A 62710-nucleotide genomic window follows, 5' to 3' on the forward strand; every position below is an offset into this window, starting at 1 on the left:
GTGTAACTTCGTAAGAAAGAACAAAAAAACTTTACATTAAGTTTGCCCTATTACTATGTAACTACACAGTAATTACTGTAATAATGACGTACTAATAACCTAGGCGTTACTATGTAATTGCTTGGTAATAAGGTTTGGCGCGCTATGGGTTATTAGACCATTGAAACAAGCACTGTGTAATTACACATCCACTTGGTGAAGGTTATTCCACGTGTGTAATTGCTGATGTTATTACACATGTTTTTGTTCCACTATGTAATTAATGTTGTTCCATAATTACACGTTTGAAAGTCACTTGTAAAATTACCATGTTAATAACTCAAGCCAAAATCTGATCTTCGTTACATGTAAATACAAGGTGCAACTACCTGGCAACAACAACTGTAACAAGGTACACCTTGTCATTAACTTCCAGTCATTTTCAATTAGTTTACTTCTGTGTTATGACCTGACTCAAAGGTTATACCGAGTCAAGAGTAAAGTAAGAACAATCTAGTTACATAGGATATAATTGTAATTATAAACTGGGTGGTTCGAGCCCTGAATGCTGTTTGGCTGACAGCCATAGTATATCAGATCGTATACCAAGGGTATGACAAAACATTTATTTTTACTGCTCTAATTACATTGGTAATTAGAGCAGGGTTTGTGGTATATGGCCAATATACCATGGCTAAAGCCTATATCCAAGCACTCCGTGTTGCGTAGTGTGTAAGAACACCCCTTAGCCGTGGTATATTGGCCATATACAAAACCCCTGAGGTCCTTCTTGCTTAATTATCATGTACCTCCCCGGGAGCATGTAACTTCATGTAAAGTGAAACCCATGGGGTATAACCTTTATTATTACTATGTGGTTACAATATAACAACCTTTGCGGACAATAGGCTAACAAGGAGAAATAAGGAGACAGCAGAACAATTGGGATTTAAGTGGGTTAAAATCTTCCTAGACGTCACAGAGGGTGTACAGAGGAACATGTCAAAACGCTGAATTTTGGCACTTTGGCACGTCTTTATTCATATAAAAAACATATTTGTTGAATTTTCCATGTGGTCTATATTAAAGGGCACTTCATTTAATATAACAGGCTTGAACATTAATTTAACATACCAAACGACCCCAATGCTGATCACTGCTGATGATGACTGGGAAGTTTGGTAAAGTTTCCACAACCAAGTGAGGACTGACCTATTTTCCAATCAATAACAATAACAATAACCGCTAGGCTACCTGCCGCCCATTGTGAGATTGAAGGAAGTTTTAGTCCTACTAATGCTTTCTCTTTGCCTCACCAGAGGCCTGGAACCAGTTTGTCTGTCTGCCAGCCTGACCCCTGCTCTTTGATCAGAGAGCTGGCTGTGCTGAAGGAGAAATTGGGAACCACGGACCAGAAACTGGGAGCTGTGGAGGAGATGAGGAGTAGGAACAAAGTTCAAGAGGAAGAACTGAAGACTTTGAAGGAGGGTTTAAAGTGTCTGGTTCTGGGCGTTTGGACCGATCTCTACCGACATCCATTTACAGTAGAAGCGAGTATTCTCCAACATATGGCAGTGGCTACAACTCTGCTAAAGGCGTCTTCACAGCCATGGTGAAGGGGGTGTATTTCTTCCATTACTCCAGCCTTTCCCAAACTCTGTCCTGGGGAACCCAAGTGGTGTACGCTTAGTTTTTTGCCAGAGTACTACACAGCTGATTTTAAATAATGAACTCATCATCAAGCTTTGATTATTTGAATCAGCTGTGTAGTACTAGGGCAAAAAAACTAAATGTGCACCCCTTCGTGTCCCCCACCCCTTCGTGTCCCCAGGACCGAGTTTGGGAAACACAGCGTTACACCATGTACAACCAAGGAAGTTTACCATCTGCCATGTCTACGATGAAGAAAGGCTACCTGCGTCTACCTGGTAAAGCACCAAAGATCGTGACAATGACAGTAACACAGCCGTAGTGAAGCTGGAGGTGGGAGCCAGTGTTTACGTACAGCTATGGGCTACCAGGGTTGTCTTCAATGATACTGGAATCGACAATGGTAATGCAGGTTTTAATCAAATACCTATTAAACAGTCATACTATCATAATGTATTTGTTTGTTGCTCTGCTGCATTTAGTCTTGGATGCCAGGATCTTACTACCCTTCACCAAAATATTTATTTGGGGGTTAATTTTAGATCGTTTATTCTTGTCATACTGTTACTGTAAAAGTATTCACATAAATAAATGAACAATAAAATGGATAATTAAAGGTGTGTTGCTTAAACAAAAAAAGTAACATGAATGGGGGCTGGTGTGTAGTTTCTTGAGTCTGTCCTGAGCTGTTGAGGCTGCATTTTTATTTATTTGTAAACACGAAAAAACTAGCTGTCTATTTACAATTCGAATCAACCCCCTTTTTTCTTCCCTGTGTGGCTCAGATCTCCATTGGGGGTTAATCTGTGCTGTTGGAACAGCTAGTGTTTCTTTATCATTGAGTTTGACTCCACTACTCATTTCTCCTGGTAGGGGAGGTTTCCTCATGTGAGAAGGGCCCAGCAGGAGAGAGATCTTGACTTGACTGACGCCTCCTTGTTTGGCCAAGTGCACCAGAAACAAACAAACCACCACCGTTTTCTGGTTTATGGATTATCCCCTATATATTGTAAAATGCTCACAATTGCTGTAGCCGTTGTTCTATCTTTATTTGACCAACAAACAAAAAAAAGGGTTGTACCTTTTCACTTCATATCTGTCAGGAGACATAACAAACTACAGTAGGACAGATCTTATGGATCACCATCACTGAAGACTATGTTGTCATGGTGATGGATACATGTCTACGCACTCAAAGTATTAGTCTGAAACATGATACATGTATAGTCTCCAGCCACTGAGTGTCCCAGAAGCTATTTGTCAGAAAAACAGGCTCATTGCCTGGGACTGAAAATATTGCCTTACCCATCATTATAAGACGGATGAACTGTACCTGAGGTACCTGAGTCTGTATCAAATACATTGTGATTCTATGACCCACTGCATTGTACTGGTGAGTGGGAGAGTGGAACAATTATTCAATTGGAGATTTAACACCAAGGGAATGTAATTTAAAATAAGCTGCAAACAAAATCAGGGGGTCTTCATCCATCTAGGCTATCAATGTCCTTGTTTGAGTTGTCAACATAGAAGTTCGCTGCCTCTGGTCTGGATTTATAAGAAATAAAAGTCATGACCGTCAAAAATGTTACATCATTTGGTATGTTTTATTGGAGTAATTATAGGTCATTTGAGACAATCCCTTTTACTGTGTTCAGTGGTTATAAGAAGTAGGGCTGCCAGAGCATGGCGAGTTCTAGAACCTTAGTCTACATGGTACTATGAAAAACAGTTCTCTCATATATGGCAGTAAACAGGCCAGATGACCTCTGTGGGACATTTCACACTCACTTGTGGGGACAGTTGTTGTTCGTGGGGACAGGCAAGCCTTATGGGGACAATTAAATGAGATGTGAGACACAGCCACATCCTGCCTGACAACTGTCACACAGCCCTTTCTGTCATAGTGAGGGACTCACACACAGATGGTTTTGTGATGAATGGTGCAGATGCCGAGCTCCACTGTAAAACTATCTCTGCTCTTCCCATCTATCTGAGAAGGCATCAGCGATGCATCATCGTTTTCCTTCAGATTATGTCGCGAGTCATCTTTTAATAATGCTGGATTCCATTCAGACGTTCAGTGTTAACATCGTTGGCAGAGGTTCAGTCAGGCTCTTTTTCAGCTCAGCAGTTTTTCAAGAGGGGAAACTCAGCATCTGGGGAACTCATGTCTCCACTGTTCTTCTCATTGCCTTTTTGAACAATTAATAAGAAACCCAGGCCCTGTCAACTCTCTCACACACATACACACACACACACACACATGACCATCATATTGTGAGCTGTGGAAATGTCATTAGATTTTGTCTCCCACAGTGTGACGTATTGATTGAGGCAGGAATTAGGGCAGTCCTTCACCAGCAATACTGTAGTCATAATGTGTACTCGCACCCAGTGTCTGATTGCCTTATACCCTGCAATCCCAGTGTAGTAGTGACTACATTTGGACAATATCTACTTTTAGTACAGCTGTCCCCCATATCAAACAACATGACTTGTGTTTACTTACTGCTGTCATACCACCTACTTTAGTTGTTATAAATGACTGAAATCAGAGGACAACTAGATAATTACATATCTATAATCAATAGTGACATGAGGCTGTAGACTTTTAGCATTGAACCATAAAACATTAATACAATTTTCCACTAGCGTTCTTTCAATGTACAGACATTAGCTACTAGGACCCACAATTTAACAGTAGTACACTTCTTTTTAGAGTCCCAAATTGGACAGGGAAGGTTGTGGGGATTTTATCCACTAAAAACACCTCACCTGGGATCAAACTCGGATCCCACTATGCACGCAGAGAAAGTGGTACTATGGCTTTATGGGTTATAGGGTGAGTGAGGGCTTGTTGACAAATTGCTGGGTGATCGACTGGCGACCACACTCAATGCCCACGGCTGTCATCTCATTAATTATAAGCGGCATGTATCCCTGACCATGAAATATGCATCTGCACACTGCCGTCTTTATGCCACGTCCCAGTCAACACAACGTTTATTTTGTTTAGGGGTCTCCGACCTGTAATTGGCGAAGGCCACACAACTCAGACCCAAACACAGACCACTTTTGCACCCACTCAGCCACCCATCAACAGAAACCTCACACAGTCATGGGGATAGGAGGCTTGTGTGTGTAACCTTGACAACGGCCACTCTGTTCTGACACTTGCCTGTGGTAGCGAGTCGATGAGCCGAGTAGTCTGGGAAAAGTGATGTTGTTTGTGCATTTTGGTAGTCAAGAGTTTTGAGGTGAGATGAGGTCTCATAAACCTGGTACGTGTCTAGATGTGTTTCTAGATGCTCCACATTCCAATGGCTGGTTTCACTCTCAGAAGCATGATGCATCAGTTTTCAGTTAGAATCTCATTTGCTATTGATCCATTTTCAATGTGACACAAACATATGCAGTCACATTTTAGTCACTCAGTCACATTATGAGGTGACACTGTCACTACAATGTTCTATTTTCCCATGACTGTTTTTAACTGTTGTTTATTATATTTCCATTGGATGCTGTCTATCAACTATTTTCCATGTCCTCCCCCAACCCAAATTAAAGTTTTATCAAGTGCAACTGTGTCTGACATTTTAGATGGAGTAGACTGCAGGTTTATACAGACACAGTACCCCATTCTGACTCTGGGTAAAGAAACGTGTATAAACAGTGTCTGCCTTCTGTTGCCTGTAGAGAGACCCCTCCCTCCCATGCACACACACAAACACACACACCCGTCAACCCTCCTCAATGTTTTTACTGGCCAACGTTGATACCTGGAGCTAGGCATGCTGGGTAGACATGTTTTAATTCTGTTACTATTCTGAGTATAATGACTGGCACCTAGCCACTTGGAGAGTCCACTGCCAACCTCTGTACGTGCTTCCGAGGACTTCCAGGTCTTCAATGCCTTTATTTTCTTACATTCCAGACACTTGTCTTATTAAACCACACTTGATGGACCTGTAGTTCTCATGTAAGAGAAGAGTACCTCAAAGCTATCCTCTGTGTGGGGTGCGGTGGATGTTCCGTGGCCAGCGAAGCATCCATCATCTAGGCGCCAAACAACTCAGCAGCCAAGAAGAGAAAATATGATTTCACCAAGTAGGGAATGCTTTAGCTGGCATGTGTTTTAGCTGAACGAGGGTCTGCTTCAGTGCTTCTCCAGACAGCAGAAAAATGTGCGTCTTTGTTGAATGTGTCTCGAATGTTTGTTTGGGAATGTGTCACAATAAATGTCACTCGCATTACACACAGCCAGATTACAAACAAAGCTCTGTCTTTGTAATGTGCTTTCGCTCTCTCACCTTTTCATAAAGGTTTGTGGAGACATGCAAAGACATGTATTGGTTCGCGTTCACCCAGTGGTTTTTATGTTAAAGACTGTGGGTTGGTTGGTTTAACAACTGCTGTTGTTGCTCTCATCTCCATGCTCTCAGTCTGAGAGTGAGACCACTGCAGAGTGTTGAAGCATGAGGAAGCGATCAACTGATCAGGGATTGGACTTCCTAGGGCCCTTTAGGCATGTCACCCACCATCCAGGCCTGGTTGGCCTATACGCCCCCCCCCCCCCCCTCCCCTCCCCTCTTTCCACTAATCCAGAAGGGGTCCCCAGGGACCTAATACATCACGGCAGTCATGCAGATAGGCATGCCTTTCCACCCCCAAACTCCCACACTGTGATTGTTCCAGGGTGCTATTACTAAGTCAGACGTTCTAGAAAATGTGCTGTTGTCTGTGGATTTAGTCCAATTCAATGTATTGGAATGAAGTGTTGAAGACTGTTTTTGCTGCTGGTAAAATAACAGATAACACATAGACACAGAACAACAATACTTTTGCTGTCATTGTTTGAGCATTGGCTATAACAGATTGATGAAAAAACAACTACTGGTTCTAGGCTACGAAAGATAAAGGACCGTTTTTTTCAGGTTGTTACATACTTGTTCAATACTGATCACAAATAAACTTTTACAGAGGATTGAAACCGAGTTGAGTCTCTAATGATATGTTAAAGGGGACCATAATTCTATCTAGTTCTAGTACAATCCAATAATTATCGTTGATCAATCGTTTTTAATGGAAAACTTGACTATCCATTGGATTGAGTGGTATGATTGGTATTGAATGTGGCATACCAATACTGTCTTATCTATGCTTCTCACATTCTATATTGCCAACACACCATGTTGGTGTTTTAGATGAATATCCTACCTTATCTAAGGTGCATACCTTAATACCTTACAAAAAGATACTCACTTAAATTGCAGCATTTATTTTTTGCAATTTGACTGCAAACCATTCAGAATATATGCACCTTACATAATGGAAACCCACACCTCTAATGTGCCTTAGACATTTATGAATTTGGAGTGCAGAGAGCTATACTTGTAAAGATAATTAACAGGACAGTCCAAGAAGATAGCTCCTAATTTGTTGCTGAAGTTTTAGCACAGAATAAAATAATGAAGTTGCTCTCTGGCTGTACTGGCGGCAATGAGAATTGATTCTCCTGTGCCCCAGTTTGCTTGTATTCTGATTCTAGAGGCCAATTTCATTTTCAATTGACCAGGTGACCCATTTTGAATACAAATGACTAAGCTAATTGGGGCAACTGGGCCGAAGGACAAGTCTCACACCTTGCCGTTTCAATTATTGATGCAATAAAGCAGTCAAGAGACTGCTTAAAGACAACAATACACATGCCTCAACTTAATGACTTTCATTGTGAGTTGGAGGGGAAAAGCTAATACAATGTATTTTCCAAACAAGAGGTACTTTGGGGGAAAAGGAAAGATTGAGCCCATTTGGGATAACAAGAGGATGTGCAATTTTCGGATGAAATTGGGGTGAGTTTTTTTGTGTGTAATTGGGCAAAAATGGGGGAGGAAATGGAGTCAGTTATGCTGCAAGCAATCAGGACTTATTAGAAGCATGCATTATTCAGGTTGTTTTGCCTGAAGGAGTGGAGTGAACTGCAATTCATGGAAATGTAACCAACTGGTATCAGAGCCTGCCCAAAGTACACCTACAGTATGTCCACAGTCACACCTAATAACATGGGAGATTGAATGATAAGCCGAAAGAGAAACAACTGAAAATAGAATTTACAGGAAACTGCTCTTTCACACTCCGCCTACAGGAAGGCTCGATACATTACAATGGGCCATGAAGTGTCATGATGTGTCTTTCACATGGTCATAAATAATGACACTGGAGTTTCTTAAATTCTCATAGTAGTTCTTGTGTGGTTTTTATTCTTACTTTTATTTTATGTTCTATTTTCTATTATCTATATTATTATCATTGTTGGAAAGAGCTCTCAAGGTGAGAATTTCACTGTACTGTTTTACACCTGTTGTATTTCACATGGTAATAAGCAAAGAGAGGGGAAAGTATCCTTCATCTTGCTAATGTAATCATTTATCAGAGATTACACATTGTTAAGCTTTCGGGAATTTACAACCAGTAATAAGTCATAAAAACAAATGACCTTTGGCCATGCGTTCTCAAAAACCTTAGTTTTATCTGTGGTAAGACTGTCTTTGATACACATGAGCAAATATTTCTGTGAAATGTCTCCATTAAACAATAAGCAGTCTGTTTGTGTCATCAACATTATGGTGTAAACAAAGTTGTGTAAAATTGGAATAAAATTCAACTGGAACAGTTGTAAGGTGGTTGCTGGATCGAATCCCCGAAATGACAAGGTACAAATCTGTCGTTCTTGCCCACAGTTCCCCGGTAGGCCGTCATTGTAAATAAGAATCTGTTCTTAACGGACTTGCCTAGTAAAATAAAGGTTAAATTAAAAGATAGGCCTACTATCTACACTCCCCTCCCGGTGCGCATCACTCCAACAACCAATAGAGGGGCAGGCTGTTGGGAGCCTTGGAAGTAGTGGCTGCTGCGAGGGCAAAGCAAAAAGTATGCTAGTACAGGCAAAAACTTTTACAGAGGTATGGAGAAGTTTAGGTCCCGTAAAAATATTTTACATGTTCGTAGTGTCAAAGGAATACGGTCGAGGAATTGGATTTAAGGACTAAACCGGACAACATTGTCCTTGGGTTGTAACTTTTACTACATTGTATTTTCTCGCGCTTTTCTCTAAAACTTGGGTAGGACTTCAGTGTGGCTAAAATGTCCGCATCTATGCAGCCTCTCAACGCTGTGATGTATGCGGTCGTTTTCTTACTGTTTTTCCGAATAGAACTTATACTTGGATATGATGAAAACACAAGGACGTGTCCGTCTCCATGCACATGTTTTGGAGACCTGTTGGACTGCAGTCGGTTGAAAAGGCGTGGAATTCCTGAAAATCTTCCCGAATGGACCGTACAATTGTAAGTCAATTTAGAAAGCTTTTGTTGACTTGCCATTTTATCTTCACTACCCATATATACGAACAGCTATCTTAATTACTTTTCACACCTATGTTTGAAATGAGTAATTTGATAGATACAGGTTTTAACATAGTTACAACAAGTGTATGAATGGAATACTCGAATAGATAAATTACATATATGCAGAGAATTACGTGATTTGTTACATTGTTGCCAACTTTGTTACGTTGTTGCTTACTGACGATTCGAAGATAATGAAACCGTTTGAAAGCAAAGTTTATTTCCCTTCACATCGACAAGAAAGGGAAATCAGTCCTAAATCCTTACTTTTTATTCCCAAAGACTGGTTTGCTGTTTAGAAAGTATTTCGCAATGACAGGCCACTCCATTTTCCAAGGTGCAAGCGTTTCGTTTTTTTGTAATTCAGCAGACGCTGTAATCCAGAGCGATTTCATACATTTTTGTACTTTTTCCCTTGCTGCCCCCCTGTGGGACTCGAACCCACAATCCCGGCGTTGCAAGCGCCATGTTCTACCAACTGAGCCATAAAGATATTTACTGAATAAACGTCGTGTTTGTCACATTTAGAATTATGTTATTGTTTTCTTTATATTTATTTATGGTAATTTCGAATTCTGAAAGATGTAGTGATATATTGGGTCACTTTACCCCATTGTTTACCATTCCTTAGCAGCATTTGGTGTTATTTCAGATATAGAAAAATACTGTAAACATCAAGGAAATAGGGATTTTGCACTCGAACTACACTGTAATTTAAATCAAACGTATTTCTTGCAATGTCACACTGCCTACAATTATTCCATGTGAAAACCTATAGGATATGTGAGCCATACTCCTTAGGAACAAGAGGGAAGCTCAGTCTTGTAAATAATAAAGCAGGCTGTTTTAGAAAAATATATAACACTGATGACCTTTGTACATCAATGTCCCATTATCAGTCGTTCTACACTAGTGAATCATTAGTTGGACTACCTACGGCATGGAGTTTTTTTTTATTAGGATTTTTCCAATCACCCATTAGGCCCAACAAGACATGCCAACATCAGTAGGCTAGTGAGTTGGTAGTACTGTTTGCTTTTGAGTTTGTTGTTAGTGCAGTGAGGTACAATAATTTGCCAACATTATATAGTTCATGGAGAACTTTCAACAGGCTTTTGGGATTTTGGAGCTATCACAATTTCCATGAACGAAGAGAATAAAAAGCCATCATAAACAATTGATTACAATTCATTTTGACAACTTGTTGAACCTGAAGAGGTTGGTCAACTGTTTTTTCAGCATGTAAATATCAGGTGACATCATGATAAGGAGCTAATGCAGAATACAGATGTCCATTACACTAGGCCCTAGATGAGACCAACTGCTGAATGACAATTGTTTTCCTTTTGTTTATGAGGTGATACCATCATTGGGCCTTTCCATATTATGTGAGCTCAGAAGTTCTTCAGGCCCCAGGGCTATTAAGACAATAAACACATCATGTCAAATGAAGTCATAGGCACTCCAGGCCAATCTCCCATGGTAATGCCTCAAATAGTTGTTTAACATGTATTAATAAGCAGATGTTCATAGGTCTGCCTGCCTGGCTTCCATTCAGACATGTTGATATATCCTCACTACTAGCTTGTGTTTTTTTCTAGTTCATATTTGACAACACAGCTAGGCTAGTTAGTCCCCTGTTAGAATGTTTGTTTGGCATTTACAAAATGTGTGCTGCCTGCTCTGGAAATTTTACGTTGCCAGAAAACACAGGCACAGCCTCGTAACTGACCAAAAAGGGAGAGAAAAAAGTTCCACATGGGGGGAAAATTCTTTGCACTCCGGCATGCTAATTTACGAGTGTCTCTCCAGCACATCTTAAACTGCCCGGCCCTTTGTTTTCCAGCACCCCATTATTTCTGCTGAATTAGCATCTCCAGAGCCACCGATGGTACTGATTACGGAGCCACTGTTGGATTAGTTCGTACAAACTCTCTGAAAGAGAGCGAAAGCGAGGGAAGGAGGGATGGATGGAGGGAGGGAGTGAATGTGGGAGGGAGAAGCATTTAGTTTGAGCTTCAGATTTCTCAGTGAGTGAGCACAGGTTTTACAATTCAAATGTAGACACGTTTTAATTTTCCCAAGTTTTTTAGGGTTTATAGGAATGTAGCATAATATGCATTTGAGGAGGTAAGCACTCTCAGGAGACTCACTCAACATTGCTGTATTACCAGGCAATTCCATCCACAGCCAGTTCTCACCTCACTAAAAGCAGACGTGATTAACTATTAGAATAACTTGGCATTATAAAATAACTTTACGTTTTCACAGATTTACATGAGCGAGACGGGCTTCAGTGTCTACTGAAAAAAATCCAAGTTAAAGTGTGATATCAAGCCCTTATGTTATGGCACTTCAGAGATAAGGAGAGAAAGCGCTCTGGATTATAATGTGAGAGCTTTAGCTGGTGGGAAAGGGTATGCCTTTTATCAGTTTGGAAGTCAATGACCTATTTTCCCTTGTGAATCTGTATTAGTCCAAGTGCTTTATAACCACATCAAAGAACCAGCAGGTCTATCTTATCTCATTACTAAGAGGATGGATAACTTGGTTTCATTCACTCGTCAGACACGGATAAATGTGTGGCGCACATTTTCAAGTCTAATAGACACAGGCCAAGGCCTATATAGCTGTAGTGATTTAATCTGGTCCACTTCTGGACCTGGATTTTTGAAGGAAGTGTAAGTGTCAGAAACCCTCAGGGCTTATCTGGCCATTTTTGATACTACACCTCTCCACTTCTCCCATATGGCCCGATTAGTGGAACAAAAACATACAGCTGCGTGTTGGGAAGGGAAAAAAGTTTCAGAGAGAGAAGTAAAACTCTTGTTGAAGAGTTGAAGAAACTATTTGCTGAAGAATAAAACCAGAGCCAGATCTAGAAAATGGCTTAGAAACTCGCTTTCCCGGCATTGTGAATAGATTACCAGTTGTTCGTTTTTTTCCCTCCCTCCTCTCAGCTCCAGTTGATGGATTCCAGATGGGGGGCAATCCAAAAAAAGGGGTCTGGCACCACAATGTTGATCGTGCACAGCAGCGTCAATAACTCCACAGCTTTATAACACTCTGGGACAGGCAGGCTTCTCTAGGCATGTTTTCCACCCCCTCTTAAAAATGGAGAAAAAAAATTGAATCTCTCCCTTCCGTAACTTAGCTGGTTGTCTGTTTTGGCTCGGTGATTCAAGAGCGGATTGGATCCATGAGCTTGTCTGGCTGGATTTTCTCTCAATGTTTAAAAAAAAAGGCTGCTATGCCAAAACTAGGCCTAAAGCTGGTTAGCTTTACTTTTTTGCATACAGTGGTTTGTTTTGAAAATGACTCAGTTGCTTTCCGACATTACTTCAGTTGGAGCTGTATAGGCTAGGCTCACTCAGACAAGTTATGTCTCCTGTTTAAAAACAGAAAGGCCAGTATATGATTGGTTGTGAAGTGAACGGCCCTCCATGTTGTGCAACTTTCCTCTAACAAACGTCTTTCTTCACAGGGACCTGAGCCATAATAAATTGCAGTCGCTCGACAGCACTGTGTTTAGGAAACTGCGGTACCTAAGTGAGATGTAAGTATACTCTGTGTTCTGTACTTCCTAGAGTAAACAACGTCAGTCACAAACACTCTCCCTCCACACCACATGTGACAAACAACCTTTGTGCCTGTGTGTTTACAGAAAGCTAAACAACAATGAATTTGAGACGGTACCTGATTTGGGCCCTCATGCGGCAAACATCACCACTCTCATTCTGTAAGTATTACTTTTGAAACAACCCTCCCCCCACCAACCCACCCATCAGAGTTGTCAGTACTAGTTAACAGTGTAGAGCTGCTAAGCCCTGCTCCTCCCTCCTTGGTGGAACCCCTTTTGGCTGAGTTGGTTCCCAGACTGGGTTGTCCCAGGCATGGCAGCCAGTTTGAGACAAGTCAGTCACATGTCTGAAAATGAATGTCATCGTTAAAAATGGAATCGCCAGAGGTGGTTCCAGTGTTTCCATAAGTGCTGATCCAGGATCTGTAAGAATAGAGTTTTCTGTCTGTCCATCTCATTTCCGTTATAGATAGTCTGTATGAATAGTGTGGTATTTCATCCATCTGGAGGTTGAGTGTTTGTATACACTCCTAGTAGGATGGCCCCAGAACATGATGGAGCAATGTGGGGCTTTCATGTGTTTTCAAAGACAAATAGACCCATCAGTGTCAGAGGTTTCAAAGCATTGATTTCAAACTTTTCCCCCGGCACAATGTCTCACAAAATCAACGGATAGGACATTTCTCCCCCACAAGAATGCATCCATCTCAAAAACTAGAAGAGGCATATTGCTCATCAAGCCTGAACTTGACAAGCAGTAACACCAGAGAAAGAAGCCAACAGCCAAAGGGGATTCAGAAGTCGGCTATTAGTCAATTTGTCTTCAGACTTTTAGGTGTATAGCCTATAGGCCACAGATGTGGCTGGCGGTATTACCTGGAACTAAAACAAAATACAGTATACACCAGGGTATGTTTGATTTCCAGTAGGTCTGATGAATTTTTTAACTTGTAAACATTATCCGTCAGACAACATTCAGAGGTTTTAGGAGTTGTACAATAGTATTCCCCTCTACTCTCAATTCTCCACTCAAGATGCATATTTGGTTGCTGTTGCTTATTGAAACATATCATGTATGAATAGGAGAACAATTCCAATAGATTTCACCGTTGAATGTTCCAAAGTATGTCAGCCAGCCTAGTTGTCATCCTCAATGTGCATTTGGGAATGGTCATTTCATACTTTCTTACCACAACGTGTGTTCATTTGTGTCTGTGGGTGCGTGCATAGTATTGCCAGTTGCATTGCTTAGTGTCTACTTGGCAACTAAAATCTCTGAGGGGGGGATTTAAATACAAAATCCCTCTCCCCACTCTTTCTTTTTGTTGCTAGTATTGGCATCATTGATGGAGAATATGTGTGTGGTATTTCCTATTGGAAAAAGAACCGAGTTTTGAGAAGCCATCAGATGACTTATTTTTCAGACTGGCGCCTGTAATGAGAAGCAGGGCTGCTGCGTTAGCATCTGACCCAAATGGCTAATAACACAGTTAACACATCATCACAACTTTGTTCCTGTACATTGTCAGGTTGCAGTAGGACCGCATCAACTACAGTGCTATAACTGATACATAATACACAACGTCTACCTGAAGGGAAACATGGTTGAACGATGAGAGAAAGAGTTATAATGTTGGTTTCATACAGTGTTTCCAAACCCTGATCCTCGAGTACCCCCCAACAGTACACATTTCTGTTGCAGCCCTGTACAAACACACCTGATTCTTGCTAATTGAGGGCTTGATGATTAGTTGACCAGTTGAATCAGGTGTGTTTGTCCAGGGTTACAATACAAATGTGTACTGTTGGAGGTACTTGAGGACCAGGGTTGGGAAACACTGGTTTAGTAGATTTGAGGTTATTGCAGTATTGAGTTACAAAGTTACAATGTTTGTTGCCAAAAGCTTTGTAAGCAAGACATCCAGGTATATCTGTCAGCTTAGTTACCCACAGAACTAACACTTTATAAGAAAGAATAAATTGGTAGAGAAGCAGAATATGAAGCTCTTTCCAGTTCCAACTTCCAACCAGTTCCAACCTTTTCCATACACAGAGATTGCGTCAAACCGTCTTCTCCAAATACCTAATCAGCCCTGGAATCACCAGATAATTTGTAGAGCCCACCAAACTCAACGAGAGGTGGTTTCACAGCAATCTGGTTTAAGCCCCCAACCCCTACCATAAATTCCTGGGAAATTGTTCAATTAATTAAGATGATCACGACTCAATTACTACCAGCTGCAGGGTTATTGCCGTTTGTTTTTACTCTGGGCTGTGGGGTCAAGGAAGTTGACGAGAGCTGCCGCTATGTCTGCCTGGCTGTTTGAATAAGTGGCATTCGATACCCCGGGGCTTTTTCACCCCTTACTCCCCTCCCAGGCTAGAGTAATGAAGGAAAGGGAAGAAAATCTCCAGTATGTGCGAATGGAAGGGAAAAATCAGACTGTACTAAATAGAGAAAAAAAGGGGGGTTCAGGATTAGGAAGCCTCCGTTGTTGATTCAATGTCATTGCGTTATTAAAAAGTAGAGTGTTGCTGCCTTTGGTGTAACTTGTTTGTGCATGTGTGTATCAGTTTGACAGCTGCTTCTGCTGTTTAGCTATAATTTATGTGGATTTTTTGATCATTTTAATTCAAAAAGGAACATTTCTGTTGCAGCGTCACCTGTCTATAATCGTCTCACACTGTGGTCTTGTTTATGTAGGTCATATTTCTTCAGATAAACAAATTCAGAGTGTGACGGCAACTCAGTCCAAAAATATGGAGTAGATTTGCTCGAAAACAGCCAAATTAGACACAAGTGTAAATCAAATTGAGATGTGCTGCTGTGTGGTCTTATTTTTTGAATGTTTGCTTTTTTTTTTTACTGATATCAATAAAATTCCTTAGAGTACACTTAATGAGTCTGGCAGCACATTTCAGCTGATCTAGGATCAGCTTACCAATAATGTATGGTACACCGCCTTCTATTCAAATAGTTATTAAGTTGTCTACTATACCCAAAGGCTTGGAGTTTCCTTAAGTTGGGAGACATGCATGTGCTACCTGCTTAAGTTCATGAATAAACAAAGCACAGTTTGATAGATGCTTTAAATTCACCTGGTCGTACATTTGAATGTGTGTTAAAATGAGATGTGTGTGTACAATGTGTGTTAAAATGAGAACCTGAAGAGACCCAAACAAGAATGACAGGCAGGTCTTGAAACTATTAACACAGTAACCTTATTTGTGAGAAAATTGGTTAAACAAATTTGAAGTGTGTGCCGTCTAAATGGACAATGCCCCGCTTGTTTGTCCGTGGAGTTGGCCCGACGGGTGGAGATCAACAGATAAGCACATGGAACTCTCCGGTACACAGCGTTTAGGTTGGCCTTTCAAAAGCTCTCATTAGATCTCTGGGCAGATGTAGGGGAGTAGAGAAAGATGGAGAGAAACTGTTTTGTTGAATGGACCGTAGCCAAGTTCTCCTTCACGTCTATCCCTGCAAGCCTCAACTGCACAGTCTCAGTTGATATCACAGTCCTCATCTGCCACAATGTTTAAAGTTAGAGTTGGCTGGGTGTTGAGATTCTGTAGTATGTTGTACTTACAGGTTAATACAACAGGGTTCAATTAATTGCTCAGTGGTCTCTGAGATTCAAGCAAGTGAAGCCATTACAGTTCCTGTAGGTCCTCACCTAGCCTATCTCTCTGTCTATCTGGAGAGGGCTGGCCTCTGCTGTGTGTAGTCCATGTTTTGCCAGATGGTCTTGACCACATCCTTCAAAATAGGGGTCCCCATGAGGGTTATAAAAGGCGTTGACTTGTGCGGTCTCTGATTCAGACACATTTCAGTTGAAGGCATTCAGTTGTATAACTGACTAGGTATCCTCCTTTCCCTTTCTTTGTACTTCCCATGACATTACTTTTTTTGTGGACTATTATACTCCATATGGGTCATGTCAAGTTTTCAAAGCCATACGAGAGGCTCGTTTGTAACAGCACACTGGGTTCAAGTGGGAAGTGTGTCAGAGAGTAAGCATTAACAACATCAGCTTGGGACAGACACCATGTTGTATTTGGGGCTTCTCCGATGGAGGGGCTGCTCATTCTCCACAACTTAGCTGAGGGTTAGCATCACATGCAGCTAAACGGAACCCTTGATGTATCTGGCCCATTTGCACTCAAGCTAAAAAGGTTTGTTCATATATGAGTTGTCTGGTGGTGGAGTCTAGGCTTCAGGGTGATGCTCCACAGCTGGCCAGATGTTTACTGTGTGGGGAATGGAGAGGGGGTTGGGGTACAAAGACCAGGGACTCATCATCATCATCATCACCACCACATCACACCTCCTTCCAGCTGACAGGCCCCAGGGTCAGTCCGTCTTTTGTAGAGGAACATGGACTGAGCAGCCAGCGTTGACAGTTGCTTTCCAACTGCCCCCTCCCCTCAAAATATATTGAAGTCCGGGGCGCCACAAAACTGGAAATACAGGTTCTTTATTTTTTTTCTCGCAGCCCGTCTTCTCCTCTTCTCTCAGCGACCAGTCAGGGGAACATGTAAACCCAGGCCCAGGGGGTGTGTGCCCCTTTTGTTTGGGACCACAGAGGCCGTGGTGCGTGGAAAGTCCTTTGCAAATCTGCACACAAAAGGCTGTCTTGTACCCTTTCTACTGCGGGTAGTGTGCTGCACTGCACCTAGCTCAGCCTGTGGCTGTTGCCTAAATTGTGTTATTATAAAAATAAAAAAATGAAATCATTTTTTTTAGGCAGTGACTGAGTGTTTAAAATGAAAAAAGGGGAATTGGGTTTCAGCCTCCCAGAACCTACCCTCTACCCCCACCCTCAGCCCCACACTCTTACAGTCGGTTGGCATAGAACCAAGCTTTGAGTCTTGGCCTTGACGGAGGCTAGGCAGAGGGACGTGCTGTGGCAGGTTCTACCCCTACGTGCCCCAGAAACCCCATCAGCCTCTCCTCCCTGGGCCTCTATCCATATATCCTCCTGGTACTGCCTTTGTTCCAGGTTGGACTGACTGACAGACACACTCGTCTGTTTTCCTCTGTATGTTTTGGTGGTAAGGCTGCCAAGGGGTGTCTCTGTCTCAACGTGGGGAGCCTAGTCATAAGAGAGGTATGGATGGCTGGCAGATTTAGGGAAATGTGTGGAAAATGACTGCTCCGTCCAAGTCACAGATCCCACTTTCTGAGGCTTCATGATGGACTGAGAAGCTATGTTGCCACTGTGCTCAATTTCTCGCTTGATTGTATCTTCAGTGCTTTTTTAGTCTCGCTTTGGCCAGGCGTACAGCAGAGCTGAGCCAGTTTGAGACTTTGTGTCTGGCTCTCGACTAGTGCTGGTTCAGTGTGTCCGTTTCATTGTCGTTTTCTTATTGGCAGCTTCTTGAAGGGTACTAGTGTTCAGATAAACCAGTACTTCTCAGCCATGTCAATGTTCATCCATTTCTCCAAAGGGCTGTATGTTGACGTGTGCATTGCATGCATGCACAGTATAGGGAAAAGCTAACATTCACTTTGGTCAGTATAAGGAAAATGCACAAAAAACATGTATCATAAAGAAGATACATTTAAGAACTGATGCGTTAATGCAAGTTATCATTTTTTTTTTGGGGGGGGGGGGGGGGGGGTTGTTATGTTAGCCTTGCAATTAATACTGAAATGGGGCCTGCAGTCTGGTGTATTAGAGGGAATTCCTACTCTTTTCCCTCACTCTCCCTTTCCCTCGCTCTCCCTTTCTCTACCCGTCGAGGCCCATACACAAAGACAGCTCTGTACAGACACTGTTTATAACTAAGCAGTCCCTGCACTGCAATTTAGGAGGCGTGCAGCTCAGGAAATTGCCAGCCTCTGCTGAGGCATGCTTTCACTGAGGGAATGGTATTCATCAGCCAAGTAATTGGCAGGTTATTTTTTTAAATACCTTGTTAGTAATTACCTTATAAACAAAATAACACAGCACTAAACCAAACGGCTGTTTTGACCTTTTGAGATGAGTAGTGACATTGGATAGCACAAGTATTGCCCCGTCCTCCCCCCTTTCCTAGACAACCAGGGAACTGTGTTATTTTTCATGGTTCAGGGAGAGACTCAATGTTCTAGGAAAAATGTATAATATTAACATAATAATAATGGGAAAACAGGGGTAGGGTTGGTCATTTTTAAATACCGCCTGCTAATTGACTGCTCTGAGTGTTTGTATGTCTGGAAACGTTAGATTGGTGACCCGCGTTGTTAAAATACACCATATTTTCTAGCGTTCATTGGAGCCGTTCGATCTGTGTTTTCAGAGCAAACAACAGGATCACAAAGATCTCTCTGGAGCAGCTGAGGCCCCTGCAACGCCTGGAGACCCTGGACCTCAGCAATAACAGCATAGTGGATATCAAGGCTGACTCCTTCCCTGCGCTGCCTCTCAAGAACCTGTGAGTCCGTCCGTTTGGACTTTTTAACTAAAATACATGCTTAAACTCCGTCCAAGAATACTATATAAGTGTGTCATGTCTTTGGCTATGCCGGATTAAGTGATATGACATGCTATTCTATAAAATAATTTCTCCGTAATTAATATTACCTGATTGAGCTAATCATGTAAATGTAATTAACTAGAGAGTCGGGCACCACAAAATAATATTTATAGAGCTGTTATCTTCCGAATAAACTCTTAAAGACCTAGAAATATTTTACATCAATAGCAATCAATATTAATCGTCATCTTAATTCAGTCTCATCTGAAAGTTGTAAATTCTTAGTTATCTGCACGAACCCTGGCTAACAAGTTGAATCAGCAATACAAAATTGGGTTTAATTATTTACTAAATACCTAACTAATCACACAGAATTACACATACACATATTTAAATCATAACTTGATTACAAATTACGTCATAAAGGAGAACGTCCCTAGCGGGCGGAACAGATATGACAGCTTGTTACACAAAAGAAAAGGGGCTGGGTTTAGTGAAAGAGCGGGAAGACTGAGGAACAAAGGGCGAAGCTGTGCTATCGTAAATACAGTATCTTATGCATTCGAAATTACCGCCCATTTGGAAAAGGAAAATGCAATAAATATTTACTCTGAGCTGCGCTTCGGTAGGTTGGTGGTAGATGGAAGGCCGTGTTGCCCAACCGAGTCCTTTGTCCCTTGAAGAATGTCTCTGGTGGTCAATTGGGTACGTTGTAGTAACGTCGTTGTGTGATAGACGGGATACTCTGTTTGTTCCTTCCTAACCCTCATTTGCAGCGGCTGTTGCTAACTCAACGGCTAGGAGGTATCACTTCTGTAGTGAATAAGAGTTCAAAGTTCATACCATTCGAAATTCAAAGCTCATGCTAATGTTGGCTTTGTTCTGAAGTTATTATCTGAACCATTCTGACATCGGACCGTCGTCCTCACGTCCTCGGAACAGGAGGTTATGTTGTCGTCAAGGGCTTATATAGGAAGGGAGAGGAGGGCGTGTTTGAAGAGTTTTATAGCCCATGTCCCTTCACAGGGGCGGGCCACTGATTGAGCAGAGCCCTATCATATGAAAACCCAAATCTTACATTATAGAAGCTAAAATCACATTTCATCCCAACACGAATAATTTCACATTCAAACATTTAAATTGAACAACAATTCCATGTGAATGCGATAACTCTGATGTGTAGACTTTCCACTGTAGAGTTTATGTCATCTTATCATTGATGAGAATGTCTCAGATGACAACCGAACTGACCTCATATTCATTAAGTACCACCGCATATGTTCAATTGGTCGGAATATAGCCAGAATATAGTTACTTTCCCCCCACCTTCTGATGTTCCCAGAATCTCTATGTTAACCAAGGGTTTTGCAAATGTAACATCAGTAGGGTAGAGAGAGGAAAAAGGGGGGAAGAGGTATTTATGACTGTCATAAAGCCAACGTCATGACAAGTGTTTGGATCAAATAGTAAAATTTTGGCGGAAGTACAACAATGTTTGGTCATTTTTCCTCTTTGCAATTAATTATGTGATCAATATCTCATTATGTATTTTCTTCTCCTCTAGTATCATGAACAACAATCGCATTTCCACCCTGGAAACGGGCTGTTTTGTCAACCTGTCCAGCACTCTGCAGGTCCTCAGGCTCAACCGCAACCGCCTCTCAACCATCCCTGCCAAGATCTTCCAGCTCCCCAACCTCCAGCACCTGTAAGTGACAATTGCTCTTTGAGCGCTGTTGGGGTTGACCACAAACTATACTATGACCGCTCTTTGAGCGCTGTTGGGGTTGACCACAAACTATACTATGACCGCTCTTTGAACGCTGTTGGGGTTGACCACAAACTATACTATGACCGCTCTTTGAACGGTTGTGTAACAGTCCACGACTTTTCGCTACTCTTTGATGTTTCTCTGACTGCTCTGTGAACTTCCTGAAAACACATTGTGACTGCACTCATTGACAGTGTGTTTGCCGTATTCAACCACTCTTTGACCACTCTTCCAACAGTCATTGACATCTTCTTGGCTTCTCTTGGATGAATTAGATTCCGTTTCAGCCTCACTTCTTGACTTGAGTGAACTCTTCATCCTTCCCTGAATAAATGATGCTGCAGTTCTCTTACGGTCTGGTTGTGGTCCAACCTGCAGGGAGCTGAACAGGAACCGGGTGCGCAGGGTGGAAGGCCTGACGTTCCACGGTCTGCACGCGCTGCGCTCACTGAAGATCCAGAGGAACGGTATCAGCCGCCTGATGGATGGAGCCTTCTGGGGCCTCAGTAACATGGAGGTCCTGTAAGTAACTGTCCTCTGTGGCAAGAAAGTGTGTATTTTTTTACTAGTGTACATTGGTGGATTTAACAGCATATGGGTGCAAGTGTCTGGGTGCAAGTGTCTGCATACCATCTTTTGATACATATTTGTAGCCGTATTTCTAGACAACGATAGTTGACTATAGCCTATACAGTGTGGTATCAGTCCAAGCTAACATACGTCTTCATCTCTGTCTGTCTGTGTGTGTCTATATGTCTATGTTGATGACTGACCCCTGTTTGTATGTCTCTGTGTGTCCCTGCAGGCAGCTGGACTACAACAACCTGACGGAGGTGAGTAAGGGCTGGCTGTACGGCCTGCTGACTCTGCAGCAGCTCCACCTGGGCCACAACGCCATCAGCCGGATCCGGCCTGACGCCTGGGAGTTCTGCCAGAAACTCAGCGAGCTGTGAGTGACCCTTTTTTCATATTTTTCTTCTTCTCCCTCCCTTTTCCCTCTCACTTTCTCTCCTATTCACACTGTGAACTTCCAACACCTCTCTCTTTCTCTCTCTCCCTTGCTCTCGCCCACCTTCCTCACAGTCTCCAACTCTCCACTCCCCCCTCTCTTCCTCCACCCTTAGTGCTCAGTGCCAACACCAATGCAGGTCTCCTGACAAAGTATTACTCCCCCTCTTCACCCCCGCCACTATAGCCCCCTTCCTTTAATGCCTCATCACGTCTATAGGGGAGAAAGGGGGGAGAAGGAGGGGGGGATTTCACAACCAGAGTGTCTGCAGCGACATATTGTTTCCTTTGTTGTTAACATTGTTTATGGCACTGGCCAATTCCTAAGTCCGCCATGTTTTGTTGGTTTCTGAAAGGGGAGTTGTTGTTTTTTTCCCATTTCTCTTATCAAGTGAACCTGAGAGTTAACCAAATTGGCAGTTGACTGATCTTTTTCGCCCACTCTTTGGTAAATAGCCTTCTTCCTGGTTTGTTCGTTTTTTCGTCTGATGCTTGCGTTTGTGGATTTCTAGTACAAAGTTAATACTTTTTATACTGTCTGCATACGGTTAAACAAAGTAGACCAGCGGTGCGAGGTACAATCTACCTTTCAAAACTTTTAAAATAGTCTATAACCCAAAGTTTTTTTTACTGGATATGCCTTGATAATAATTAGATAATATGTTTTAGTAGTGGTTATTAATGCTTATTACAAAGTACTTATTGGTAATTCACAGACTTATCTGGCTAGATTTGGTGCACGTTCCTAGTGATCTGAGGCCAATTTATCCTCTACCTCAACTGTTTATTTCTACCCCCCCTCCTTTCCATTTGCCCTTGGGGTTTGAACTGTGTGATGCTGATGCTCCTTCTCTCTCCACCCGACAGGGACATCTCGTCCAACCACTTGACAAGACTGGAGGAGTCCAGCTTTGTGGGCCTCAGCCTGCTTGACGAACTCCACATCGGGAACAACCGTGTGAGCTTCATCGCAGACGGAGCCTTCCGAGGACTCTCCCACCTACAGATGCTGTAAGTTTGAATAATTACATTTCATTGAATTGCTTGTCAGAGATGGCAGCTCTATTGTATAATAGTGCTGAAGCATTAAATACTTATTTTCAACGTCCCACTGGCAGTGAGTGTATTAGCCATGGTTAATATCACTAATCCTGGTTCTTAGTTTCCCCTAAAGTTGTTTGAGAAGCCTCAAGGCTCATGAGAGTTTAGGGATGAACTTGATTTAAACTCGTCAGTGACATGGTTATAACAGTCATCAGTCTACACTTTTTAAAATATATATTTGACCCCTTTTGGTAGTTACAGTCTTGTCCCATTGCTGCAACTCCCGTACGGACTCGGGAGAGGTGAAGGTCGAGAGCCATTGACACACTGCTCGCTTAAGCCAGCCGCACCAATGTGTTGGAGGAAACACCGTACAGCTGGCAACCGAAATCAGCATACATGTGCCTGGCCCACCACAAGGAGTCGCTAGAGCGCAATGGGACAAGGACATCCTGGCCGACCAAACTTTCACGTCGCTGGGCCAATTGTGCGCTGCCTCATGGGTCTCCCGGCCGCGGCCGGTTGCGACACAGCCTGGGATCAAACCCGGGTCTGTATTGACATCTCGCCTTAGACTGCTACTCCACTCGGGAGGCCTCATCAGCCTACTTTATCGTTGTTTTGTGTTCTATAAGAGAAGCTCTATCTCACATCTATGAGAGTACATTAGCAGCTAGCTAACTTCTCGGATGCTGCCTGCCTTTTGGATTTCGCTCCCTGTCCCTCTCCACACTCATCGAGGCGTGAGTGGAAATATTCTGCCTTGTTTGTTTTCGGTATGTGAAATAGCTGAACGTACTGCCTGTGGTCCCCCCCCCCCCCTCCCCCCACACGCATAAAAACCTCAACAAGCCAGCAGAGTGAGACTGAGTCCACCGCTCCATCCCCCATCTCCAGACCGGCTCCATAACATTGCCCCTTGTCCCTCTCTTAAATGGAACCAAATGTTAACTGTGCGTGAAAGGTCAACAGAGGGCAGGTGTGTAGGTAGGTGGATGGGGAGTTGGGGTGGCTTAGAGGGCTTTACCCCCCAGCCCCTCTCCACAACCCACTCCTCTACCCCCTCCACCCCTCCTCAACCCCAATCATTTGTAACCAGGCATGCAGAGGAGGAAACTAGCTGTTTGAAAGTATTTAAAGAGACTTGAGAGAGAAGGAGTGGGGGAAGGGCGAAGACGTCCAGCAAATCTCTAACAGACATGATGTACTGCTGTGTGCACATGACATTCAGTTAGTTTGAAAGATATTTCAGATTTTTCAAAACCCTTTGATATTTAGTTTTTTTTTTTAAATTCCCCGGGGCAGAGCTAGCATGTTGGAGTGAACGGCTGTGTGAGAGGCTCCTGCAACTTTTTTGCGAAATAATCTAATTTAACCTACTTTATGGCACTTTTTTACAACAAACGTTTCTTTCTTATACAAGATTATAACTTTCTATGTGAAAATGCAGAGTAATAAGCCACCAAAGTACAATAAATCCACAGCGGAGGCCTACTCCCCACTAAACAACGAGACAGACATGGCGGAAGGCACAGGCAACAACGTGACACTTACAGAACTTACCCGGGCTTTGGGCTACGTGTTGCTATAGCTGAGGATCTTAATACTACTATTGCTGAACTGGACACCAAAATCGAGAGCATCATTCGAACGGTCGCTTCGCATGGCCAGAGTATTGTGGACCTTGAGAAAGCTTCTGAATTCAACGCTGGTAGGATCGGCGAGTTAGAGAAGCTATGCACGTCATTGCAGGATAGTGTGCAGAGGCTTTCTGTGAAAGTGGTCGACCTGGAGGGCCGATCCAGACGTAATAACCTTTGCGTTGTTGGTCTGGCAGAGGGGGTGGAGGCGGGCTCTCACCCCACTGACTTCTTCACCAAGCAATTGAAGGATGCAATGGGATCGGATGTTTTGGCTTCGGATCCCCAGCTGGACCGTGCACATCGCTCCCTTGTCCCAGTGCCTGGACAGGGCCAACGTCCTCGCCCAGTAATCATCTGTTGTCACAGTTTCAAGACCAAGGATCTTATCCTGCGTGAAGCTCAAATGAGGGGCAACCTGTCACATAAAGGGCATCCATTCCGTGTCTATGAGGATTATGAGCCCTATGTGGCAAAGCACCGCGCCGGCTACAGAGATGTCATGACCAAACTCTACAAACTCCATCTTCACCCAGCCTTACTCTTCCCTGCAAGACTAAGAATTACCCCGCCTTCCGGTGAGAAGATTTGGCTCTCCTCGGTTTTGGACGCAGAGAAGTTTATCTGGGAATAGACGTCTATCCCCTGTACAGGTTAGAGTGCCTTGTCATTGTGTGTTAGGGTCTACTCATGGACTCAAATCCATACTATACCATAATGGGTGACACCGTATTAAACGGGCTCAGCAAGGGCTACCGAACATGTAAGACGCTGAGCCGACCAATGGATGGCGGTCAGAGCTCTCATTTAACGTTAAGTTCACTTTCATCCCGGCTGTACTCAGAGTGATGCATATTTGGGAGGCCTTCCAGGTTTGATCACTGACACCTTCGGATGGATATACTTATATTCCCCCATTTTTGTTTTGTTTTGTTATTTATTTTTCAATCCTTACATTATTCTTATTACCATTTATTTATTGCTTGCAGGGGACTGGGGGTGATGGCTGGGAAGGGGCAGACGCAGACACCTGGTTAGCAAGTTTATGTTTTGTGCCGTTCTGCCTTTGTCTAGCCGTGAGCCGCTCTCCCGACTAGATTCCCACCAGCCCTCTGTAGTTCTTGTGTCTGTGTAGGTGTGCGTACATATAATTACTATCTGTACTTTATTATTATTTTCTCTTAGCATTTTAGAATTATGTATGTGTATATTTTAAATTAGTGTAGATTGTTATTCTGGGGGTATGATTGTTTGTATGTGTGTATGTGTATATGTGCATATGGATGTATATACGTGTGTATATACATATATATATATTTTAAATATATATTTTTATATATGCATTTTTTTGTGTGGGTGTGTATGGATGTGTATATGTATGTGTGTATATGTGAATATGTGTAATATGTGTATGTACATGTGTATATATATATATATATATATAAAACATATATATATTTTTTTAATCTTAAAAAGGAAAAAAGTATTTCTATACTTTTTCTTATTTTTTTTAATTTTTTGATGGGGGGTACGTTTAATTTAGCAAAATCCTTGTTCCGATCTTCTGACCCACAGTATGTAAAGGTACTGCTGTCTATGTCGGTTGCAGATGGTTTATGTTTAGACCGGCATTACTTAGCAATATAATCTTGTGATGCTATATCTTGCTTATCTCAGGGATTGACCCAAGATGACGCTTAAGTGCGCAATATGTTTAAGTTGCAACTTATTATGTTTAGGTTTATTAGATGCTAATTGAACACTTTATTCATGGGAGCCTCCTGAGTTCATATGTTAGTAGAAGTTATAGGATAGTGAGAGGTGAACGTATAGTTGGGATTTTATTTTTGTTTTACCTCTTGTTCGAGGTCACGCCGTGCTTTTTTGGCATCGGCCAGACAATGTGTTTATTATTTTTATTTTCCTTTTTTTCTCTCCTATTTGTGTATGTCTGTTAAATGTGGGTTGAGTGTTGGGGAAATTAGGGGAACAGGGTGGGAAGTAAAGGTGCTTGCATGGGGGAGGGGTGGGTTGGATACTGCTCGGGTGTAGGTGCTACATATGCTGATCGTGATGGTTTGGTGCGATTTCTTACCTTTTTATTGAGTTACATGTTATGCATAGGAACGACAAACAAGAGGAGGGCGGGGCTTACATTCACTTCCTGGAATGTCAAGGGTTTAAACGAACCAATTAAGAGAGGCAAGGTCCGAGCCCACTTGAAAGCACTCTCGTCTGATATTATATTTTTGCAAGAAACCCATCTGAAAAATAACTCTCATAGCAGACTTAAATGTAGGTTGGTGGGGCAAGTGTATCACTCTAACTTCTCTGCCAAAACGAGAGGCACAGCGATTCTGGTACGGAAAGGAATTCCCTTTCTACATAAAACCACTATTGCGGATAAAGAGGGTCGTTATGTGATCGTAATAGGAGAAATCCACTCTACTTCAGTAACTCTACTAAATATCTATGGGCCAAACATTGATAACCCCTCTTTTTTTCAAAGGAGTCCTTGCCCTGATTCCAGATATCTCCCATACTAACCTGGTCATTGGAGGGGACCTTAACTGTGTGCTAGACCAATATTTGGATAGATCCTCTACCCGGCGAACCCCTACCTCCTATTCAAGCGAATTCTTGAATACCTACATAAAAAAATTGAACTTATTTGATATATGGAGGATCGCTAACCCTACGGGTAGGGAATACTCCTTTTACTCTCATGTTCACAATGTTTACACTCAAATTGACTACTTTTTGGTTGATGCTAAACTACTTCCCTATACCTGTAATGTGAGGTATCATGATATTATAATCTCGGACCACAGTCCACTCACCTTCTCCCTGAGATTGGGTGACATTGTACCAAACGAGAGGGTCTGGAGGTTGAATCCTCAGCTCCTCACAGAACCAACATTCTGTGAACATCTTAAAGACCAAATTAAATGTTTCTTTGATACCAACGACAACACAGAGACTTCCCCAGCATTATTATGGAAAACACTGACAAATTCACTTACTGGATAGGGAGAATGCTATCCATCCATCTATGGAGAAACATAAGTTTTATTTAAAATTGCAATATAATCAGATTCTCTCATCAAAAATAGCAAAACCTTTTCTCTATGCCAAGCAAAATTATTTTGAGTTTGGTGACAAACCACACAAATTACTCGCCAGACAACTTCGAAAAAATGTGAGTGACCGAATGATTCACAAAGTTAAATCTGCATCTGGGGAATTACTCTCTTCCCCCAAAGACATCAATGATGTCAGTTTTATGAGACTCTATATACATCTAGCAGATCCTAACCCCTGCCCTGAACCAGGAATATTCTAACTTCCAGAATTGGTTGGTTCAGGCCAATGAGGATGGAGCTATCCCATCTACTTTGGATGAAGCGTTCATTACAGTTATACATAAGAAGGATAAAGTTGCAAAACACCTCGTGGCTAGAACATCTCCCAGTTAAGTCTTCAGAAAAATGTGCCTTCCTAGGAATTGTAGTTACCAAACAATACTCCTTACTATTTAAAGAGAATTTCCCCTCTCTGATGCAAAAACTCAAGGCAAACTCCCAATTTCTCTGCTTGGAAGAATTAATGCCATTAAAATGGTCTTCCTCCCACAACTGATCTACCTACCTATACCAGAACATCCCACTATTCATACCTAAATTATTTCACAAACAACTGGACTCAATTATCAATCCATTAATCTGGGATTATAAAATACACAGGATAGGTAAAAAAACGCCTCTGTAAATCCAAGATGGAAGGAGGATTGTCTCTCCCAAATTGTATATTTTATTACTAGGCCGCTAACCTCCGCGTTGTTACGTTTCTGCTGGATGACGCACTTCTGTCATCCAGCTGGCTTAGTATGGAGCGTGAGGAGTGTCACCCCTTCTCTATTGGAGCTGTGATTCTGTCGCCTGTCAATCTGGTAATGTCACTTTATTGTAACAATCCTATTATAGATAGCACAGTCCGAATCTGGAAGCAAATTAAAGTCCACTTTGAGCTTAGACCAATGTCATTCATGCTCCCTGTCTCCAGGAATCACCCTTGATAACACCTTTGAGCGATGGAGAAGTTGGGGATATGTACCATAGGGGATTTATATAAAGAAGGGACCTTTGCTTCCTTTGAGTTGCTGAGGGAAACGTATAATCTTCCCAGAAGTAATATTTTCAGATACCTACAAATTAGAGACTATGTTAGAAAACACCTCCCAACATTTGGGAATGCTAAACCTTCCATGTTTGACGGATGCATAAAAATATGCCCCACCTCAGACAAACTGATATCGCTTCTATATGATGCTTTTCAATCTGTTAGCACACCTTCTACAGATGCCATTAAGGCAAAATGGGAGGAAGAACTAGAGACTGACATTTTGGTGGCAGACTGGGAAGAGAGCTTGGAGTATATCCACACATGCTCCATTAATTCCAGACATCGTCTCATACAATTCAAGGTATTACACAGATTACACTATTCCAAAACTAAACTGCATAGGATATTTCCTGATACATCCCCTATGTGTGATAAATGTCAGACTGCGCAGGGTACACTACTCCACTGCTTTGCCCTATGCTCTAGCTTGCATGGTTATCGGTGTGGAATTTTTGGGATCCTCTCTGAAGTTTTGGAGACTTCAATAGACCCAGACCCGCTTCTGATAATCCTGGGAGTGTCTGAGTCCCTAAACGGATTAACCAACCCCCCAAAACAACTAATCTCTTACAGTCTCATTTCGGCAAAAAAAATAATCTTGTTGTTTTGGAAAAGGAGGGAAGCGCCCTGAACAATAAATTATCAACATTTAAGAGGGGGGGGGGGGGATAAGTGGGGGGGTGACATCTACCCTCTTTCTTTCTACATGTCCTTGTTCTGTATGGGGAAAAAAAAATAATAATAATAATTCCTCAGCCATTAAACTCATTACTAAAAATGTATCATTTTTCACTAAATCTAGTAGCACCAACGTGTGGGTTTGAGTTCCTCCCTGTTAAACACGTTGTATTGCATATGAAGCAGTATTATGCTGCGAGACACGGAGAAACCATCGCAAAAATGTTAAAAACCTTGAAGTTAACAGGAAACATCCTCCAGTGATGGGACCACTTTGAATACAAATGTAAAGACTTTGACTTCTTTCTCGTCCTTCAGACAAAACGCAGAGCCGCTCCAAGGTTTGCTAAGACTATAATAAGTGCAGTTGTTTTCTGGGTGTGGATTTTTACAACGTGGTTTGTCTTTGTTTCTCTGGAAATAGAGATCTGCAGAACAACGAAATCTCCTGGACCATTGAAGATATGAACGGACCATTTTCTGCTCTGGACAAACTGAGGAAACTGTGAGTAGGCTTGACTTTACCTTGGCGTTGTCTTCTAACTTCTTGGTTTTCAGAAGATAGATTAGAAACTATAAAATGGACCATGGGAACAGATTTTAACTGGAAGTATTTGCTTCTTATCATAAAATAAATGACTCTATTTGAATGAAAACTCAAATATACTTTTCTCAGGTTCCTTCAAGGAAATCAAATCCGCTCGGTGACCAAGAAATCGTTCTCTGGTCTGGACACACTGGAGCACCTGTGAGTTGACCTTCAAATCAATATCCTCGTCCGTCTGTCTCAACTGTCCTAAAGCTGTTAACTAAATATGGGAGAATTCATAACCATGAGAAACAACGCCTGTTAGTGAGAACCACACAACCTTATTGTCTCTGCTTATTGTCTCTGCTTCTTGTCCCTGCTTCTTGTCCATACTTTGATGAAAAACAGAGCTGTCTGGTATTCACCACCTCCAAATGTGGGGAGACTATTGATCACTAACTGCTTAGGCATGGCGAGAAGAGTGTGTGTGTGTATGTGTGAGCGCCTGTGTGTTTGTGCTCATGTGTGCAGCTTTCTGTGTACAAGTGTGTGTGTGTATGTGCACATCTGTGTGTGTTTTTCTATCTGTGAAACAGCTGCATTTGATTGTAATTAACTTTTTTTCCCAGTCGTGTCTGAGCTCAAAGGAGCTGAAGTCGGGCCCCTCTTGATTAACAAAGCACGGTGCTGCCCAGATTTCTATTGTTCTCAAGACCTTTTCTTCCCTCTCTCTCTCTCTGATTATTGAAGTTTTTAGCAGTCTTCCTCCAGATAGACCTAGACGGAGGGGAAAGTCTGCCATCTTTCTGTGTGCATTCCCATGGTTCTGATCCATCCATTCTTCCCTCCCCTCCTCAGAGATTTGAGTAACAATGCGATCATGTCAGTCCAAGGGAATGCCTTTGTGCAGATGAAGAAGCTTGAGGAACTGTAAGTATCTCTGGGTTCAGTCACACTGTATTCATATTCTGCAATGCCTTTAGACCAGAGTCACTGTTCTGGACTAACTGAGGAAAGGAAGAATCCGCCATAGACGATTACTTCAAAAGCACCTATACTGATAAAAGTGATTATCTTCAAATGGAACGACTATAAAATTGCTCAAGTATTATGGATCATCTTTGTGCTGGGTCTCTCTTGTGATTCCTGGCTCTAATGCAGTACCCCCCCCCCCCCCACTCCCCAGGCACCTGAACACATCCAGCCTGCTGTGTGACTGCCAGCTCAAGTGGTTTCCTCTGTGGGTGGCGGAGCAGACCTTCCTGCCCTACGTGAACGCCAGCTGTGCCCATCCCCTGATGCTGAAGGGCAAGAGCGTGTTCACCGTCAGACAGGAGGACTTTGTGTGTGGTGAGTGTGACTGACACACACACACATACGCACACATACGCACACACACACACACACACACACACACACACACACACACACACACACACACACACACACAAACACACACACACACACACACACACACACACACACACACACACACACACACACACAAGCCTCTTAATGTAGCCCTTGTTAAAAACAACCATTTAGCCGTGACAGGTTTTCCATTTTATGAACTGACCCAGATTGTTCCATATTTTCCTTCAACTCATGGACACTCTGATGGAGCCAGCATTGTAATGGGACCATGTGGAAACTCAGTGAATTAACAGCTTGGCCGGGTGGAGTCAGAGAGAGCAGGGAGAAAATAAATAATTGTTGAGGAATTTCTGGGATCAGTTTCTTTAAGTAATGACTACTATTAGAGCTGAGGTGCTTTGCCTTCTGAGCTTTCAACATTTCTCCAGTCAGGTAGTTTGAATCTTGGCGGATGAAATAGTATAATTTCCATATTTAAGCTGTTTGTCGACCATCACGGTTTAAACAAAAACTGGTTAGCCTCAAAATGAATGTCAATTTGAGTTTAGCCCCATTCACATCAAATGGAAACTAATGTTTTCCCCTCTTGTCTTCCAACCAGACGACTTCCCCAAACCTCAGATCACGGTGCAACCTGAGACCCAGTCGGCCATCAAAAGCGCCAACGTCACCTTCGTGTGCTCGGCGGCCAGCTCCAGCGACTCACCCATGACCTTTGCCTGGAAGAAGGACAATGAGGTCCTGAATGACGCTGAAATCCACAACCAGGCACACCTCAGAGCCCAGGGGGGAGGCCAAGGCCGTGAAACAGAGGTTACAGAGTACACCACCACACTGCAGCTACGCAGTGTAGAGTTCACCAGCGAGGGGAAGTACCAGTGTGTCATCTCAAACCACTTTGGTTCCTCCTACTCCACCAAGGCCAAGCTCACTGTCAACAGTAAGTTAAATAACCTACTGGTACTGATTTTGATGTTCGTCTTGAAGTGGTGCTTCCGTTAGATGTCAAATAAAATGTCCATCCCTTTTTGTCCCTCCAGTGCTTCCGTCCTTCACCAAGATGCCCATGGACCTGAGCATCCGGGCCGGTGCCACGGCCAGACTGGAGTGTGCCTCCGTGGGTCACCCGTCTCCGCAGATCGCCTGGCAGAAAGACGGCGGCACGGACTTCCCCGCTGCCCGGGAGCGCCGTATGCATGTGATGCCTGAGGACGATGTGTTCTTCATCGTGGATGTGAAGACAGAGGACATCGGGTTGTACAGCTGCACCGCCCAGAACACCGCCGGAGCCATATCAGCTAACGCTACGCTAACTGTGCTAGGTGAGAATTATTATTTCTATTTTCACCTGCTGTCAAAGAACTTTGCATTTATATGTGGGCGCCGCTTCATTTTGACACAGATCAATTTTATTTTATGGTATTCCATGAGTGTTTTCCCCCACAAATCGACATATAAATAAGGCGTTTTGAGACTGTAAGGCAGCTAACACTCCCCCTTACCCCATTCTCCTCCAGAAACTCCCTCCTTCCTGCGCCCTCTCATGGACCGCACCGTGGCCAAAGGGGAGACTGCGGTCCTCCAGTGCATTGCCGGTGGCAGCCCTTCCCCCAGGCTCAACTGGACCAAAGACGACAACCCCCTTGTGGTCACAGAGCGCCACTTCTTTGCCGCCGGCAACCAGCTGCTCATAATCGTGGACGCAGCGGAGGACGATGCCGGGATGTACACGTGCGAGATGTCCAACACGCTGGGCACCCAGCGGGGCAACGTGCGCCTAGCCGTACTGCCCAACCCCAACTGTGACGTGGGGGTGGGCGCCTCGGGAGGCGTAGGCTCCGACGAGGACGGCTGGACCACGGTGGGCATCGTCATCATCGCGGTGGTGTGCTGCGTGGTGGGCACCTCGCTGGTCTGGGTGGTCATCATCTACCATACGCGTCGGCGCAACGAGGACTGCAGCGTCACCAACACAGGTGAAGAGAGGGTGTCATTTTATTTTGTCAGCACGGGATTGGTTTTGAGGAGTTCAGTACTTGCATGCCCATGTTGCCTCCTCCTTCAAACAGAAAATAAAATTTTTGGGGGAGTTTGAGTTTTGGGCTCCAGCTCCACATACTTTGGCTGGCATGTTGTTAAAACCACACCTTTTACGAATGCTTTGAAATGAATCAGACACAGACCATTGCCGTGAACAGATTATTATAATTATTGTATTTCTCTATGAAAACATTTCTGAGACTTTTCCCTCCCTGGTGTTTTCCCTGCAGACGAGACCAACCTGCCTGCAGACATCCCCAGCTACCTGTCCTCTCAGGGCACGCTGGCCGACAGACAAGACGGCTATATCCCCTCAGAGAGTGGCAGTGGCAACCACCAGTTCATGGCTTCCTCCATGAGTGGATTCTACATGCAGCCTAAAGACATGAATGGTAGAAGAGGAGCTCTTTCATTGGAAATGCATGGGGACTTTTTATGTCAACTGTATTCTGAGCATTTTTCTATGTGTATTGTTTCACTTGAATACATATTGGAATAGTTTACGTAATTTGAGGCAAGTACCAATGCGTTACTAATGTGTCATGTGACTCGTACAGGTCTGTGTCAGCTAGACACAGGAAGTGAAGCGGACATGGAGGCGGCCATAGATCCCCTGCTCTGCCATTACCAAGGACCCATCAGCTCTCTCCTCAGGAGAGGCAACATGTACACCGGAGAACCCTCAGAGGCTTTCACAGGTTGGTGCAACAGATATATATTTTTTTAATATTGTAGCATAAGTAAGTATTTTCCCCTAAATTAAACAATATCATCATGTGCTGCTGTCATACTGATCTGATTTCCCATGGCTCACTGTAACCCCCGCACAGGCTGTGCTATGGACCAGCGGCCCATCTGCATAGACTCCTACAGTGGCAGCCTGACCAGCTCCAAGAGGAGAGACTACTATCCATGTGGCGGGGCCCTCCAGGACCCCTTTGACCACGGGAGCCCCAGTGTGCTGATGCAGATGCCCAACAGCAGCAGCTTCCACGGGCCACCCCACCTACAGGGCGAGGGCCCCCCCTCCATGGACGAGGGAGATGGAAGCGAGTACGGCCGACCTCGGGAGACAAGGCTCTCCTCCTCCAATACTTTCATGGGTATGTCTGAGGATGGGTATGTCTGAGGATGGGTATTTCTGAGGATGGGTATGTCTGAGGACATTTCTATGTATGGATTTGGGTCAAGTCAAGCACATTTTTGGGTCAAGTCAAGCACACTCAGAAATGTAATTCACTCAATTAGTAAGTGATTTATTGAATATTCATTTTCTTGACAACTAGCACAACATGTGAATGTCTCAGGCTTTACCCTGTATCTCCCTCCGTCTTTCCCTCTCGCAGGAACGTTTGGGAAAGCCCCCTGGAGGCCTCAACAGGAATTCTATCCCGGATTTGGACCACCGCCACTGGCCCTGCACAACAGCATGATGCTACACGAGAATCCCTACGCAGCCCTGGACAAAGACTCGGAACGCGAGGAAGACAAGAACAGCGTGCAGTCAAAGAATTCTAAATCGGAATCGGAAAAGAGAGGCAATAATATCTATGAACAACCATATGATCTCAACAGGACTGCTACTAGTCAGCAAGGTCGAGCACATAGCTGAATATGTGCGTTCAAACAAACTGACATTCCTTTGAGTTTTTCTTCGTTATGATGGTGGCCCCCAAAAAATACTACCTCAGTGAATGGACACTTTCTCAGTGATGGACACTGCAAATGTGCAACGCTTGAATGTAAAAGGATAATGCATTGTGCCTACAAAATGCTGAAAAATTATATGAGGAGATATTAACAGTGAGGACTGTTCTTTTTTTAAGAAAGAAAAATGGGAAACATCTTCAATTGAAGATAGATATTGAATATATATACGTTTTTATACAAAGTTTATTATATTTTGTAAATTAAGTGTAAAAGTAGAATCCATTATTTTTGCTGTACTTTTTCCTGTAAATTTGTATTTTGTGTTGTGCGACCGACCATGCCTGTTCAGTTATTCTAGCTTTTGTTTTGCTTTGAGTTAAGCACCCCTTTGCACATACCTATACATAATAAAACACCATAACATGTGCTGCTACGTACATTAAAAGTACTGTGACTCCTTCCTATCTTTAAATGGCTGTACCATGCACAGACACCACTGTTCTGTAATGGAGGACGAAGAGAATCGAGGTATACGAGAGTATTGCTGAAGCCGGGAATGAGAAGGGGGGGTTGATGTGGCTTTTCCGAGCCGAACCACAGACCTCCAAGGACGGCTTGCGCCTGCCATGAGGCCCCCCACCATGCTGTCCAAATAGAATCCAACAAGTGTACGCTGGGAAAGTGTGTGTGTGCGTGTACGTTTGGCATTTGTCTGTGTGTGTGGGAAGTTCAGGGCTAGCTTCTTCAGTCTTTGGCTCAGTGTAGACTCAGTACCCTGGAGACAATCGATGGAAGGCCAAATTAGGGCAGATATGTCAAGGAAAGGAACAGTCACATGAGGTCTCTGGAACTGTTGGAGCTGGCCGTCTGGTCTGGTCCTGCTCTCTCCCAACCAGCCAGTCACAGGGCTCCCCTCTCCCCCTCTTTGGGCCTTCGTCTCTGGGAAGGAGGGTGGGGTTTGCTGCGCTTGCTGTATCCAGCACATGGAAGCTTTTCACCAGATGATTCACTCCCCAAGCCTGTCCCCTTCTGGCTTTTTCACATCTTGGGTTTGTTTTTTCAGGCCTCTCCTTTTCAACGTGGAGGAAAAAGGTGTTATTGTCCGCTAGCTGTCGAAACTTGCACTTGGAAAGTGTCTTGTGGCCTCTCTCACTGCCACACTGGAGATCTGTGTATAAAATGGCTGATTCACTGCGTTCGGATGGTGGTGCCAGTATTTTGAGGTGGGCTTATAGAAAGACACCTTACTAAGGGCATTCAATTCAGCCGTCCACTTCATCTGCCAATCTTCCAATGTGGAATATATTACAAAAGTTTATAAAGACCTCATTGAGTTACAACACATTTTCAAAATGTATTCAAATGTTTTGTTTAAACCTTTTGTTTTATGGAATCATATTCAGAGCGGTTTGTTTGAAAACCCATCCATGTCCTTGAGCCTCAGCGACACACCTTGTTATTCACTGAGTGCTTATTGGGGAGTATACATTCACCCCAGTGTGAAGGAATGAAACAATCTGTTGGAAGTCTTGCCAGCTCTTTGAGGAACTTGGGATAAGCACAAGATGGTGGAACCAGAACCACACACATTTAAACACCTGGAAGACAGCTGCTGAAGCTAGTCCTCAAACCCAAGGCCTCCCATTGGTTTAGAGAACCTTGTGGGGTCTGACAAACATGACCCGATACAGATGAGGTGGTGCAGAAAGATGTGATGTTTGATCAACTTGGAGAATTACCAAAGCCTGCAAGCATTCACTTCAAACCTTCCGGAATTTAAACAGTGTAGTGAATTCATGGCTAGATAATTGATGTTTGATGAACACAAAGAATGCTGAGGTTGATGTTATTAGTCAGTAAAACCAAACTTCAACTCATGTCTTTTTCATTGATCTAGGAAATGTATATGTTGTTCCCATTACTGAGTTAGTTAGCTGCCCGTGTAAATAAAAACTCTTAGTTCATGAACTATCACCAAGGGTTTCTTTATGGTAAGATTATACCTTGTTGATTTCCCCACAATGTTGTTCAGATGAGACTTTTCACTAGCAAACATAGTTTTGCACTTAACTATTACTATGTATTACTATAACCACACACCAAACTACTATGCATGTAGCAATTACCTGTGTGGATGTAATTTACCTCCACATATTTGGGTGAGGCCAAAATGGTTTATTCATTCCTCTGGGAAAGTTTCGAAACCAACTGCAATCGAGAAACAATTTGTGCCATAACAAGGGGCTGAGGGGGGTTTAAAAGGTTTACTTGAGAAAAAAGAAAAAAAAATATTTAGAGCCAGTAAACTCCTGCAGAGACTGCAGCCAGCGAGAACCTTCACGTTTCCCGCCGGGGGGAAAAAAGAAAACACTGGTCAGATTGCAGAATCATTTCCCCTCTTTGATTTCGGCTCCAGAGAAACGAGACAGGAAGTCGACTATTCCTCAGACCACCAATGACTTACAGTAGGGGTTAGTGAGTCCCCCCCAACCCCTGGTCCTGGATCAGCTTCTGAGCCCCACACATTGACCCACACCAGTTTACTGGGAGCAATCGAACACTGATCTTGGGATCAGTTCCTTAGGCCAGCATTGGACTCCCCACCCCTGTGAATGAGCCCAGAAAATAAATTTAGCATGCCAGAGCCTTATCTCATTGCCAGACACTCTGAAATTCATAGGTAATTTGTCTTCATTGTTGCCAGATGTGGAAACATGGATACAGATGTTTATGATATTAAATGGCCACGGGCGGCTCGCTGAAATTGTATTCTTTTGTTGTGAAGCTCAGAAAATCTGCTGGGGGAATGGAGCCTAACTCTTACTACCTACCTCAACATCCCTATGTTCAGTTTTCAAACTCTGTCGGTGAGAAGTGTTCAGACCGTGCATAGAGAAAATCATGTTTATTCAATGACATGAGTAATTATAATTTTTAATAAATATTCTCTTAAAAAATGTTTTTTCCTTTATCTGCTTCTGAACATGGTACGGTCATACATTCACTGGTCAGTGGATATTCTTTCAAGCCCTTCCAGACAACTTGAAAACAAACTGATGAGCGCTTGCTTCTACCACGCATCATGTAATTTCTCAGCAACAGTACTACCCCTAAACCAACGCAAATTTGACTTTGTTTGCAAGTTTGGTCATGCAGTCACAGTTTACCCTTCTCAAGTAACTCAAACCCACTGCTGATTTTGCCTGAAGGACGTTCTCGGTTTTTGGCTGATTGTCATTAACCACATTATAAAATGTAGATCTTCCACAAGCGGGGAGCTAGCTGTAGCATCTTGAGAGTTGGCTGATAACACTGGAGTAGTGGCCAGTGAGAGATACCTCCTGACCAAAGACTTTGACTGTTCTCTCCGCTACCGCACGGCAAGCGGTACCGGAGCGCCAAGTCTAGGTCCAAAAGGCTCCTTAACAGAGCCCCCCCCCCTTTGTTTTTACACTGCTGCTACTCGCTGTTTATTATCTATGCATAGTCACTTTACTCCTACCTACATGTACAAATTACCTCGACTAACCTGTATGCCGCACATTAACTCGGTACCGGTACCACCTGTATATAGCCTCATTATTGTTATTTTATTGTGTAACTTTTTTTTATAACTTTTTTTTAGTAAATATTTACTTAGTTATATTTTCCTAAAACTGCATTGTTGGTTAAGGGCTTGTAAGTAAGTATTTCACTGTTGTATTAGGCGCATTTGACAAATACAATTTGATTTGGTCAATTATGCAGCAGCATACAATACATTTTTAGATTCACCTTGTTGTGCTGTGCTCACTTGAACAGGAAGGTGGCGCAGCTGTCCTTCTCGTGGGCTCTAGAAAGAGGCCTGAAATCCCGACTTGGAATTCAGAGTTGGATGACCGTTCAACATTATTTTCCGTATTTTGAACTCACTGTAGTCTGAGATTTCCTAGATCTGAATTTACAGTTGTTTTGGACACAGTCATGCTGGATAGACAGCCAATCTATTCAAACTTTTCTGGCACATGGCGTTACCCCCTTTTTCGTGATATCCAATTGGTAGTTACGATTTTGTCTCATCACTGCAATTCCCCAGCAGAAGGTCGAGAGCCAAGCCGCACTGCTTCTTGACACAATGCTCAATTAACCCGGAAGCCAGCCGCACCAATGTGTCGGAGAAAACACTGTCGAACTACGACCGAAGTCGACCAACTGGCCCACCACAAAGAGTCGCTAGCGCACGATGTGACAAGGACATCCCGGTCGGCCAAACTCTGCCCTAACCCGGGGGACGCTGGGCCAATTGTGCGCAGTCCCATGGGTCTCCCGGTCACGGCCGGCTGTGACACAAGCTGGGATCGAATCCGGGGTTGCAGTGGTGCCTTAGCACTCATTGTGATTTCCATCTTGTTGTGTAACGTTTATGTCCAATGGCCGTTGAGAACCGATATGTTTTATCTATCATTTCTCATCATATGACAAGGATTGAAAAGGATTTGCCAGTAGATTGCCGACTTGAAGCATGATGATAACTTCTTGTCTAGCTTGCTTGCTAAGATTTTGAAAGTATGATGTTGACATGCTCAGTCCAATCAAAGCTAAGTTAGATATAACGTGATTTTATCTCTGACCAATGACCTTGAGCCTTCTTGGATGGGCACTTCTAATGTAAGTCTGCGGCAGCACCCAAGGGGCCTGAATTTTCGAGCTCTACTTGTAGATTTTGCAGTGACATAGTGTCCCCATGAGTCAATCACGGTGCAACTAAAGAACATTACCAACCCATACGCTCCGTATTTTCCTCTGGCTGCCCCACCACCACAGAAAGCACTGAGCTGGGCTGAAGCACCTGCATTTTGGAGCTGCCTTACTCAAGAAGGCAAAAAAAAGACCATGTTTGTATGCGGCTTTATTAACTCAATTATTATTTTTTGTTTTTGCCCCACCTGTCCTGAATGATGCGTCATCACTGTAAGACAGTTATAATGCACATAGATTATGCATGTATGAACTACAAATTGACAAATCGAGCCCCAAGCGGGAGGTTTGAAAAATACTTCCGTAGTCGCCAAAGTTCCGGAACGTCTCTTTAAGTTAACCATCAGTGAATCCCACCCTCTCCGCCACTAAAAAGCTCTCCTTTGGCTCTCCCATCGAACCACAGGGGCTCATATGATTAAAAGCAGATACAAGCATTTTTGTCTTGCAGATGTTGTAATAAATCACTAGTTGGCCCTGCCTAGGCAACTGGCTGTCTGACAAATGTTCAACAATAACTAAGCCCCCCACCCCACCCTTCCCGTAAAAACTATTTGAAGAAAAAAGTCTGGAATTTCTGCCAGGTTGCTTGTAACTCTTTCGGGACAATTGTAAACTCCCAGCCATGTCAGCACAGGTGAAAACCTGAAGGAACCATAAAGGAAGGAAACAACGCCCACAGCCGGCTTTCTCTTTCTCTCACACTGGGTTATTTTCACCATGGAGGCTACGGTCTTAAAGTCCCTTGTCTCCAATGCAGTCTCCACTGTGACTAATTCCACACAAAACGATGGCGGCTGAACCAGCCAGACTGCCTAAGCCTCCATGGATGGTGTTAGCTAACACCCCCACCCCATAAAAAAAAAAAGCCATAATGGCTGAGACGACGGCCAAGGCCATGAATCAGTCCCTTGACGGCGGAATCAGTCCCTTGAAAAAGATGCTGTCTCACCATAGCCTCAAAGCCACACTACTCACTATTCCCAACCCATTGCATTTCACACTGATAATGGTGGATTAGGACAGGGTCCCAGAGGATTTTATGTTTATAACCCAGGGGAGAAGACATCTTGCTATGCAGACACAAATACAAGAATAGTGACTAACACTGTACTGTCTACACAACTAATCTACTGTTAATTAGACTAAAATGCAGTAAAACATCTTGTCTTCAGACCTTCAAACTCTAGATGGATTTGAATTCCAGTTCTCCCCATCAATTAAACCAAGACGTGTCTTATTCATCACCGTTTAAACTTTCTGTGCTTTAGTGTACAGTTACATGCCCCCATTATAGTTGACACAAACCCTGAAGGTGAAATATAGTCTAACTAACTCATAGTGGTGTGCCCCCTTTCATTCTCCATTTCCTGACCTTGTAATAGGGGTTTGTGACATTTTGCTCTGAGTGTAGTGGACGTGAGGAGTAGGGTAGTGAGGGATAGGGGTGAGAGAAGAATGGGGGAGTACAGCGACGAGAGGCTAAGTGTCAGGATTTATGGAGGTGATGGTGACAGCAACCCACTAGAGACCATCAGTCTCGCCTGCACCAGGGTTACCTCAGACCCTATTAAGGTTTTTGTTTTGGTTTAAAGCTGCTTTGAAGGCTGACTGCGAGGCGTCCTTTCTTGTTTCATAAGTAGTACGTTTCAGTCAATTTATTTGTGTTGTCAGAGTCAACAGTTATATTAATTCCATGACATATTCCCCTAGAGTAACAAAAGAAGGATTCGTTACTTTGTTTTGCTGGAAAGGGATAGTCATTATCATAGTAAAAACAAGAATAGAACAGTTAGTGTATCAATTAAATAACAGTAGCTAATGGATCTAAACATAGTGTTACAATATTGGTGGTGTCAAACACTTCAGAAATAATCCCTTAACAAATGGCCAATAAAGCTCTAAATGTTGTCTGTGTTTAGCCTGACTGAAATTACAGCCCTGGATAAACCCAGACTGGTTAAGAGTACGTCTTCGGGGCATCTTTTGTGAACGGAGAGAGATATTTTTTTTAAAGAAAGGTGACCTTGCCTGTTTAATTTAACTCCAGGTGGTTTCCGCTCGTTCTGTTAACACGATCGACGGTCCAGCCTCTTTGCATTCTTTCACTGTACTGTATGCAAAGAGCCACTGCGGGGAGCAAATAATGCTCTTTGTGCCCAGTGTGCACTGTAATTGGCAGGCTATCATTATGATATTCATTTGTTTGGGCTTCTCTGATCCCTCTTGAAACTCTGTTTCAAAATAAGTTGTGTGAAAAGTAGAAATTCTGTGTTAAAATTCCTGTTAAAATTAATTTTGATGTGAAGAAACTCAAATTGCAAGATGGAGAGTGGGACAGGTGTTTGTAGATTTAAAGGAAGAATAAGGTTAACTTACAAACTGTATCACTGTATCATGCTTTGACCTCGGCAACTATGACATTATCGGTCATTGACACAAACCCACACTTCATGGCTTACTTCACTTAGTGAAGAACCTTGGAGGGCACCGGCACAAATATCAATCAATTAAGGGTGCCCCATGCTCTCTGTAGATAGAAATTTCCCCTAGGCACTGATAGTACTTCCACCGCCTTCTTATTACAACTTCATATTAAAACAATATATTCAGTATTACAATGTTCCGTATTAAAGCTGTAGAAAACAGCAAATTTGGGGAATAAACTAAAATATGCACGAACATTGCCCTTTTGTGGTGCTTTCATCAGCCACATGAAACTTCTAAGATCATGTGGCTGGTACCCCCCTTAAAAATGTGTGACTGGCCAGAGGGCCAATTCTCTTATCTATAGGGGATCTGCCTTGCACGCTTGACGATGGAGAGAGGGTCATTCACTCGTGAGGAGGGCCTGATTGGCTTGACCCCAAGGCTATTCCATGTAAAATACCCCCCCCCCAATCTATCCACAGTGAAGCGAATAACATGGCTGGGTCTGCGTTGTTGAAGTGAATGCCATGCTAATTTCATCCGATTTAAGAATTTCAGAATTGATCAATTACAAGGAACCTAAAGATGAATGCTAACTTGAGGCACCTGCTCGAAATTGAGATGGTATCGTACATCAATGCCAATAGGAGATTTGCTCACAGAGAGGTCGAGAGGGGGTTATTAAGTCATACATTCTTGGAGTAACTGACCGGTAAAATGGAGCAAAACTCGGGGTGTCACACAGTGTCTGATCATGTAGGCGACTCTCACACCGAGGCACCACCTGACTGATCTGACCCTTGACCTGTTGAAGCACCGCCACTTCAGACACTCCAGGGTCAAACACGCTGACACAATAACTCAGGAGAACCTCACCATATGCACACACAAATGTTCAAACCAAACGCCCTGCAAAAATGGGCAAAGACCTGACCTCTTTCACTTATTTGCTTCATTTCTTAAATAAAGAGAGCTTTCCTTTAAAGACATTGAAGATGCTGTCCTGGAATCGAGGTGCAGATGAGTCTTTGTCAAGCAATGACATGACATATCTTCAATTTCACCATTGGGAGTCTACCTACCGCATTGCAATGGGACAAGTCAATGGATGTACTTTGAAAAGGTGTGAGTGATACTACTCCATAAATGGATGGAAGAGGCCCTTTTGTTGACTATGAGCAAGCAAACACCAAAGGGCTGTAATATGAAGCCAAGCCCCCTGTCATCAGCTCAAACAACACCTGAATGAGAGGAGGGATAAGGGGGAGGAAGGGGTAGGAAGGCAGAAGGAGGGCACACAGACATCGACCCCCCCCCCCCCCCCAAAAAAAACAAAATGACTCCTTCATTGATTTTAAGTGCTCTAAGTAGAAACCAAATCTGATGACAGAAAACAAACAAGGGAAGGGGTTTAGAGTAGTGGGGGTGTTTGGGTTGGTCTTTTACCATGGTAACCAATCCACTGAGAGACAAAACCATCAACTGGCTGCTGTTTTAGAATACTCCAAATGACTCGGCCAAACAGAAGGTGGACCAGGAATGACACTGGGGAGTAATATGGCTACATACAGTGTGGGGAAGATAGCTAGCCAGTACTGTGCTATGGAGATTACCTGGTTGTGCCAGAGACGTTTCATTATAGGGAGTACTTCTATATTCCCATTTACAGTATTATAGGTATTCAGCTCAACAAGTTTATCTGTGGAACATCAGGGAGCTCTGCAGAAATGTTGAGCTCAAGTCTTGGCTAGTATGTTAAGGCAATTATCTAATCTTTTCCTGGGTTTTGCCAGGGATTAATGGAAACGATCTGTTCGATCCCTTGTTAACATGCAAAGAATCCACTCTTGGCTCCATGGTGTATTTGTTTGCCTCGTGCTCTACTGGTGCTGTCTGGGGAGTCCTGATGCGCTGCTGCCCTCAAAAAAGGCCATTTGAAACACATAACTTGTGTGTTTTCCAGGCTAATCATGATATGTGCAGTCAATATAGAAAATGTACATACTTCACATATACCATGTGCCTTAAGACTATTGAACTGATAAAATCTTACAGTTGAAGTCGGAAGTTTACATACACAGCCAAAAACATTGCAAATCTGTTTTTCACAATTCCTGACATTTAATCCAAGTAAAAATTCCCTGTTTTAGGTCAATTAGGATCACCACTTTATTTGAAGAATGTGAAATGTCAGAATAATAGTAGAGAGAATGATATAGTTCAGCTTTAATTTCTTTCATCACATTCCTAGTGGGTCAGAAGTTTGCACACACTTAATTAGTATTTGGTAGCATTGCCTTTAAACTGTTTAACTTGGATCAAACGTTTCAGGTAGCCTTCCACAAGATTCCCACAATAAGTTGGGGGAATTTTGGCCCATTCCTCCTGACAGAGCTGGTGTAACTGAGTCAGGTTTGTAGGCCTCCTTGCTCGCACACACTTTTTCAGTTCTGCCCACAAATGTTCTATGGGATTGAGGTCAGAGCTTTGTGATGGCCACTCCAACACCTTGACTCTGTTGTCCTTAAGCCATTTTGCCACAACTTTGGAAGTATGCTTGGGGTCATTGTCCATTTGCAAGACCCATTTGCGACCAAGCTTTAACTTCCTGACTGATGTCTTGAGATGTTGCTTCAATATATCCACATAATATTTCTTCCTCGTGATGCCATCTATTTTGTGAAGTGCACCAGTCCCTCCTGCAGCAAAGCACCCCCACGACATGATGCTGCCACCCCCGTGCTTCACGGTTGGGATGGTGTTCTTCAGCTTGCAAGCCTCCCCCTTTTTCCTCCAAACGATGGTCATTATGGCCAAACTGTTCTATTTTCATTTCATCAGACCAGAGGACAAAGAGTACGATCTATGTCCCCATGTGCAGTTGCAAACCGTAGTCTGGCTTTTTATGGTGGTTTTGGAGCAGTGGCTTCTTCCTTGCTGATCGGCCTTTCAGGTTATGTTGATATAAGATTTGTTTTACTGTGGATATAGATACTTGCGTACCTGTTTCCTTCAGCATCTTCACAAGGTCCTTTTCTGTTGTTCTGGGATTGATTTGCACTTTTTGCACCAAAGTACGTTCATCTCTAGGAGACAGAACGCGTCTCCTTCCTGAGCGGTATGACGGCTGTTTGGTCCCATGGTGTTTATACTTGCGTACTATTGTTTGTACAGATGAACGTGGTACCTTCAGTCATTTGGAAATTGCTGCCAAGGATGAACCAGACTTGTGGAGGTCTACAATTTTTTTTCTGAAGTCTTGGCTGATTTCTTTTGATTTTCCCATGATGTCAAGCAAAGAGGCACTGAGTTTGAAGGTAGGCCTTGAAATACATCCACAGGTACACCTCCAATTGATGATGTCAATTAGCCTATCAGAAGCTTCTAAAAGCCATGACATCATTTTCTGGAATTTTCCAAGCTGTGATACAGTGAGTTATAAGTGAAATAATCTGTCTGGAAACAATTGTTGGAAAAATGACTTGTGTCATGCACAAAGTAGATGTCCTAACCGTCTTGCCAAAGCTATAGTTTGTTTACAAGAAATGTGTGGAGAGGTTGAAAAACGACTTTTAATGACTCCAACCTAAGTGTATGTAAACTTCCGACTCCAGCTGTATATGTAAAGGTACAGATAGATCTGTGCTGTTGGAGAACTTGCAATGAAGTTATGTAAGAGCCTGTGTGTGAAACCTCATTTGGGTTGTGTATATTAGGCTACAGTATGTTTTGAGGCTGGTGGTTGACAATAGAAAAAGCCTCCACATCGCCATAAAGCGAACATGTTCAGGCATGCACTTTTGTAGAAACACTGCTGCGTTTAAAACAACTATACTGTCTAATATTTATTGTTTGGTTTTGGGTTACAGCACTGAATTATGACACTGGACTTGAGTAGCAACAAGGCCCACAGTGGAGACAGAGAGAGGGGGATTTCCCACTTTCCCTGCCCAGACCTGTACCTCCCAAATGGCACCCTATTCCCTATGTCGTGCACTACTTTTCACAAGCACCCCAAGGACCCTGGGTCCAGAGTGCTATGGATCCTGGTCAAACGTAGTGCACTAAATAGGGAATAGTGTGCTATTTGGCTAGCAGTCTGTTGGTTCGGTTTAAGATATAACACCAACTCCAGTTGATAGATGAAGAGTTTCCATATCAGGTGGATTTGTTCAGAGGTGCTCTCCGTTGATGGATCGGTCTACCTTAGCCAGGGTCTTTTTGTAGGTGACGGCTCTCTCTCACCCCAAAATGACGGAGAAGTACATTTAAGCCCCTTTAGACGTCTTCTGAGATGTACATCTCCAAGCCCACCCAGCAGAATATTACAATAAATGTTTATTAAGTTGCACAACCCTCCTCTCCATGAGTTGACTTTCTGGGTATGGTGCCAAAGCCTTGTATACAATACCCCCTCCTCCCCACATCAATTTAGTACGATCCAAATGGAAATATAGCTTTTTTTCTTCTTCTTCTTCAAGACTCTCTACAACATGAAGACTGAGGCGGAGGAGCTCAAACGTGCAGTTCATTTTGGTGAGCATCACACTCTTTTCATAACAAAGATTTTCTAATGTTTTCCAGACCAGCGAAGGGGGGGAAAGCAGCGGCAGCAAGCACTGTGGTGGCTCCATCAGTGGGTTAGATAATGTCCTGGCACTGCTAGCTTTCTGAAACATAAATAAAATGATTCTAAAAGATGGTGGTGGTGATGGCAGAATGAGTCCAGCAGCTCTCTGTCTCTGCTGCCTTGTGCCCCCTGCTGGAAAACTCAATGCACATGTAAAATAACATTTGATCCCTGCCTTGAATCTAGGGGGATTCCAATTCTACATTCAGACTAATTCACTTCAGTCAAAGGCCTCAGTTAGCTTTTTAGTGGGGCTAAACTGTGCTATTTCAGATGCCAATGTGTTTGTTCACAGTGAGTGAGAAGTATTGGGAGACATTAAAGTGAACACAGACAAAGGAATTAAAGTGGACGGGAGGGAGAGAGAAAGTGAACGAACAAGAGGGAAAGAGAAAGAAAGAGAGAGAGGTGGAGGGACGGAGGGAGAGAGAAAGCCTGCAGAGCCCTACATCAATCCTGGCTTGAATTACTATCATTATTGTAATGGCTCTGTAATGTTTTCTCTCCTGGGGCTAGTAATTGTTACCAAACCTGGTGTTCAGAAGTGCAGGTGGACAAATTACTCCCTACATAAAAAACAGCATTACTTTCCATGGTAGTGGGTGGAACTTGCTTCGCTGGAGTTAAACTAATCATGTCCACAATGGAGCAGGTAGCTGGGGAGAAAACATGCACAGTTTGGTGGCAGGATTGTCTGATTATCTCCCTGAGGAGATCCTTTTCTTGTATTGCTTGTTCCTTTCCACCCCTACTGTTATATCCTAAAATTATTCTAGGTTATGTACCCCGTGTGTATGAAACTGTTTTCCAACCTCCCTCCATTGCCCAGCACTACTGACTTTGATATGCCCCCTCGGTTAGCTAGCAGACACCACAACACCACTCAGTTCTGATAGCATTTGGTCATGCTGTTCCTTTGTACAATAAAGGCTGAAAAGTACTGCTAATAGATATTTGATCAATGTCCTTCCTACTCCCTACTAAAATCAAGTGGGAAGACATCCACTCTTAGCTCAATGTGACATCCCTCATCTGTAGCCTGGTGGGTAGGAGCATTGGGCCAGTAACTAAAAGATTGCTGGATCGAATACCCAAGCTGACAAGGTAAAAATCTGTTGTTCTGCCCCTGAGCAATGTAGTTAACCCACTGTTCCCTGGGTGCTGATGATGTTGATTAAGGCAGCCCACTGCACCTCTCTGAATCAGAGGGGTTGGGTTAAATGCGGAACAAACATTTCATTTGAATGCATTCAGTTCTACAACTGACTACGTATCCTGCTTCATCCAGACTTCTGTGTACTACAACTACATCACGCATTTCTGTGGTTATAGGGAAACGGCCCTACCATTTCCGCATGGACATACTACTCATGTTCCAACCATGTGCTGACCCCTTTAAACCTCCACGCTCCATATAACCCATATGAAAACCTCCCTCTAGCTGCCTCAAACTACCCATGAGTCTTAAAAACCACCATATGGTCCACTACGTCATGTAAATGCTGGACACGTCACAGCTCTCTCCGAAGTCAAGAGCCGAGAACTCTTGGCTCTGTTCAAACGACTTGTTGCACTGCGTTTTCAGACATGAATGTCTCTGGGTGGCTTTTTTCCCTTTCCTTTCCTGACGAACGTCTTTCTTTTCAAACCCAGATGGCCTTTAGTTGGACTCTTCAAAGTCGGCGCAGACGGACGCACATCAAAAGGCGAATTCCACGGCTTTCAAAGTGTTGTAATTACCAGAGTGCAAGAGCACATATGTGGGCCATATTGCATCAATCATCAAAGAAGCACGTCCGAGTTTAATCGCGTCGCCACGGTTGCAATGATCATTCTGACACCCACAAAGTGTTTCAAACTTTTATTTTGAGATAAGAAAAGAAAGAGGGGAACTATGTTGTATATATGGCATGAAATTGTTTTTGTATCTATAACCAGAGAAGGTGAAGCTGTTTATTTCTGTGTAGGCCGTATAACCAGATCGTACCCACCAAGTTCACAGTTCTTCAGATCAGTGGTTGTGTTGTTATGAACTTGTATGGCCTTGGATAAATAACATGAAAACCTACTGTTAATCACCACGTGGAACAAAAACGAAATGTTCTCTCAGTTTTTGTGGCAGTACTGCTTGGGGGGAGCATGCATTCCCAGACTAGCAGCTGACTTCACCACAATAAAGGGTTTTTAGCTCAAATTAATTTCACTCAATTCACTTTTTCTTCAAGCAACTTGACCCCTATTGTGTTAACTTTGACACAAATCCTGATGAGTGTTATATTGTTACATATTGTCTGATTTAAATTTTCATGTACACACCTCTTGAACATGATCCTACTATTTTGTGTCCAGCAAAATTTTGGGTTGATACACTCCCCCATTCTATGTGAGAAGAGTCATGTTTCTGGTCAATGACTCACAACCCCATGGCCAACCGCAGGTCTGTGCCCTTGTATACATTCCTTCAACCCCCCCCCCCCCCCCCCCGCTCTCTCCACCCTCTTGTACAGTGCTCTTGTCTGATGGAACGTGCCTCAGAAACCATTTCCATGCTCTCTCACAGAGAAAACTTGCAAACAGCTGCATTTTCCATTAGAAGTGGTTAGAAAGTCGTTTTTCTTTCAGTAGGGCGTAGGGGAGCGAGGGAACAAGGAGAATGGGAGGGAGGGGTGTAGATGAAAGCCAGAGAAATCTAGAGAGTTTAAGTGAGAAAACATGTGGCGGTTGGTCAGCTGCATGGTTCCTACCTTCCTTTATCAGCAAAACACAGCCTTGGTGAAACATGTTAGAATACAAATTCTATGACATACGGATGGATGGATGGGCAGACATGCGAAAAGACAAGTAGGTAGTTAGGTAGGTAGTTAGGTAGGATTGTGAATCCTGACCGCCATTCAGGTAGCCAATCTCCATGAACTGATCCTGGCATATACCATCCAATTGGCCCAGCGTCATCCGGAAGCTCATTGTAAATAATAATTTTTCTTAACTTACTCGCCTAGTTAAATAAAGGTAAAAAAAAAATAGATAGGCAGGAAGCAGAGGATAATGGTGGGAGGAGCTATTGGAGGGCAGGCTCAATGTAAAGACTGTAATGGAATCAATGGAACGGAGTCAAACATTGATTTCCATATGTTTGATGTGTTTGATACCATCCCATATATTCCATTCCAGTCTGTACAATGAGCCTGCCCTCCTAAAGCTCCTCCCAGCAGCAACCTCTAGCACGAATGTATGCAAGGAGGTACAGTACTAGTTAGCTTGGTATCCCGGGAAGGCCTCTCATAACTTGCTCATGCTTCCATTCTCTCTGTTTTTAATTTTACAGCTGGAAGACTTTCCCTACTCTCTTAAACGAACGTACTTGTTAATGCAGTGTGTTTTGTGCGTTGGACTATTCCCCAACAGCCCCTGGTCATCTAATTCTCTCCCAATCTAATTGGCTGGTAGAAAATAAACACAAATCACCATTGTCAATTCTGTGAACTTTCTAGAAAATAGAAGTGTCAAACGACATTTGCAGGTTGAGAAAGGTCTCCTCTTTGGCATAGATGTCATCATGTCATTCCGTCACCTCTGAATATTCACAATTCTTCAGTGCCTTTGCCATTCAGAACCTCTTTGATAGACAGTATGGTTGACCATAATGATTGTATAATTACTGTACTTGGTCATACAATGGAATGACATTTAGGAGGTTTTGAGGATCTCTTTCTGTCTAAGGAACAAAGTCAGTTACTATGGGTAAAGGTGAGAACAGTCATGAACACTGTGAATGTCACGCCTGCTCCCGCTCTTCGGCTCCCCAACATTACGCACTCCTGCCACCATCATTACGCACACCTGCCTACCCCCGTCACATGCATCAGCGATTATTGGACTCACCTGGACTTAATCATCTCTGTCATTACCTCCCCTATATCTAACTGTTCCCCCACTCTGTTCCCCGCTTCAGCATTAATTGTCGTATGCCGTTGTGCTACCCGTGTGCTGACGCTGTTCCGTGGCTGTTCCTTATTAAACGTTGACTCCCAGTACCTGCTTCTCTTCTCCAGGGTCGGCCCTCACAGAATGCTGAAGCCAACAAACAAAGCATCGGGGAGTGCTGGCTTTCCGATTGGTGGTGACGTTGGGTCCGGGGGCCGCCACCGATGGAACAGGGGGTACCTAAGCCAGCTAGTCGGGCTGTCACGCCCTAGCTGGCTCGAGAGGTTTCTTGCCCCGGTTGGCTCGGAAGGCGCCCATACCATGTTAGGCCTCAGCCGCATCGTCAGGATTTTATGCCCAGCCGGCTCGCCAGTGCCTCACGCCTCTCACGTCAGTTTGTTGTGCTTTCACGCCCAGCCGACTTGTCTAGCGCCTGAGCCTCGGCCGGCCTGCCCAGGTGGGACAATGGGGAGGGGGTACTGTCACGCCTGCTCCCGCTTGACGGCGCCAGGCTCCCCAACATTACGCCTGCCACCATCATTGTTCACACCTGCTTTCCCCCGTCACGCGCATCAGCAATTATTGGACTCACCTGGACTCAATCACCTCTGTTATTACCTTCCCTATATCTAACTGTTCCCCGTCTCTGTTCCCCGCCTCAGCATTAATTGTCGTATGTCATTGTGTTACCCGTGTGCTGACGCTGTTCCGTGTCTGTTCCTTATTTAATGTTGACTCCCAGTACTTGTTTCTCTACTCCAGCGTCGGTCCTTACAGTGAAATGTTTTGCTGCTTTGAGGACAAGATGTGAGGACACTTTACCACTGCAGGTAAAGTGTCGCCATGGTAACATTTGGTGACTTTGAGAAAATTACTGCCAGAACCTTTTTCAAGACAAAATGAATCTCATCTCATCTTTGGTTTGAGAATGTCTGTCTGATCTTATCTTATCATAACATGGTTATCATTTACACTGGAAATATTTGATTCAATTCCTTCAAGACATGCTATGATGATTACATACGTATACAGTGCCTTGCGAAAGTATTCGGCCCCCTTGAACTTTGCGACCTTTTTGCCACATTTCAGGCTTCAAACATAAAGATATAAAACTGTATTTTTTTGTGAAGAATCAACAACAAGTGGGACACAATCATGAAGTGGAACGACATTTATTGGATATTTCAAACTTTTTAACAAATCAAAAACTGAAAAATTGGGGGTGCAAAATTATTCAGCACCCTTAAGTTAATACTTTCTAGCGCCACCTTTTGCTGCGATTACAGCTGTAAGTCGCTTGGGGTATGTCTCTATCAGTTTTGCACATCGAGAGACTGACATTTTTTCCCATTCCTCCTTGCAAAACAGCTCGAGCTCAGTGAGGTTGGATGGAGAGCATTTGTGAACAGCAGTTTTCAGTTCTTTCCACAGATTCTCGATTGGATTCAGGTCTGGACTTTGACTTGGCCATTCTAACACCTGGATATGTTTATTTTTGAACCATTCCATTGTAGATTTTGCTTTATGTTTTGGATCATTGTCTTGTTGGAAGACAAATCTCCGTCCCAGTCTCAGGTCTTTTGCAGACTCCATCAGGTTTTCTTCCAGAATGGTCCTGTATTTGGCTCCATCCATCTTCCCATCAATTTTAACCATCTTCCCTGTCCCTGCTGAAGAAAAGCAGGCCCAAACCATGATGCTGCCACCACCATGTTTGACAATGGGGATGGTGTGTTCAGCTGTGTTGCTTTTACGCCAAACATAACGTTTTGCATTGTTGCCAAAAAGTTCAATTTTGGTTTCATCTGACCAGAGCACCTTCTTCCACATGTTTGGTGTGTCTCCCAGGTGGCTTGTGGCAAACTTTAAACGACACTTTTTATGGATATTTTTAAGAAATGGCTATCTTCTTGCCACTCTTCCATAAAGGCCAGATTTGTGCAATATACGACTGATTGTTGTCCTATGGACAGAGTCTCCCACCTCAGCTGTAGATCTCTGCAGTTCATCCAGAGTGATCATGGGCCTCTTGGCTGCATCTCTGATCAGTCTTCTCCTTGTATGAGCTGAAAGTTTAGAGGGACGGCCAGGTCTTGGTAGATTTGCAGTGGTCTGATACTCCTTCCATTTCAATATTATCGCTTGCACAGTGCTCCTTGGGATGTTTAAAGCTTGGGAAATCTTTTTGTATCCAAATCCGGCATTAAACTTCTTCACAACAGTATCTCGGACCTGCCTGGTGTGTTCCTTGTTCTTCATGATGCTCTCTGCGCTTTTAACGGACCTCTGAGACTATCACAGTGCAGGTGTATTTATACGGAGACTTGATTACACACAGGTGGATTGTATTTATCATCATTAGTCATTTAGGTCAACATTGGATCATTCAGAGATCCTCACTGAACATCTGGAGAGAGTTTGCTGCACTGAAAGTAAAGGGGCTGAATAATTTTGCACGCCCAATTTTTCAGTTTTTGATTTGTTAAAAAAGTTTGAAATATCCAATAAATGTCGTTCCACTTCATGATTGTGTCCCACTTGTTGTTGATTCTTCACAAAAAATACAGTTTTATATCTTTATGTTTGAAGCCTGAAATGTGGCAAAAGGTCGCAAAGTTCAAGGGGGCCGAATACTTTCGCAATGCACTGTATATGATCTTAATTTGACCAGTATCGTTGTAGAAAAATAATCCTGCAGCGCCAGGATTTGACTGTTTAGTCCAAAAGTAAGCTACATGAAAAGTGCAATACCGTTAATATATACTGAATAAAAATATAAACGTAACATGTAAAGTGTTAGTCTCATGTTTCATGAACTGAAATAAAAGATCCCAGAAATGTGCACAAATTTGTTTACATCCCTGTTAGTGAGTATTTCTCATCTGCCAAGATAATCCATCCACCTGACAGGTGTGACGTATCAAGAAGCTGATTAAAAAGCATGATCATTAAACAGGTGCACCTTGTGCTGGGGATAATAAAAGGACACTCTAAAATGTGCAGTTGTTTCACACAACACAATGCCCCAGATGTCTCAAGTTTTGAGGAAGTGGCATTTGGCATGCTGACTGCAGGAATGTCCACCAGAGGTGTTGCCAGATAATTTAATGTTAATTTCTCTACCATAGGCCACCTCCAACATAATTTTAGAGAATTTGGCAGTACGTCCAACCGGCCTCACAACCACAGACCACGTGTAACCACACCAGCCCCTGACCTCCACATCCGGCCTGTTTCCCTGCGGAATCGTCGGAGACCAGCCACCTGGACAGCCGATGAAACTGAGGAGCATTTCAATCTGTAATAAAGCCCATTAGTGGAGAAAAACGAATTATGATTGGCTGTGCCTGGCTCCCCAGTGGGTAGGCCTGGCTCCCAAGTGGGTGGGCCTATGCCCTCCCAGGCCCATCCATGACTGCACCCCTGCCCAGTCATGTTAAATCCATAGATTAGGGCCTAACAAATTTATTCCAATTAACTGATTTCAGTATATGAATTGTAATTCATTTTTTTAAATCACAAAGCTCTTCTGTATTTTCTGCAGCACAGGAAGATTCTCAGCAACAAAAGAGTGATCAAATTAAGATCCTACATCTGTTTGTTTTCACTCTCTCCTCAACACCACTGTCTGAGAGTGCACAGAGTTTCTTTCCTACTCTCAAATTAAATACTTAGCATGCATTCATTATGTCACGCTAAGTGTGTATGGTTTCACATCTTTTGCTTTTTAATTGCACACTGCCTCGGGGCGACCACAGCATAATACAAAGGCTGATCAATAACAGTGGATTGTATTGTAGAACTGGGCTGCCTCACTCACCTAGCTGTTACTAATGAGAGTGAGATGCAACGTCGACGTGGGCCAGGTCAAGGACTGGGTCAGAGACGTACCGTGGAGGGCCATCCTCCCGGATAATGAACCCCCTGTGGATTGTGGGCCAGCGCAGGTTAACGAACATGCAAAGTGCAATTAGAGACTCGTTTGACCGGGGCACCCTAAAGAGGTTGATGAGGAGTTCATGTGGGTGAGAAGTCTTTCTGCTTTGACGTTGGATCAAAACATTGGATGGTTGTTTGGTTTGGTTGGATGGGAGAGAGAGTTGTGATTGTCTTTGTGTGTATTTTATGATCTCCGTACTTAGGCCTTTGTGTTCCTTACGGAACATAGGCCATCGACGAATCACCCCCATCCCTTTCTGTCTTTTGCCTTCCACTCCAGGCGTTGCCATGTCAGACCCTCAGCCTTCATCTCCTGCTCTGTGCTTTGTTTCCGGCCCATTCTAGGTCTTCCTCTTATGTGCTTGCCTTGTGGGTTCCATGTTAGGGCCTGTTTTGTGATGTAATTATTGTTTCTTCAGAGTGTGACCTGTCCAACTTCACTCTCCTCTTGAGTTGTTCTTCTAGTGGTTATTGTTTAGTTGTTTCCCACAGCTTGATGTTGCTGATGGTATCTGGCCATTGGACTACCAGAAGGTGTCTGAGACAGTGGTTGTTGTAATTTGTTCCGTATGTTAGTGGTGGTTCTCCATGTTTCAGATCAGTACAGAAGAATGGATTTCACATTTGAGTTGAAGATGTTCCATTTTGTTAAAAGTGAGATGTTTTTGGTTTTCCAGATCTAACTCTATCTATTTTTTTTAAAACATGCAAAAAAATGTGGGAGGTCATCTGCTCATGACCTCTCTCTCTCTCTATCTATCACTCAGCAGATGACCTCCCACATTTTTTTGCATGTTTTAAAAAAAATAGATTGATTTAGAGTTAGGCAAACTTGGATTTTTTTTTGGCAGGGACATGTACAAGATGCTACCCTAAACAATATAACCTTCCCTCCAAATCAAAACTCCAAACCTACAACCTGATTTTGGACAGAATTACCTAGAATGCTTCCTACACCCAAGGATTAGTATTCCCAAATGCTCTGGGAAACAAACAAACAAATCACCATCCAACTTGGAACTGAGTGACTAATGCTTAGTCTGAAGCAATTGTTTTACTTTCAAAAGCCAAGAAGAAAAATATGTTTCAATTATATATTTTATAAGGACTGAAGGCTAAGGATACCAAGCTAGCTAAGACAAACAGATACAACTTAAATTAGCACAGACGTGTGAAGTGAGATGTGCCGAAGCCTTTGAGCCCAACAAATGGCAGGTTACCCAACCCAAATCCAGAGGCCTTGAAGCCCCCTCCTGCTGTTCAGGGCCATCCACTGGCATCTTCTACAAGACATCTGCCTCCAGAAATAAAGCCTTCTCCCAAGTGGGTGTAACAACTACTGTACTCCTGTTGCCTGCTGCACTGCTCCTTGGATTCCACCTGGCAATTTATTCACCGTCTGCCCTGGTTTGTCTCCCCCCACCCCAATCAAAACATTGGATGGTTGTTTGGTTTGGTTGGATGGGAGAGAGAGAGTTGTGCCCTGGTTGTCTCCTGGTTGTCTCATTATTGTGGGCCGGCTAAGGAGTATTGGTGTCTCTGAGGGGTCTTTGGCACGGTTTGCTAACTACCTTTCTCAAAGAGTGCAGTGTATAAAGTCATAAAATATTATGTCTCAGCCACTGCCTGTCACCAAGGGAGTACCCCAAGGCTCAATCCTAGGCCCCACACTCTTCTCAATTTACAGCAAAAACATAGCTCAGGCAGTAGGAAGCTCTCTCATCCATTTATATGTAGATGATACAGTCTTATACTCAGCTGGCCCCTCCCAGGATTTTGTGTTAAATGCTCTACAACAAAGCCATCTTAGTGTCCAACAAGCTTTCTCTAACCTTAACCCTGTTCTGAACACCTCCAAAACAAAGATCATGTGGTTTGGTAAGAAGAATGCCCCTCTCCCCACAGGTGTGATTACTACATTTGAGGGTTTAGAGCTTGAGGTAGTCACCTCATACAAGTACTTAGGAGTATGGCTAGATGGTACACTGTCCTTCTCTCAGCACATATCAAAGCTGCAGGCTAAAGCTAAATGTAGACTTGGTTTCCTCAATCGTAATCACTACTCTTTCACCCCAACTTCCAAAATAACACTGATTTAAATGACCATCCTACCCATGCTAGATTAGGGAGACATCATTTATAGATCGGTATGTAAGGGTGCTCACGAGTGGCTAGATGTTCTTTACCATTCGGCCATCAGATTTGCCACCAATGCTCCTTATAGGACACATCACTGCACTCTATATACCTCTGTAATCTGGTCATCTCTGTATATCCGTCACAAGACCCACTGGTTGATGTTTATTTATAAAACCCTCTTAGGCCTCACTCCCCCTATCTGAGATATCTACTGCAGCCCTCATCCTCCACATACAACACTCGTTCTGCCAGTCACATTCTGTTAAAGGTCCCCAAAAGCACACACATCCCTGAGTCGCTCCTCTTTTCAGTTTGCTGCAGCTAGCGACTGGAACGAGCTGCAACAAACACTCAAACTGGACAGTTTTATCTCAATCTCTTCATTCAAAGACTCAATCATAGGCACTCTTACTGGCTGCTTTTCGTGATGTATTGTTGTTTCTACTTTCCTACCCTTTGTGCTGTTGTCTGTGCCCAATAATGTTTGTACCATATTTTGTGCTGCTACCATGTTGTGTTGGTACCATGTTGTTGTCATGTTGTGTTTCTACCATGCTGTGTTGTCATGTGTTGCTGCATTGCTATGTTGTTGTCTTAGGTCTCTCTTTATGTAGTGTTGTGTTGTCTATCTTGTCATGATGTGTGTTTTGTCCTATATTTATATATTTTTTTACTATACTTTTTTAATCCCAGCCACTGTCTCCGCAGAAGGCCTTTTGCCTTTTGGTAGGCCGTCATTGTAAATTATAATTTGTTCTTAACTGACTTGCCTAGTTAAATAAAGGTGAAATAAAAAAAAAACGAAATAAAAATGTAGTGTTGAATGCTATTCTTGCTTTACCAATTATTTATTTCACATCTTTCTCCATCCACAGTTATCACACTACCTAGGTAGGAGAATCTGACTACAGTACCTCCTCTAGATGGTTGTTTCCATGGTCATTGGTGCGTTGTCTTTATTGTTGATCCTCACGACTTTCATTTTCAGGGGGTTGATCTGAAGTCCAAGCATAGCTGCATTGTTTCTACAGTATGGGAGTCGCTGGTGAGTGTGTGCTAATAGTGCCAAATCATCAGCAGAGATCCTCTAGCTGCTCGGCCAGGCTCCTCTGAATACGGGTTTGGTTATTGTTGGTTGTTTGTTTCAAGATCCAGTCGACACAAAAGTGGAAGAGGATGGAACAGAGCAGGCAGCCCTAATTTCTAATGGACTTCCCTCGTGATAGGTTACAGGTTAATGATATCCTGAATTTGGTGTGGGATTCCATAGTGTGCCATAAGTTTCCAAAGCATCTCTCGGTCTATACTGTGAAACGCCTTTTCAAAAATCAATCATATTGACCTAGACAGGAGAGTTCCATTCTATGGATTACTCAAAGATAATTCTGAGAGTTTTTCATCCACCACTTCTTGGAGTCTCTCTAATCACCTTAGTAGTAGCTAATGAATGTAAACACACAGTACACTTCTGATCCTAAGTTGATCAAATGTTTGACCTTTCATCAAAATAAAACGAATTCCTACTGTAACTGTGTGCTAGGCAGTATGTGTTATACAATCCATTTTCCCTCAACAAAGTACTGAACATTTTCAGGGAAAGGCGTCAAATCTGTTCTTATCTGTGTCCCTGGCTCTGCGTCTCAGTGAAGTAATCCCTGACGGTCAGAGTTGTTCGGGTTCACTTCCTTCTCATAGCTGCAGGACCACACGCACAGGGGTGTGACAAAGCCCCCAGATTGAGGGGACACTTATCAGGACTTCCAAACGCAGGGGACAACTCAAGGTCACTCTAAATTGGCTCACGAGAGATCTGCCCACCACCTCAAGGCAATCCTTGTCCTGCTGCTCCCTTCAATGATGTGTAACTCCCCTGGCCACACTGTGGCGCAGAGAAGGCAGACCGCTGTCTTGCAAATGTGGCAATAGCTAGGAGAATGGAGTGATTCTCCTCTGTGTCCTTGGAGCAGAGACTGACAAAGAGCTCAAAGTCAGGGAGCGTTTAACACCACCATACTGTTATGTTATATCAAGTTTGATGGTAGGTTTGGCCTTCATATTGACAGTACGTTTCAGGACATTTCACATCATAGCCACTAGAGTAAGCTCTGACCTCAGGCTATCAAAGCCATGGTCATAGTGACTTTCTTGTCTTGCATCTTACTCACAGACACTACACAGTGGGATGAGGGAGAAAGTTTTCATCACTGTTTCAAAGTCAAGTGTATGCAAAGGCTCTGCTGCACAAACTTCAAGCTAATTGCCTCCCAGTATCAGGGGGTTCCCTCCCTCCCTCTCAGAGCAGCGAGAAAAAGCAGAGCCGTGGGCTGTGGTGGTTACTGGGGTGCCATGCCTCCTCAGTGGAGCTCTGGGACAGTCCTGTTGTGCACAGCAGAGGGGAGCAAATGCCGATTTTCTCTTTCTCAGTTCCCTGTAGAGGAGTCATACTATTCTATAGCCCTGGTCCTCTCAGAATGTTGATCCTTGTGGCATATTAGTCTACATAGTAAATATGGATTACACTCCCCTTCCCCCACTGCAACTCTGCCTAATTCTAGCTCCTGCTGTTGATATCTATATTTGAACATTTGTTAAATATGAATAGGCATTGAGTAATTTCCCATTGCCTTGAACATACATGGATTGAATCATCCTCTTAATTTTGACCCTGCACACATACACTAATGATAAACATTATTCCATCTTCATTGATACTTGAAAAACTTTGCTTTCATTCAAATGCATTTTTAATCAATAACATCAGTAATTTGAGGCCAAACTGGGTTGTTTTGCAATTATGTGCTTGAGTGTTGCTTCAAGGTGGACGAGTGAGGTACATCACATTTGCTTCCAGATTCATGGAAAGAGAATATTAATGAATTAGCCAATATTAATGACAAAATGTTTGTGGAGGAAAGTTTGTTAAGGTTATTGGAGTTAGCTGAAAGGATTCATTAATGAGCACATGGCTCACAGAGAGAAAAAGCAGCCCCCCTGCTCTTCCCCCAGGACATTGTCCAATGGTTGTTATGCTAATCACTTAATTAATACCACGCATATCATTAGTAGAAAATGAAGATTCAAATGCCAGCAGACATTAATTACCGCTGAAGAATTTGTTGAGCATTTCTGCCATGAATGCTAACAATCTGCCAAGAGTCATTTATGAACATTCGTTTCATCTCTGTCATCTAGCAAACACAATGAGGTGCAGTGTTAAGATGCTTCGTATCACTAAACCACCTGTTATTCTGTCCTGACCTTACATGCTATGTATGCCTGAGAGCAGAGATTAATACAACTGTGTTGAATATGTTACACAGTTACACATTTATTATACTGTGGTAATGTAGATACAGTGATGACTTAATAATGATCAAGCCAAAGTAGGGACACTAAATTGAGAAGGGACTAGCCTAATTATATTTTTCACTCATTAAAATCATTTTGCAAGAATAATAAGCCTACAGTGTTTTATTGGATCGTTCATTGCAGAAGCTTGGCAATGAACACATTTTTCTGTGGGGGAGGTTGAATATATAGGTGTTTTAAATTATAAATTGATCTCAATGACCTCCGTAACTCTGTGAACACAGAGTGACCTCTGTGTTCACTTAAGAACTGTTTAGCCAGGTAATTAATTTGCTAATATGTGCAGTTCACCGTTAAAACTAGCCCGAGACTCAGTACCAAACCTTCATTACATTTTAAAATATATATAAAGAAGAGGATGATGGCCATTGGGTCTGTGCCAACCTATAAACACCTTCTTAATTAAATTCCCTACACACATAATTAATTGATTTCCAATGGCCATGTTGAGCACCTCTTACAACAGTTACCTGCTGGGCAAGTTAATCGTCAGGTTAGATGCTTAGCCTGAGGTGGCTTTGTGCTGTGAATTATAATGATAGCTAGTCGTTTCAATTCCGTCAGAGTGAGCTGATAACAGTTTTCCCAATCATATTAATACCCATAATGCCACAATGTGGGTACTTCTTAATTTACAGTATGCCTACATATTACATATATTTCAATTATATCATTCATAACATAAGTGATCACTTACCATCCTTAAAGGCGGTGCTAAACCAGCTGATATTTGTTTAGTTTCATTACATCATGATATTTTCGTGTATTGAGTGATTTACAAGGACATTAAATGATTCAGGAATCCATCTTTAGAGAAGCAACCTTGTCCTCAATAAGCTGAAAGTCATTGTCCACTTCAGGCTAAAGAACAGGCACTGATGGACTCAATATTTTTCTTTTGTTATAGCATTACCCAAGAGCGAAGGAGATTGGGCAGTGCATGACCATCTTAGCAAAAAGAGTGACCTAACCTTTTATATCACTCCTCAGAACTCTTAATTTGGGCTTAAATGAAACCTCATAAAGCATCCTAAAAAGTGAGAGAATGAACTGTCGTTTACATTTTTACGGTAATCACCATACACAACAGATATGGAGAAACAGGCAATAATTGGCTAAAATACACCTTTAACATAATGATGGACACATGCCAGGGTATTTTGAAAGACAGATAACATTGGCAAGATCAATATACTGTAAATTCTACTGGTCTCGTCTCTCTCCAGCTGGTTTTTACCCATGTTTCATATTTACCGGTAAGTAGTGTATTACACTTCAGCATGCTTCTTAGCTCACTCTCTGGACTGGAAGAGCCATCCAAATACAACGAGTACCTGCTTCAGTCCTGGCATAATAAGCTTTGTTTCACACCTGCCTCTTCAAAACTGTACCGTGGCACAAAGCATCTACCCAGGGCTGTCCCTGCCAAAAAAAGTCAAGAACAATCCAGTGCCAACATTACTAATGAGCCATGCTTTCAAAATGCTGGGAACCTATTTGTGAAATTTTGGCACAAACCGGATTCTTGTCATAGTTCCTTCTGTTTTTCAAGTTGAAAGATTACTTCCAAAAACACAAGTCAATGTTTTTAGTGTCTCTATTATCCCTCTCAACCAAATCTGTAATTATTCAAATTAAACACATTAGTTCATCAGTGAGGTCTAATGTGTTGTCCTATAGTAGATTAGAGAAGGCAGGGGGATTTAAATGATGCTGGAACATTCTAATTAGAACTCAGTGGGAGCTGCCTGTTTAAATGGATGGAGTAATGAGATAAGTCATTTTCTCAGTTGTAACTTAATCATCATGCTCTATTTTACCCTATAAAGGCCTGGCATTCACCTGAACCAGGGCTCATTGAAATGGATTAAATCATCTGTATCACTAAAACTGTGATTGCACTTTCTTCTCAGTCTTCTTTATGGAGTCTAATCGACCACTATAGCCTGAAGTTTGATACATCAAGACTGCCATCCTGAGGACAATGATGGAACTACAGATAAGATGACTCGTGAATTGTCATAGGTCTTGAACGCAAGGATCAAACATTTATATATTCGACATTGGTGAAGTGTACTACACTTCAACTGAGTTGTGTGAAATCACCCAATACGAACAAGAGTCAAATGCTTGGTCCTGTGTGCACCAAGTCAGTCAGTTCCAATTCCAAAATCATGTTACTAAAGTTAACATGAGGCAGATTTGGGAAAATACCCTACAGTAAGGACCTATTGAATTAGAGTACAAATTACACCAGCCATTCAAACAAGTATAAAAGTCATAAATCCACATACTCAAGTGAATGTATGGGGAAAACAAGGAGAATGGCACAAAGCACAGTGTCATTCAATATGGCAATTAACATAGTTAAGTTAATAATTCTACAAGTAATTGTATTGTTTTATTTGAATGACAGTATATTTTATCGTGTTATATTCCCATAGTCCTTTGGTTAATCTCCTCTAACTGCTGTTGTTTAGTGATTATGCAGTTAACACTAATCCCCTGCTTGCCTATGAGGGTGCAATTTTTTGTAAACTACTTCA

The 62710-nt window shown here is 42.9% G+C and overlaps 1 protein-coding gene across 1 annotated transcript; it reads left to right on the forward strand.

Annotated features, from left to right (window-relative positions):
• The first annotated feature begins 8389 nt into the window (after positions 1 to 8389).
• Positions 8390 to 35444, forward strand: LOC110500082 (leucine-rich repeats and immunoglobulin-like domains protein 3). Its single transcript, XM_036957362.2, has 19 exons — positions 8390 to 8978; positions 12523 to 12594; positions 12703 to 12777; positions 18904 to 19038; positions 20645 to 20788; positions 21230 to 21373; positions 21657 to 21800; positions 22727 to 22870; positions 29828 to 29908; positions 30080 to 30151; positions 30791 to 30862; positions 31119 to 31282; positions 31908 to 32246; positions 32347 to 32628; positions 32824 to 33282; positions 33577 to 33738; positions 33904 to 34044; positions 34177 to 34449; positions 34693 to 35444. Exons 1-19 carry the CDS (start codon positions 8776 to 8778, stop codon positions 34956 to 34958), a joined length of 3372 nt encoding a protein of 1123 aa, XP_036813257.2. The 5' UTR covers positions 8390 to 8775; the 3' UTR covers positions 34959 to 35444.
• Positions 35445 to 62710: the final 27266 nt, after the last annotated feature.

Source organism: Oncorhynchus mykiss, chromosome 21 (genome assembly GCF_057628025.1).
Source record: "Oncorhynchus mykiss isolate SJ-2025 chromosome 21, ASM5762802v1, whole genome shotgun sequence".
In the NCBI taxonomy this organism is placed as follows: Eukaryota; Metazoa; Chordata; class Actinopteri; order Salmoniformes; family Salmonidae; genus Oncorhynchus; species Oncorhynchus mykiss.

Excerpts from the sequence above, each read along its gene's own strand:
- LOC110500082 (XM_036957362.2), top strand. The coding sequence starts at position 8,776 with ATGTCCGCATCTATGCAGCCTCTCAACGCTGTGATGTATGCGGTCGTT. Across the intron at positions 21,374-21,656 it reads CTCAGTAACATGGAGGTCCT|GCAGCTGGACTACAACAACC; the intron begins GTAAGTAACTGT and ends GTGTCCCTGCAG. Across the intron at positions 33,739-33,903 it reads GCAGCCTAAAGACATGAATG|GTCTGTGTCAGCTAGACACA; the intron begins GTAGAAGAGGAG and ends TGACTCGTACAG.